Source organism: Equus quagga, unplaced genomic scaffold, assembly GCF_021613505.1.
Source record: "Equus quagga isolate Etosha38 unplaced genomic scaffold, UCLA_HA_Equagga_1.0 73442_RagTag, whole genome shotgun sequence".
Classification (NCBI taxonomy): domain Eukaryota; kingdom Metazoa; phylum Chordata; class Mammalia; order Perissodactyla; family Equidae; genus Equus; species Equus quagga.
In genome coordinates this window covers 5,315,313-5,387,401 of record NW_025802777.1, presented here as the reverse complement: position 1 = coordinate 5,387,401, position 72,089 = coordinate 5,315,313, and the positions used below count along the sequence as shown (strand labels likewise).

Below are 72,089 nucleotides of genomic sequence, written 5' to 3'. Positions count from 1 at the left end.
CTTTATATAGACACAAGCCCCTTATCAGATACACGATTTACAAATATTTTCTTTCATTCTGTGGAAAGAATTCTCATTTCACTTTCTTGATGGTATCATTTGCAGCACAAAAGTTTTTAAATTGAATAAGTTCCAGTTTAGTTTTTCTTTTGTCACTTGTGCATTTTTTATGTCATATCTAAGGCTTTGCCTAACCCTAGGTCACAAAGATTTACTTTTATGTTTTCTTTCAAGAGGTTTATAGTTTAAACTCTTACATTTAGACCTGTGGCCTATTTCGAGTTAATTTTTCATATAGCGTAAGGAAAGCATCCAACTTAATTCTTTTGCATGTGGATCTCACCTTGTTCCAGCACCATTTGTTGGCAAAGACTTTTCTGTCCCCATTGAGTTGTCTTGGCACCTTTGTCTAAATTAGTTGACCATAAATGTGAGGGTTTGTTTTTGAACTCTCAATTCTGTTCTATTGATCTATGTGTGTTCTTATGCCCTTACCACACAATCTTGTTTACTGTAGTTTTACAATAAGTTTTGAAATCAAGAAGTGTGAGTTCTTCAACTTTGTACCTTTTCATGATTAAATTGGCTGTTCTGGGTCCTTTAAATTTTCATATAAACTGTAGGATCACTTATCAATTTTTGACAAACAGCCAGCTTGGATTTTGATAGATATTGCATTGAATCTGTAGGTCATTTCAAGGAATATTGCCATTTTAACAATATCAAGTCTTTTTTGTGTGTATGAGGAAGATTGGCCCTGAGCTAACATCTGTGCCATCTTCCTCTATTTTGTATGTGGGATGCTGCCACAGCATGGCTTGATGAGCAGTGTGTAGGTCTGTGCCTGGGATCCAAACCCACAAACCACAGGTTGCTAAAGTGGACCACGTGAACTTAACAACTATGTCACCAGGCTGGCCCTTTTTTCCATCCTTTTATTTTCAACCTACGTGTATCTTTGAATTGAAAGTTTGCATCCTGTGCACAGTGTATAGTTGAGTCATGTTTTCTCATCCAACCTAACCATCTCAGCCTTTTAAATGGACTGTTTAATCCTTTCACATTTAATGTTATTGGTATGGTTGGATTTACTTCTTCCATTTTACTGTTTTGCTTTCTATGTATCTCGTGTCACATTTTGTTCCTCTGTTCCTCCTTCACTACTTTCTTTTGCATTAAGAGAATGTTTTTAGTGTAATATTTTTATTCCTCTAATGACTTTTTTTTTTTGGTGAGGAAGATTAGCCCTGAGCTAACATCTGTGCCAATGCTCCTCGATTTTGTATGTGGGTCACCGCCACAGCATGGCTGATGAGTGGCATAGGTCTGCACCTGGGATCTGAACCTGTGAACCTGGGACACCAAAGCAGAGCACACGGAACTTAACCACTACACAACGGGGCTGGTCCCTCTAATGACTTTTGACTTGTTTTTTTAGTTGTTTTCTTAGTGGCTTACAGTAAGTTATTTTCTAGGGCTTTAGTATACATTTTAATTTATCATAATTGACTTCAGATTTATGCTAACTTAATACAAGTGAGATATAGAAACTTTACTGTAACGTAGCTCTATAAGTTCTTCCTCCCTTTTCCATGATATTATTGTCATATATATTACCTCTATATATTTATTACAAACCCAACAATGCATTGCTATAATTATTACTTTATATAATTTTATATCTTTTAAGGAAACAGAGAGAAGAAAGGAGAGAGCGTATATGTCTAAAGACTTTGTTATATCAATCTTCTTTTTTCTCACTTCTGGTTCTTTTCATTTGTTCCTATAGATTCGAGTCACCATCTGGTGTCATCTCCTTACTTCAACAGAGCTTTGCTCCCTCCCACCTTCTTTATGCTGTTATTGTCAGCTATTTACATTTATATATGTTATAAGCCCTGAATCACATTTGGAATAAAGGTTCTACACAATATAGAAAAGTGCTTGGTTGTGGCAGCCCTGGATTTCTTGTAGACCAAACAGAAACACTCAAAGGAAACAGCTTCTTCCTAGCAAGATCTAACAATGGCAATTAAGAAACTTAACGACCGTGATCTGTTCCAAGGCTGGGCATAAAGAGAGCTTCAAAACTGGAAGCCCTTTGTGAACAGGCCAACGATGCCCTGATGCTATCACAGTTGCACTGATGTCTGACATCCCTGTGGTTACGGACTTCCCGTTTGAGTGTGTCCTTACTGTTATTACAGGGCTTCTTTTGTCTGTGTAAACATTTCAATAAATATTAGTTTATATATAAAGACATCTGCTATTTGGGGAAGCTGAATAATGAGAAAATGATTTTTACAAGGTTTTATATTTCTGAATTTTAAAATTTGTCAGCATCCTGAGTCAGACAAGTGTGAGAATGAAATAAAATGCAAAGCTGGCAAGAGCAGCATTTTCTACCTCATGAATAAGCCATCCAGGTGGAGGAAATACCCGTCGGGCGGGTTAGGTGTGTCCCTAGACCGTTTGCTCCATGTTCAAACAGAGAGTGATGTCCAGACTCCCAGGTAGGATAGTTTCCTGCTAAAATCAAGAAATGCTGGGAGTTCAACCTTAACTTTCGAGAAAAATAAATACAGTCGACAAACAGTTTCAGTAGATTTAATAGCTTTTTGGAAACAGAAAGTCTTCTTTGGGGCTTTTCCTGAAGCAGCATAAGAAGTTTCTTCCCTTTTCTTTTCACCTTTGTTAGAAAATCTTTCAACAAACTGGCTCAGGTTTTGACCAAACTCTCTCTTCTTTTGCCCAAAAAGTTGAGCTGAAATTTAAGCTTATTTGTTGCTCCTGGAAAAGAAGGTATAGACACTCGCTGTGCTGCTCCAGGGAGTGCTGTGATGGGAGCCCATGAGGGGAATTTGTCCTCCTTGTTTTCTTTGATTGCACTTCTGTTCCATCAACAATATGGACAGTTTGTCTTTGAAGTGTGGCCTATCAGAAATAAGAAGACACTGAGACCTTAAACTACGTGTAACACACCGCTTGGAGACGTCCGTGCGTGCTGGTCTATGAAGCACTCAGGAACCGGTTTATTAACTTTTACTGACAATGAAGAGAAGTGTCCAGGTAAAATATTTGAATCTTTGATAGCTTCAATCAGAGATGATTTTCTCTAGAAGAAGTATGTTATTTTTCTAAAGATCAACAATTTACACTGTGTTGATATTTCTATTCTGCAATTGTATTGTTACTTTCTTTTGCCCATAAACTTCTTATTCATTCATTTCTTCAAAAAAGAAATACTGTGTTGTTTCACACAGTGCTTATGGGGGAAGGCCACACCGTCTGCAGGCTCTGCTCCCAGCTCCTCCTCTTTCTGCATTACCTACCGACTGTTTAGCTTACTGAGGGCAGTGACAGTGGATCAGGCTTTGGCCAGTTTCCTGTGTCTGGCTCCCATAACTGTCTTAGTCATCACTTGCACTGGCTACTTGTGTCCATTTACAAAAATATAGACATACCAATAGTTTTGCACAAATAAAAGTTTCATCAAATCACATTGTAATATTAGAAGAAATCTGTTGTCATTCTCTTTATGGGTTTTTAGTGTTCCTACACTAACATCGTCCACCAGAGATTAAGGGGAGGAGCCTATATTCTGTTCTGTTTGCATGTCTGGTATATTACCAGTAGGAGAATTGGTACTCAATAAATGGGCTCTTTTCTTCCTGACTCTTTGGTTCTCTTAGGCCCAATAAGCAATAAGAAAGATATATAGGTAGCTTCCCCACCAAGATGCTTGGTTCTGAACCTATCTTCAAATTCTACCATAGACCAATTTTCAGATCACTTTCCAGCTATGAAAACAGGCTCCCTCTGTGAGTCTATGTAGCCTTGTTTCCCCCAAAATGAGTTCAGCCCAGAAAATATCCAGTGACTGCCCTCAGTTACAAGGGCTCTCTACTGAGAATGGCTTAGTCCTCGTGTAGTACAAGTATTATGATAGTCACTTGCTCACATCCTGGCAAAAGTACTAATTTCTACTTATGAGGACAAGAAACAATTCAGTTGTAAGCCCTGTTTGGAACTGTCTTTAGTCACGAGTGGCTGAACAACTTGTGCTGTTTTTCATGACTTGAGAGGTCCAGAAGCAGGCATTTAGGGATGGGTGGGTTACTCAATATCATTAGGGACCCAGGTTCCCTCTTTTTTCCTACTCAGCCATTCTCAGCACAGGTTTGTTGCTCCGTGTTATAAGACGACTGGATGGTGTACCATTAGCAGGAAGAAGGGAAAGGGTGATGGGTAAAAATGAGACATCCAGTTAAGTAAACTCCCGTAAAGAGATTTTTCCAGACGCAAGATAGACCACTCACCCAAAATTCCGTTCAGATGTTGGCAATGATGATACCACATGTGCGCCCTCCGAGAGGATACAGAAAGGTTTATTACACACATATTGAGGCTTTATGGGGTGAGCAAGGCAGGCTCCCAAGATGATCCAAAAACAACTTAAGAGAGAGAAGAAGGAGATTACCTCTGTCTTAATTGTGGGTAGGGAGTGAGGCTGGGCTGAGCGTTCCTGCATGTGCGCAGGGGCTTATGGGGTTTGAACTCCTCACCAATGCAAAAAGAGGGAACCCCCAGGCTTTGTAATCAGCTTCCCGGATGTGAGGCAGAAGGGAAAGCGGGAGTGATGGGACTTGAAAGCAGTCAGACATCAAAAATAGAATCCGACGCTTTATTACACCATCTCAGAAATCTTGTGCCTGTATCTCACATATCGCCGAGAAATGTGGTGTTTTGGTTCCTGGGCTGGAGGACTGACTGTCAGTGCAGAAAGAATTGAGGATGGTGGTGGGCTAGGCAAGCGGCCGGCTCTTCGCTCCTGCTGCTCTTCATTTGAGCATGTTCTTCATTTGAACGTGATCCTGGCTGTCCACCGGGATCAGAGCTGTTCAGACACTTTGCTTGTTTTCAGTAGATGACCAGGTCCAGTGAACTACAGTGGTGTGGCTTTTTCTAAGGCACAGAAGAGCAACAGGAAAACTGTAAGAATGGCACTAAGAGTTACCCTTGGGCCACAGCAAGACTCAGAGCATGTTCTCAATTATACATACAGCATATGAATACAGGCATCCTAAAGCTTTATCAAAATGTTACATCCTTTTGTTAATTGCAAAGACAATACGAACACACTTTTTTTTTTTAAAGCCAGCCTAATTTTGACTTTTAGGTTGGAGTTTGTAATACTTTAAACTCTAGGAGAGAAGTCTTCTGAAAGATTATTCCTAAGAGGAAGAAATTTTCCCTAGTGGAAAAAAAAAAGAGGGGAGAAATAGAGTAATTAGATGAAAGTGTTTTCCACCGTTCTCTTGTCTGGGCTTGGTGTGGAAAAACAGGGGTATAGGAAAAAATGTTTCTCGCTTTCAGTTCTCTACATGCTTTTTACATATCCTCCCCTCACAAAGGGTTTTTGTATTCAGAAGTTGCTCCCTGGCTAAAAACGACCCAGCAACTGGGAGGCAGGTCACTCAGGAAGGTCCACAAGTCGAAGTCTTACCAGTAGGTTTGCAAATATGACAGTGAACATCTAGGGAGTTTCCGGAGGAAGTTGACTTGCAGAAAGAAGCCACTTTCCGCGGCACCATGGGAGCCGTGGCTCTTGGCTTGCTGTGATAGGAGAGAGAAAAGAGCTATCTGCAGGGAGCTGAGGGAGAAGAATTCAGAACTGGTTTTTTCGTTCTCAGCATCTCAGGGAGCCAGATGTTCCTGGAGGCGTGCTCACACAGCCTTCTCAGAATTCAACCAGAAATCTCTTTGAGTTGACATTTACTTTACGACTGTGATGTTTGTAACCATTGCTCAGGGACCACAAGGTTGCTATCTGACCACCCCAAGGTCACAAAGCCATCAAGGCAGAAAGTACATAAAATTCAATAGCCGTGGAGAGCACTTGCTGAAGGCATCCTGGTTCCCAGGGGGTCCTCAGGCAGCCCACTGGACTCTCTCGGCAGGAAATCAAAACACGTGAATTCTGCAAACTTCTTCTGGAGTCCTGGTTTATCTTTATTTCTTCCCTTTTTTCTTTTGAAGAGCCAAAAAAATAATAATTTCCAATGTAGCTGGAAAGACAGTAAAGGTACTTAACTTTGACCACATTTTTGGTACCCTGTAAAAGCTAAATACAAATAATAGTTAAACAGTGAACGAGGTACAACATAGATGTGAAAGAGCTTTGCAGGCCAACGAGCAAACCAGAGGTATGAAAAGTTCAGCTCCTCCGACCTTATCTTAAACCAGAAATTAAGGTCACAAAGGAAATACAAGTACTACTGCTCCCAGCGTCGGGGGTTCTGCTTTGACCCTCCCCTCCACTTTAAGTGAAAGCAGAAACCATTTCTCTGTGTCTGCCTTGCTGGGACTGCCCTACAGTGGAAAAAGGACCTTTTTGTTGTGACTTTATCATTCAATGCAGATGTTTGGCTCAAGTCTCCTGATCTTGTCAGCAAAATTGATGTTAAAAAATTAGAACAAGAATCTTGGTTTATTTGCGTTTTCTTACGAGGTGTAAATTTGCATATATGAGCATTATTTTTACTGCAGTCCCTTCCAGATCTAGGCTGTACTCCCTATTCTTTCTCTTTGTTATGGATAGATTTATTACTTAAATTTACTGATCATTTCTACCTCCCCTAACCCTATTTCTCCAAGGTCCACCCTAGGAAAGTACACTTTCTTACATGGAGTTGCTGTTTTCCCTTTTTTGTGATATCCATTAAGAAATGCTGACTCCCACCATAGCGTTGCAGATGGCTAACCCTCTCTTGACCTCTAGATTTTTCAAAGTCTGCAAAGCACAAAAACAATAGGGAATTCTCAAAGTTCATCGAGTGCAGACTTTCCTCAGAAGGCCTAATGCCTGGATTAGAAGCGCTCTGTCCAGTTTTCCTGATCGAATATGGTTAAAAAGTAGCTAGGAAGTTCTGAAAAAGCAAAAGTGGTTATGATAACAAGTTAAGCATTATCATCAAGGAAGTTGTTCCTTTGAGCAGGAGTCTTAATGCACGGTCTGGGCTTATGAGTAACCTTATACCCGTTGTCTGTTTTCCTTTTAGAGGTGGTCGGAAAGTTGTTCTCAGAATGCATCTGAGTTGTTAAATATCCATCATGTTTCAGGGAAGCAACTTCTTCTTCCAAAACGATTTTAATTTTTATGGAGTCTAAGTTAAAACAGGAACATTTATTTTCTTATGGGTAAAGTTCTTGGAATGCTCTATTATGAGGATTTAGACTATTTCTTGACCAAATAACACTTGACCAAACATTGCTTTCTCTTGACTTCTCTGAAAAGAAAAAAAAGATTAAAAAAATGCAGGCATTTGTCTATCAAACTGTTTTCCTGGGACTCAGTTTCTCAAAATGCCCATCGCCCATGAAAGATTTCCACAGTCAACAGGTGTTACCAGCCACCGGTGTTCTGCTTATAATAAAAAGTAACGTATGTGTATTATTATCGCTGTTGAATTTAATAAACACACCCTAATATAATTCATTTGTTCAAATTATTGACAGATTCTCTGTGATTTACTGTGATTAATGAGTATGCAAATAGAATAAAAAAAGGGTCCTGGACAGAGAGCATCATGGAACATATTGTGCCTTATTGTAAAATAAAAATAGCCTTGGACAGCCCGTGGAATGTGTTCTAGCAGCATAATCAGTTCTTTACTGTGGTTTTCCTGCCAGCCGGGGAGCCCTGCGTCACAGAGAGTGGGTGCCAAGTGTCTGGTTTGAGCTTTGGTAGGACATGTTTTTCTTGCTCAGAATTTTCAGATTTGCAATTTCCCCCCGTGCAAGGCAGTCAGGTCACCTTTCTATGCAGTGGGGTATTGCTTTGGTTCCAGATGTCTCACCAAAGGTCATGATATTGGAGTTCAAAACTCCAGTGGGCAGGGTGAGTGACAGCCTCTGTGGCGAGGCTCGCCGGACGCCTCCCGGTCGGTGACTGAATGGCAAAGGACCGGGCAGCTCAGCAGAATTTCCGTCTTGTACCAACGAACTCGCTCTGCCAGATCCAGGCTCTCTGCTATGAATGGTAAATTTGTGACAGTGCGTAGAGTTGAGGCAATGACCTAAATAAATTTGGGAAAAACATATTATTGATGCAACATGAGATTTCCACCCTCCTGGATCATCCCCTTTTCTAGTCTAAAGTTTTCAAGACTGACTTATTCTTTTATTCCCCTTTGTCCACGTTGACCCAGTGTTAGCGTGTGATAAACTTTCTTCTGACCAGAGAGGGATTGTCCTTAATAGGGGCATGAGTATCTGAAGCCATGGCTGCCCTTCTGGGCTCTTGTCACGTCCACCCCACACCATGTTCACTGCTCTTTGTTCTGTGCAGGCAAGATTTGAATGGTGCACTTTCCACGCTCTGTCTTGGTTATTTACCCCAACAGAAAATGTAATCTGGGAGCCAGCACTGTGATGGTGATATGCCTCCCAGATCAACTCAAAGTTGGTCCTACGTGCTGTTCCCATCGCTGCTTCTCTGATGCTTGTTTCTGCCACATGACAGCAATCTGGGGTTATCTGAGCTCCGGGATTTCACATGGGGCTGTATGGGAAAAGACCCCCCCATTCCTCACCCTCTCTCCGTATCCCCACATACACCCTTTGAGGCCAAACCAAACAAAAACTCAGGGCGGGAAGGAGTTTGAAGACGGATGGCCTCTTCCAACGTTTGAACCATTTTCAATGCCCTGAGTAGCTTTATTTCAAATTCTTACAATGGTCTGCAAAGATTTCTTACAATAAATTCTTCCTCCAAGTCCTCATCCCCACACCTCTCCTGCCACATACCCCTTTCCTTCTCCAGGCCTTCCCCTCTACAGCTCTTTCTGTCTATCTGCTTGGCTGACTCCTCCAGCCCTATAGGTCTCTGTCCCCAAGTAGCCTCGTCAGGGACAACTTCCTGGCCTCCCATCCACCTCGTTAATTCCCATCACACTCACTTGCTGTCTTTTCTCCTGCACCTGTCCTCACCTGACAAATGACACATGCATATGCTGACTTAGAAGCTCAAGGTCAAGAGAGAGGAAATTTGACTGGGTGGGGGGGTCTGTTTTGTTTCCTGCTCCCTCCACGGCCTTCAGAAGAGAGCCTGGCCCAGAGTAGATGCTTAACTAATTTGGCAAATGTTAAATAAAACAAAATGATCAAGCCAGCTGGTGCAGCGTACAAGGAGGAAGCAGGTGGCAGGGAATCAATTCTCTGCCTCTCCACCCGGAGCGAAACCTCAGCCCAGTCATTGAACTTCTCTTGTTCTTGATTCTCTTGTCTGTACAATGATTGAGACTTGAGCTAAATCTTTAGAAAGTTCAGACTTTGGATGGTTTTTCAAGCCATAATGTATTGGGATTATTTATCTTCTTTCTAACTTATTCTACTGGACTATCATTTTCTTAAGGGCAAGATTATAAAATATGCAACTTTTATTCTCTGATATTCACAGGGCAAACTTTGCACACAGTCGGTGCTCAATAATTACTTGTTGGAAAGAACTTGTTTTTTTCTGAGACCTCTTTACTCACTGTGACTAGGAGGGTTGTTTGAAATGATACATTTTATAATGTTTGATCTGCTGGATCAAGGGTTAGCAAGCTTTATCTGACAAAGACCAGATAGTGAATATTTTCAGTTTTGAAGGCCATAGTTCTTTGTCACAACTATACAACTCTGCCACTTTAGCATGAAAGCAGACATAAAAATTTGTAAGCAAATGGGCATAGCTGTGTTGCAATAAAGTTTTATTTATAAAAACAGGTGGCAGGCCGTATTTGACCCGTGGGCTGTAGTTTACTGGCCTCTCTGCTAGACTGTTACTGCCATAAAAGAAACAGTCGTAAAAACGAACTTTTTGGCTCTATTGTGCTTCTGAGTTAGACATAAGCTACATGAGATAATTTTAGTTGCATTTCTATTGTCGTCCGCTTGTTACTCGAATAAAGACTTGCTAAGTGACTCCCCAGCTTGAGTCCTTACTTATTTCATTTTTAGATTATATAAAGCTTGTCCCACTTAAGGCATGTTCTGAGACAGTTTTTTTTCTTTCTTCTTCCTTTTTTTCCTTTATTAACAATATCCCATCTTTGTGACCACCTTGTTTACGCAAACTAAACCTGAGACAAATCTTCTGGCGCTGGCTCACTAAGCTCTTTGTGGTTAAACTGGTTTCGCACCCGCTAGACTCTGGAGGAGAGAAAGAAAGGACTGTACCAGATTAGACGTATTCTGAGGAGGATTGATATGTAATATAAACCAGATTGTTCCTCCTTCATTCTCCCCAGGCCCAATAACAAGTAATCCCTGTACACAAGTTGCATACAAGGGAGGACAACTGTGTGGACTTTGGTCCCTTTAGTTGCGACTTTAAAAGTACCAAGGAAACAGAGAGGAGTCCACATTCCAGGCTGGCGCAGAAACCCGACCTGAACTGGGCCTTAACACCTAAATATAGAGCTATTGTCTTTCCTCATCTAGTGGTTACCAAACCGACTTCCGCATAGGTGTGCGCCCACACACTGCCTCTATCTGCTCTGGAGTGGGCCGGAGATTGTCTCTAGGAGAATCCCTAGACTGTTGACTCCCCTGGCAGGAGGATCCCCCAGGGCCCCCTGGTCTCCAACTGCCCCCTCTAGACAGAACTAAGTCCCAGCTGGAAAGATCTTTCTCTCTGGTTCCACCCCAGTCTCTACATACCCTAGAGTTTAAAATGACTTAGATAAGTGGAGAGAAGGGGAATATTTTCCTTTGACTCCTGGAGAGCTGTCTCGTCTCAGGCCCTTTGGGCAATGGCATTGGCAGCTGATGAGACAGTGTGGGGTTGTCGTGTTGTGACATTTATGGTATTTATTCTACAGAACTGATGGGTGCCAGTAGGTACTCTGGACTAAAAATAGCCTCTTCTTCTTAATAAGAAATAATCAAAGAAACCAGAGTTGTGGACTAGGAGCAGACCAAAGGGCCAGCTAAGGGAATTGGGCGCATCCTGAGGTAGATGACCACATGGACATTGTGGGTCTCAGATGCTCTTTTTGGGGTTGGTGACTCATCTGTGATGTGCAGGGAAAGGCACCACCCCTGCGGCCATGGAAGGTTTCTACAGGCGCCGTCATCACAGGGTCTGAATATAGGAGGAGGTCCCGGAAAGGCTCAGTGGGAAGAGATGAGGGGAGAGAGGCTTGGATTCAAAATCTGAGTTTACCTTGTCCTGATTCTGTTCCCAGTGTCCTCTCTCCATGTCCACCTCCCTGATTCTCAACCCTGGCTTTATTCAAATCACCTCAGCATTTTAAACACAATATTGACGTCCAAGCCTCACCCCAGAGCAAATAGATCAGGATCACTCGGCTGTTTAAAATGTCACTCTGTGTGATTCTAATGTGTAGTTGGGGTTGGGAACCACTGCTGCCCTTCACTATCATCATGATGCTAAAGATGCTACTGGAAAGAAATAAGGAAGGCTACCAGCCACCCCTCAATCCCTTCACCTAAGAACCTCCTCATAAAGCTATGTCTGAAACCAGACTGTGAAATAATTTATAAATTATTCCATTCATATATTTTTTAAAAAGATGAAAGGTGTCTACAGCTGGAAAACAAACAGGACTTGGGTCTGACGGACGTGTGCGTTTTTGGCCATTTCAGCCTTCTTTGTGGTGTGACCCATTCACCCCGAGATGACGCACACGGGCTGTGATTCATGGGTGACTGTAGAATGCAGGATTCAGCATGTGGACTTTGAAGTGAGACCAAGATTTGAACCTCTGTGCCTCAAATCACTGGCTGTTGACCTTTGCAAGTGACTTAATCTATACTTGGTTTTGTCACCTATAAAGTGAGAAGAATATTCCCTTTCTTACAGGACACTGATTCGCTAATATGATAGTAAATGTACTATTAGAATAAATAATGTACTAATTAATAATAGTTAAAAGAGGTAGCGGACATAAAACACCTAATCAAGTTCTTGACCCACAGTGAGACTTCAACAAATGGCAGTTGTTATTATTAGGACTAAAATGAACTGTGCATCTGGGCCAGAGTCGTGATTCCTCGTTGGATGGGATAATGACTCAAGAATAAGAATTGAGCCCGCTAATAAGCTCTTGATTTTTCTTGAAGCAATGAGCTCACTAGAGTTTTCTTGTGTTGCCAAGTTCAATCAGATCCAAGAGTGTTGCTTACTCTCGGCATTCAGTGAAGACAAACTTCTGGAGGAATCTTTCTGCAGAATGCAGGCCAAAGAAATAAACATTCCAGGGCTGCCTTTGATTTCCTTTGGATCCACAGCAGCTCATGTGAGGGGTGAGGATATTTCCGTATTCCCGACTGTCTGCCGGGAGTCAAGAAATGCGTTACGGTCACCTGGAGGGAGTGTTTTTAAATTCTGCATCAAAATCAGCATTAAAGATTTAGGCGAAGTATGAATCTCTCCAATGCTTGATTTCAATAAAAAATAAAGAGGAAATATATTAGAAAGCAAGCAGAATTCTAACAGACTTCCTCCAATTTAGGAGATAAATTATGTTTCATGCTGCCCCGTGTTATGGTCACAATACTTGCTCTCCAGCCGGGCTCGTCCCGTGTGTGTGTCGGAGGGGCATGTGTTTGCCTACTTATGTATCAGACTGGTAGTAGCCAGTCCTATTCCACGAGTTTAACATCTGGGATTTGCTCTTCACAAATAGCAAGTTTGGGAGCCAAACTTGAACTTGACTCTTCTGACAGGAAATTTTTGAAGTTGGAAGTTATTCTGAGCTTCAGTTTCAAGAAAAAGGCAAAGTTACATAATAAAATCAGAAAATAAAGATGGTTGGATGGATGGATAAATGGATGCACTGATGAATAGGTAGCTAGATAGGTAGATGGGTGACAGATAGGTAGATTTAAGAGAACACTGGAAGTAAAAGAAATCTTTGTTGCTCCATATACCCATATATTCTTCATGGCCACTTGTACAATTAGCCTTCTGGTGGAAGGCTGGTGTCACTGTTGTCATTTTTGTTTCATCTTGCACCTAGGGTCTACGTTTTCCCATGTTCCTCATAAACATCCACATGATTTAGCAAGTACAGCTGTGGAAAGAAGCTTTCCATTGCATGGCACCCCCCTCACTGCAATCTGAGGAAGAAATCCAACACCTAACAAACACTAGAAGGAACCTTCCTGACCTAAGCTTCCTTCTTAACTAAAATCACATCTCTAGGACTCAGTGAACTGACAAGCATCATTCCTTCCAAATTTGGCCCATCTTGACCTTGCCCAAGTGATTTCTACAATTCAGCTGGATGCTTTCACTGTATACTTATTGCTAGTAAGAGCACGTTACATCACAAGGAACAGCAATCACCATACAAACACCCCTCACCCCCTTATATTTTCCTCTCCACACCTGCACACATCAGCAAACTAATTATATCTGTACTTAGTTCAGTGTTGGGCCATGTGAGGGCTTCCAGTAAACCAGGAACAGAAGGGTGTGTGAGCACCATCAACTATTACTGTAGGTTCTCTAACCAAGATAGGAGGTAGATGCTCACGCGCGATTGCTGGGAATGCTAACATCCTGTAAAAGTCAAGAAATAATGCTTAACTAACGGCATAAACCTTACAGCTTATCACAGCCATGCAAGGCACTTCAGGAACATTGGCACCATAAAACTCAGTTTCCCAGGAGCAAGCTAATTAAATTCTATTTATTCTAGTCATCTAAACTATTTGACTACTCAAGTGGTTTGCAATAAATGAGATAGAGTAAAACTCAGAAAACCCTCGTACCTACACTGCTCTCCTTGGAAGGAACAGCAGGACTTCCAGGAAATGCAAATCATTTAAGGTGTTTTAAGCCAGCTCAGGGTCTTTGCATAAGGACTGGTGAAAACACAGCAGATCTTGAAGGAACGAGAGTACCCAGCTTATCTGTCCACAGTTCAAACACAGAAAAAAAGAGAATGACCATTCCTGAATGTGAGTTCAGGCAAAACAAGGGAGGGTCCTGTCCCAGTGGCCGAGCACAATGGTCAAGAAGAGTGAGTCTAACCGCCTTCGCAATGGACCTCTGCTCCCTAATGTCCTCTGGTAGTACCCTGGTGGGGCAGGACACTCCCCACACTCTCCCTCATCTGAACCGCGTAAGGACCCTGCGAGGTAAATTTGTTTCTCCCATTCACTAGTGCAAAAACCAGCTCACAGGAATCAGTTGACTTATTCCAGGTCATGCAGTTAGTATACACCCATTCCAGAGTCGAATCCAGACCTATCTGAGACCAAACAGACACTTTTCCCCCATTTACCGTTCTCCTTACCAGAAAGAAATAGTAGAATGATTCAGAGTTTTGAAGCCAGGATTACATTTTAGGTTTCATTTTTCTGTTGTTCTCCACACTGTAAAGCAAGAGTTGACTAGTAAGATAAGGTATACCATTAAGCACTTTGAAAAACAAAGCATAACGATTTGCCCAAGAGATCGCCATGAGTCTAAGCTGATAATCTGAACACCCTTGTGGGTGTGCATCCTTCACTAGGTGATAAGTATTTACTGACTGATAAACCAGAACTCTGTGCCTTGGGAATCACTGCTGCCTATTAAGTGAACACAGATTTCAGGAGGGAAGTGAGCTGTGACAAGTTTTTAGTGAGCAGTAAAGGTCCCCAGTGAAAGTAGTTTGAAGAAGAGCAAGTCGTAAGTCCACAGTCACTCTGCATTGGAGTGACCAAGGTGGCAAACCAAAGCAGGTGGGACAGCACAAATGACAGAGACAGAAAATATTCCCAAGCATGTGATCAAGAATAAACACCTGAAGGTGAAATAACCCCAGGAATATTTCTTAATGAGGGTGTAAAGGAAATCCTGTGGCTCCATTTCTAGTCTGTAGAGGTGTTATCCAACAGCAAAGAAGTTGAAGGCTGTTTCAGGAATTATGACTTGCCTCATAATTACCCGGCTTCTCTTCGTTAGGTTGGACAATCAGAGAGGAGAACAATAAGAAAAAAATATCCATTTACTGGCATTCTTTATCATCTCTTTGTTCTGCTGGTGACTCAGCCGTCTCTACACGTGTACTTGATAAGGTGACGGGAGATGCTAGAACAAGAATGACCAAGGGCAACTTTCCCTTTGAGTTCATTTTCTGGTTAATAAATTTGTGGAGCTTTGGGTGATGCTGCAAATTCTCCAGGTGGTGTTCGCTTAACTAGCACCTACAATTTGCTAAGTTAGCTAGGACTAGAAGGGGTTTATAGCTGAGATTTCGAGTGCCTGCACCCTCCTTCTCTTCTGACACTCCATCGCCAGTGTGAAGTCCTTTAAAGTTTATGACAGCTCAGCTGGGATCTTTCACTTCACATAATTTGGCCAATTTGCATTGCTCAGTTTTTCCACAGTAACTAGAATATTTGGCAAAAAGGTACAATTTTGCAATGGGAAAGATCCCAAAGTAGAAAAGCTAGTTGTTTATCCAGTTCTACTAATAATAAATATCTAAGATGAGCCCTGAGAATTCTCCTAGGCTCTCTTGCATTTACGCTATGTAGGAATAGGGGTACTGACACAGAATCAGGGTTTTAATGACATTCTTTTATGTGGTTATCAGAGATAGAAACTATATAGACTCATAGGGAAGTGATTCAGGACATAACAAATGAGGGAGTTACAGCATAATAACACCACTAAATGCTAAACCAAATAAAGGAACAGAAAACATACTATGTGCACCCAGTGGGCTGTGCCAGAGGCCAGGGACCGAACTTGGGAAAAATGGGAAAGAAGCCTTATCTGTGCTCAGGAATTGAAAGTTCATGGCAAGAAATGTCAGGACCAGTGAGGCCTGTAGAGAAGGACAGTTTGGTGGAACTTGGTGATGAAGGATATTGTCTGCATCCAGCAAATAAATCAGACACGTTGCCTGCCCATTGATACTGCCAACCCGAGAGGAAAGATACCCCATCCCAAGAAGAAAGATACCCCCATCGATTTAGTGATCTTTTAAACCTAAAATATGTGGTTTATCCCTAACCAAAGACCAGTCACTAAAATATGAAAACAAGGGATAACCTAGAATGATTCACTACTTTTGATCATGAAAATTATTCAGGGTGATAATTGAGTTTTCTGTATTACTCTATTTTAAATATTCTGAAGGTGGCTCTTGGAGTTTTGGCCTCAAACTCAATTTACTGTGTGCAAAATAGTGTGTTTGGCCATCTGCCGGAGACAGGGTCCGTGGCCACAGGTATCTCACAGTCTGGCCTAAGAGATTACCTGTATAGTTGATTCCAAATTAAACAATAAGACAACAGTAGAAGAGGCGAGTTGATATAAGCCAGCAGGTAACACATTGTCAAATGAATGACACAGTTTAGCTTTGAAAGGAAGGTGGGATCACTCTGAGTGCAGTGGCCTGGAGATGGAAATTCTACCCTGTAGATGTTGTTTTTGTATTTACCAGCCTATGTCATCAACGGTGAAAAACCGTCATTACCATGCACCTTTCGTTGATGAAAATTGCTACAGAACAGTTCACTTAGGAAAAGTGGGTCTGAAGTGAACCAGGAAGAAATGGTGTGTATTTAACTTGCGGTGTAAAATTGCACCAACAACAGCTAAAGCAACAAAGTCCAGTTTGAATAAGGCGAGAGGAAACCAGATCACTGTTGGGTTAATGTCAGTGGTGCTTTGCAAGCCATACTGTCGGTAGGGATCAAGAATCATCAACTAACTCCAGTGGAGGTTTAAAGCAAGGGGGCCGGCCTCTATGTGGAGTGTCGGGCATTTCCTGCATCTAACTTTTTAAGCGTACTTTTTTCCATTTGACAAAATTAGGTTGTACATATGCCCTAGCGAATGTCCAGTTGGTGCTAACCCATTAGGATATCATGCCTGTACTAACACTTTAAACATTTTTTAAAGTGTTAAAATTTGACAGCTGACTACAAAAGAACTGAGGACACACAGAGAAGCAGGGTGACCAACCATGGTGTTTTGTCTGGGACCGAGAGATGTCCCAGGACATGAGACATTCAGTGCTGAAACTGTGACAGTCATGGGAAAACCAGGATGGTTGTCCCCCAACACGGGGAATAACTTGGAGGTAACATTTCTATTAAGCAACTTCTGCATTTTGGGGTCATTTTTATACCAGCCCATTAAAGAAGAATGTGAGCAAGCCTTGAAACAGCCTCAATGTTTTCCTGAGGAGGAATTCCTTTTGTTGGGAATGATGGTGGAAAGATGAAAAGTCTCCAGTGGGAGACTGCTCTCACTCCCATGGGCTTCTTCCCTGAGAACCCCAAGGGACACGAGGAGACCAGTAATTGGAGATCTGCTAGAAGAGTTCACAGGCGGATGATCTGTTACTGGGGGGCGAGAGAGGTGGGTGTTTGTCCAGTGGGACCTGGTTTAAAAACCAGTAGATGAAAACAAGTTCAAGACCATATGAACTTGTAAGGAATTCAGCAAGAGCCATTTACCTTTTCTTTGCAAGAGGTCTTCCCTCAGCCAAACAGAAGTAACAGGCCTTGTCACAAGGTCTAAGAAACTCAAAAGCCATCTCAGTTACAAAGCCAGGCATTCTCTTTGGTTCACAGGAGGATGTTTACTTGGCCTCATTTATTCAGTGCTAGCCCTTATGACCTCAGTAGTGGGCTTCTTAAACTCCTTTCAGAATTTTTTTTTGTTGTTGATCATTTCAAAATCTCTCAGGTCTTTCACAGAACACAAAACAGCCATATTCCTCGCCCCAAATAATGTCCTAAAACTTGGCATGTGGTCATGATTCTGTATTCAACAGAAGGGGGCCACACACTTAATTATTTGCTTCCCTATCTGTCTGAACTTCCCATTAGGAAAAACAAATTAAGTAGCTTATGAGTTCTGGGTTGAGGCAAACGGAGAGCAGGAAGAAGTTAATGTGGCAAGGATCTTGATTTGGCCATATGGATGCTATAGGAAGGAGCAAGAAAGAAGGAGAAAATGCTAGAACTGGTCAGCATCCTCACAAGGCAAATGAAACTCTTCTGGGAGTGAGCTCTTCTATTCTTCAGAGATGTTCCAAGTGTCTTCAATGATAAGCCACTGAGGCACCAAAAGCAAAGGACAAGCTCTGGGGACAGGGGCTGGCACTTCTTCCATGGTGAGTGAAGTCCCTGGGGACACGGTTCTGTTTCTAGCCTAATCTGGTGCGGTATCCACTAGGAGGGTTCTCATGCCTGAGTCTTTGGAGTAATTATTCTTATTGTTACACTAAAACTCCATTGGCTTGAGTCTCCAAGGCCATCAGACAAGTCTGGGGGAGACAGCGTGTCAGGCAACTGGTTGTCCCATCCTGACAGCCCCAGATTGGAACCCACAGCTCTTTTTACACTAATACAAACTTTACATAGGTTTCTGCCACTTGAGTAACCTATATGGGTACAAACATGTATAAATGTAGGGACTACTATAGCACAGCACAGTGTATGAGAACCTTCAATGAGGGATTGATATAGGTTCTGGGTTCCTGGCTCTGGGGACACCGTGAAAGTCACTCTCTGGTCCTCAGTGTCCTAACTAGAAACAGTACGAAACTGGACAGGATGACCTCTAGGTTCCTTCAAGTTCTCACTAAGTCTCTGTGATTCTTCTCCTTGCTTCCCTTCTGGACCACACCTACTAGTCAAAGATTCCCTTTCCTTCAGAGCCAAGCCACGAAGAGGAGATGTAGAATGGGACACAGCTTTAGGGTGGAGCGCGAGATGACGAAGCAGGGAGAAGAGCTATTTGAACGTATGGAGAGCTGGTGAGCTGCCTTGATAAAATGGATTTGCAGGGTTAGTTCTGGGCAAGCTCATTTCTGCTTGGTGACTTAAAAGTCTGAATGGAAGGTAGGAATGGTAGAGAACAAATTTGAGCTCTGATTTCTTAGTTTAAAAAGTTAATAATATTAACAAAATTTTAATGTTAATAAATAAAATATGACCTTTATTCTACAGACGTTATTAAAAGAAGGGTCACTTTCTGTCCCATGAGGTCATACTAAGGCAAATTGGACAAACATTCTTTCATATTTAATGAAACATGCTTAATGATTCTATAAACGCATCCAGTTTTTCTCGTGATTTTTGCCCTCTAAACTCTGTGAGGCTGAGGTTAGAGCTACAGTGTTAGGCTGCCCCAGGAGTCAGATTACTTGGCCTTTCAATCTTCATCATTATTTGCTCTCTTCCTTTTCTTTCTTTGTCCCCACCCATGAAAATCCTGTCAGTTGAACTCAGTTGTTCCCTCCTCTGGAAGCTCACCTTCAAACTCCCAAGCGGAGTTTATTGCCCTTCCTGTGGGCTTCTAGAATACTGTGATCATATAGCACCTATCATACTGAATTATGGTCAGCTATTAACTCGTCTTTCTGCTGAACTGGAATTTACTCCATCCGGTACAGGGACTGTGCAGTCTTTGTAATCCAGTAGAGAGCAGGCACCCAATTTAGTTACTAATCAAATTACACTGACACAACACTGATAACAAAGGGTTCTATTAGTGCTAGAAGGCTTCGCTGGGATCCTCCCTGGCATGTTGAGGAATTGATGTGTGTGCAACAAGACCTTGTGCATCTTAAATCAAATTCCAAATTTTAGTACTGAGATTCCCAATTTTATTTTGATTGGGAACCTGATATAGTGGAGGAGGAGGGTGGGGGATGCTGGCAGAGTGAGGGGGCACAATCAGGGGAGAGTACCTGCGTCAGTGGAAGGGAATCATTCCAGCATTCACAGAATTAGCGATTGTAGCAGATGCTGTTGTCGTCTGCCTGGATCCCCTTGGATCCCCTTCACCGCTTTTGGGTGCCCATTCCTATGCTTCTGTGTTTCACTTCTGATGGCCTGCAGCCCCTCTACCATCTCCGTGAGACTGTCCTTGGGTCTCGGGCCATGGGAACCACTTCTTTGCAGATGCAAAAAGCTGGAGCTCTTGGGAGATTGCATCCCCATCACCCCTTCTAGTCTTAGCAAAGGGGGACTGAGGTGGAGCATGAAGGCCCAGCTCCCTTAGCTAAGATGCTATTCTGACTCCAGAGCTCCCTCCACAATCAGGCAGAGAACTGGCCTTGGCCTGAAATCACACTCTTACTTGACTTTCTCCCTCTCCTGACTTGTTTCCCCCTCTCTGCTTCGGATTCCCCCCCCAGGAGCGCTTCTTGAATAAATTGCGCATGCATCCTTGTCTCAGCATCTGCTTGTAGAGAGCCTGCTCCAAGACAAGTTTTCACCTTTATGGCTTGGCTTCTCGTTGGAAAGGCCAAAGGCAAGCAGATGCCTGCTTCTGGGTTTCAGTCTTGAGAGGATTAAAATGGGCATCCTCCATTCTCCATGGCTCACCCCCATTCCAAGGGGACATTTTACATGCTTCCGGGACAGGACTGTGGGAACAAACTGGAGAGCACTGACCGAGTCCTGCCTAGCCTGTGGAGGATGCTTTTAGCTGGTGGGGCCATAGGAGGCTTTGATGAAGTTTTAAAAACTGACTTAACCGTCCATAAATGGTCCCATATCTGACTCAAATACATCTATTCAAAGGTAAAAATCTTTTTTTTCCCTGTCATCACACTTCAAAGTCTTTTACATCTCAATTCAAGCCAAGATGAGAATTGGAAGCACTGCATTACTTTTTTTTTTTACTTTTTGGAAATTATTCTTGAAAAAGTTGGTTCTTGTGATCTTTTCTGCCCAGTTTTCAGACATCTTTTTAGAACTTTGGATAAGAATCCAGACTTATGTATATTCTACTGACACATGTAAGAGTCTTGCTTTCAATTAATTGGGCAAAGAAAGATGATTTGCTGAATACTCATTCAGGTTTGGTTTTTATTTTAAGCTAAAAGATCAATAAGATTGACCATCTTCAATTACAAAATGATTAACTGTGTTATTGGAAGTAATCTTGTGTGGTAGATTCCAGACTTTACTCTTTAGAAACATATTCTGAAGCAAATTTTCTCACTGGGTGAGAGGGAGATTGAGTGACACAAGATATTTTTTGTCAAGATTATAGCTTGTCCTCTTTCCCTCACTTAGCCTCAAAAAATTCCAGAAATACTTAGATCACTCAATTATTAAAACGTGAAGGGTAAAGTCTGTTCCCTGTGACAGAAATCTCATAGATGCTTATTCTAGAATGTCCCCCCCAAACACTTTTATTTATAATGCCTCACCTCCTTTCGTGAATTCTGTCAGATCTGCAACCTCAAGATCTAATTGTTGAAATAGCCCCAAAAGAAATAGAATAAAAACAAACATTACCGAAGTGAAGAATATTGTCTTAACATTTAAATTATTTCACATATTCATATTCCTTTGGACTCATTTTCTTCTTTCATCATTTTTTTAAAAGATTTTATTATTTCTTTTTCTCCCCAAAGCCCCCCAGTACATAGTTGTGCATTTTTAGTTGTGCATCCTTCCAGTTGTGGCATATGGGATGCTGCCTCAGCGTGGCCCGATGAGCGGTGCCATGTCCACGCCCAGGATTTGAACCGGCGAAACCCTGGGCCACCGAAGTGGAGCACGCGAACTCAATCACTCGGCAACAGGCCGGCCCCTTTCATCATTTTGAAGTCTGTGTTATGAATGAATATGAGCTCTTCCATGTCCGCTCCTGCAAAAACTAAAGCTTGCCAGAGTATTAGACTATGGTTATAATTCATGTAGTGTATTACTTGATACTCAAAAGAATCTACACATGCATATGTATGCCCACAATAGACTAATTTGAGAAAAATGCAGTCTAATGAAAAATGCATGGACTGGGAGTGACAAGGGCTGTTTCGAACCTCAACTCACCTCTTTCTATTCTGTGATTTTGAGCAAATCACTGACCCTCTCTTGCCCCATTTCCTCACTCTTAAAATGCGACTAATCATACCTTTTTGGTGTGAGCATCAAATTGATAACATTTCTGAATGAGCTTTATAAATTGAGAAAGAGTATTCAAATATTAGTTTACTAATTAAAGCCGAGACTGGAAATACTCGTTAAAGATAAGAAGTAAGTTCGATCATTACAAATCATGACCTCCATTTATAATCTTGTATTAATCAACTGACCAAGTATTTTTGTGAGGGACCGTGACGTGCCAGCTGTCCCTCGAGGGGCACGCATGAACACAGCAGTGCCATCAATCTCTGAAATGGAACACAGACAGTAAACGGTGAAGAGTTAGGACCATTTAGACAACGCAAAGTGGCTTTCCAAGTAAAAGGGAATATTGATGTGCAGAGTTGGATCGGGACCTTACGAAATGAAGACCTTAAAAATGATGTCCCTGAGGAGGTACCACTTGGGGTAAGACCTGAATGGTGATAATCGGTTGGTGGATGAATAAAAATGTGAGGGAGAATGTTCCGGGCTGAGGGAACAGCCTGTGAACATCACCTGAGGTAGGATCTGGTCTGATCCAGAATGCTGGGTCTCCCCTTTTTTGTTTTTCTACACCTCTGTGTTCACCTGTTCTATGTGGGACTTTTGTCATATCCTCCTAGGAGATCGGCTGATTTTACAGTTCTGGAGGAAGACCATCAGCTTTAAGAAGTCTGAACCTTGTGTGGCTTCTTCATTCTCTCAAGCCCTGAGCCCCTGGGAGCCCAGCATCTTCTCTCAGGGACCACGGTGCTCTCCCAGACTGAAGATGAAACCCTTGCTTCAAGGGAAAGAGGAGGACAACAGGGACGGATTCCCTGTGTCCCCAGTGGGAAACTGGGAAAGGAAATGATTTATGCCCTGGCTTTGAGTCAGGGGAGAGGAGAGGAAGAAACGGGAAGGTCTCAGACCTTCCCTCTCAAATGCAGACTGACACGCTACCCCTGCCTGCCCCCACCTAGTTCAAGCCTCCGGAGCAGACGCAGCCGCAGCTGCACCCAGGGTGAAGTAGGGGCTGCACCACAACGTGGAACCCAGAACTCAGGGGAGGGGAGGTGTCGTTTGCTTCCAACAAATCAAGTCACTCTCTGTTCCCTCCGATTTAAAGCAGCTGCAGTGCCTTGGCTCTGCCAAGGTGCCTGCGCAGGGGACATGTGAGCCTGTCATCATCTCCTTTGTGACAGAGAGCATTGGCTTCCCTTAGCGTTGCCTTTGGACCAGCGCGAGGGATTTCATTGGGGAAAGTAACTGTGGGGAAGTCGTCCTCTCTCCTAGGATTTACCAGGGTTCCCGTGCACTCTGGCCACAGGAAGGCTGGTGGCTCTCATAGGCCTTGGACTGGCCTCCCTTGACTGACGGCTGCAAGAAACTGCTTGGCGTAGGAAGGACACACAACTGCATTCCAGAAAGAAGCTCGCTGCCTCCGTTTCCAGAGACTGGAAACTTAGATTTCTGCTTCAAGGATGGCATTCTGATCATTTCTTACAAAGTGCTGGACTCTGTGCAAATGCTGGAAATCAGTTTCAACATGGAACCTTAGTCCCAATTTCCACGATCCAGAAGAACCCCATTTCACCCATAGCTACCCAACTACTTTACGTTTTTGATTAGGCAAAACAGAGGCTATAGGAAAAATCAACATGGCCATACGGAGATTGAGCTAAAAACACAGTCTCCCTCCATGACGTTTTGCTTATGTGTATTTGATATATGTATCGTCTGTATGGGTTCACCCTGGTTTTCTCCAGGGGGCAGGATTTTTGTTAATGTTCATTTGGAGTAGGGAGTGGGAAGAGGAGGCAAGAACGTGGGATAAAGGAGAGCCTGTCAGAAAAGATAATCTAGTTATTTATTTATAGTTTGTTTAGACAAAGGGACCTTGAAACAGGCTTTGATAAGAATCGCCAAAGTTTCTTCAAAGATTAACTGGCATTCTTTAAAAGGGCATTAGTTTTCTTTTGTACAGGTGTTCACAGAGCTCAGGACTGGCTGTTCCATTAGAATCCTTCGCTGGTCTGTAGATTTCCTTAAGACATACTGCTGACATCATGGACTCCTTTCTCAGATTCCTTCTCTCTCTTTCTCTCTCTCTCTTTCTCTGTTTCTCCTTCTCTCTCTCTCTCTCTCACTTTCTCTCCTTCCCTCCCTCTCTGGCCCTCCCTCCCTCTGCCCAATCTCTCCTAATCTCTTTCTTTCTCTCTTTAGTTCCTTCAGGTAAATCCCACTCAGACTTGTACCAACTTGTTTTTGACTGACAGCGAACAGCAAGAAAGTTTGCTTTATTTTGCGAGAACCTAAACATCTCTCTTTCCCAAGGCAACCTGCGGCAAACACTCATTTCTTTGCCTTGTCCTGACTTCACAGTTGTCCAGGAGTCTGCACTCCTCCGTCCTTGCAGGTAAGAGGTACGCGCTATAAAAATATTGGAGCGTGCAGCAGGCTGGGGAGATTTATGAAAAACTCTCCTTCTAAAGGTAATGAAAAAGTTGCGATTCTTTTAAAACTTCTTTAAATCATTCAAGACACCCAAACTTATCTGGGGGAATTTGCAAGTGCTGTTTGCATGTGGAAAACGGGTTTTTACTTGATGATGGGGCAAAAAAAAAAAGTGCTTTATTCTTGCCTGTGAAACAATCTCCAGATGTTGTCTTGTTTGCTCTGGGTGTGAGTGATCTAGACCGAGAGAGAAGAATTACTCCGACTTCTCTTTGCAAGTGTTTTTCTCTCATAGTGTCTGTTAGAGTAAGTTTGTTATTGATTTTCTCTGATTATAGATTCTTTGGGTCATTCTCCGGCAGTTATTTTTCTTTGTCGGTGGAGAAATCAGCTTAGGTTGCTGTAAGGCGAAACCTCACGGGAATATTTTAAAATCTGCTACCTAGCCTTATGAGAAAAAAAAAAAAGTGACGTAAGTTTCCGTGGTAGGTATAAAGAATGTAAACAATTCTGACTTTGGAAACATTACGAACCTTGTTCATGACCCATGGATAATGCGTTTTATAATCTGTGTGTAATTTCGTGTGAGTTTAGACTATTCTCAGCTAATAAATGTTACGCTGGGTGAAATTTCCACATTGCTTCTGCGAAACTAGCTTTTTATTTCCTCTCTCCACTTCCGCATTTAGTTGCCTGAGGAAATGAGAATTTGTTGTTCAATAGATGTTTCTTCACCTCCCAATTTCTTTAAGCCACAGGTTCAGAAACTTACAACAAATGGAATATTTAACTTGGAAAAATTAGATACCAAATGTGTCTCCATCAATTCGAACATTTGGATTTATTTCCTCTTATCAGGAAAATATCTTAATCTTTTTCTCTTTTACCTAAAGGAAGGATTTTGAAAAAAAATTACTTTAAGTTCTTTTTTGAAACCTCAAAATCACACACACACACACATCCACACACACACACACAATCAACCGTTACCCCAGATCAGATCCTATCCCTTTTTGTCCTCTCTCGTGAATGTTTAAACAAACATGTAATGATCGACAATAGCCTTGGGTGATAAATTATCTCAACTTAAACTTGTCCTAAAATCAAAAGAAAAGAGTTGAACACAATTATAATGAATTTTTAAATGCCATCATTTTATGAAAACCTAAGATCAGGAGACTTCCAATTGAACAATTAAACACTTACCTCACACACAGCTCCCCTCAGCACTGGTCTTTCCCTGGGTTTTATTTTTTAGCAAATTTCCTCCTTCTCTAGCTGTAAATATAATAAATAGCCATCCAGGGAGCGACCCAGAGGTCACATGGAAAGTCTTCACACAAGGCTGGAAGGTGCACAATTTAACCAAATCGCCAGTAGTTGTATCTCAGAAACGCTAATCAAATCGCAGACCTGACATTTCTTCCCTGAATTCAATAAATGCATAAGTAGTTTGAGGGTTTTATAGAAATGGACCTAGTTGACTTTTGTGATTCTGGTTGCTTAAGGAAAACACATTTTTAAAAATTGCTCCCGCCCTCTACCACTCCTTCCTCCCGCTAACAGTTGTGGTCATTTCACAGAAAGTGCTATTTCCCCAATTTCCACTCCTCGCACTTATAACCAGCGCAGACAGCCCATATTGGGGCGGGGGAAAGGGAGAGAGCGAGACCCCAGGCTCCCCACGCCGGCAGCCCTGGAGAGCCAACAAAAGCAGGTCTGTTGGCTCACATGCTCCTGCTCTGCCCCGGCGTGGAGAAAAGCTTGAAAAGGCTGCACTTTCTTGTTTTGGGGGCTGTGTGTGTGTAATTGTATACCTGAATGACAACAACATGCTTGGTACAAGAAAAACCCAACAACATGTGGCTTGAGGCAATGAACAGAGGCAAACTTTTTCTGACTTAATCAGTGGAAGTCGAGTAGTTGAAATATCCCTTCCTGTCGCACCCCCTCGCGTCTGCTGGAGACACAGAGCAGCCCACTGACTTCCTCGCATGCACTGAGTTCAGAGCTCACAGTTGTCTTTGGAGTGTCTTTACCTGGCGCATGCAGCGGACTCCTAGAACCAATGTAACAGTCCAGAGAAGCAGCCATAAGCGTGCTCGGGCTGCAGATGACTAGCCCCTGGGACAATTCTTTAAAGTGTATAAACCTCCCTAATCATTTCCTTCAGTCTTTAATATATAAGTACTTCAGCTGCTGTCTCTTCTCCTGCAACAATTCAAGCCCTTCACACCACGTAAATCAGGTATCTCCAAATGTGTTGTTTTAATTCTTTTTTTAAGTAAAAACAAGTCTACTCCAAAAATAGTCAGGAAGCTACGGCAAGAGTTAATGCTGGATTTTGTGCTCACAAAGACGAGTTTGTTGCTTATTAATGGGTAGACACAAAAGGGATAACAGGCAGAGATTCTCATCCATCCTTCTCTCTCCTGCCCTTCGCCTTCATTTCATACAGCCACCTTGGAAGTGGGGCTTCTGGTTCAGTTGGAGGGTGAGGTGTGGTGGGCTGGGGACTGGGATAGTGGAGGAGCAAAGCGAACTGAGGGTGGCCTTGCTCTGTGCTCCTCAAGGATGCAGAACCCTGGAAGTGGGAAGATCTGACCCAGCTCACCTGGCTCTGTAGCTTCCTGGTGCCAGTTTTACAGACAGGTAAAGGAGCCGTGTGGCCAGAAGTGAGCAGCCCAAAAGTGCCAAACCCTTCCTCCACTCAAGGAACTAAGGGAAATCTGCTCCCTCACCTTTAAAGGGAGAATTGAGGGCACAGCGGGAGACAAAATAACTTATAATCTTTAAAGAAAGATACTGGGAAAGAAGTTTTATTTGCTACGTGTCACTCTGTTGAGATGAAAGAAAAAATGAGCACATAGACATTCCTAATAAAGATGAGGCAGGAAAGTGGAATCAGACTCATGTTGTCCCCTCTGCAACAAGCTCTCTAGGCTGATGCACACAGTGATATGGGCTTCTCCGCTCAGTGAGGTGCAGCTGGAGTCCACAGAGAAATTCTTAACCTATTCCCAGGGCTTTTCAGCCGAAAATGTTCCTGTCCTTTTCATAAAGAAGAGGTCAGAGTTGGTGAGAAGTCTGTGCACTTGCGTTCCCTTCAATGGGCATCGTGCCTTAAGAGATGAAGAGATCAATAACCCATGGTCGTCATAATCCAATTTGACTCTAGACCTTCTCATGTGGCCTAATTCCAGAATACAGTCCATGCTTCTAGACCTGAAGTTCCGTAGCACAAAATTCCAGATATTTTAGTCACGATACGAAGACGAATCAGGGTTGTCTGATCATGCTCACAGCATCAGAAGATACCCAAGAAGGAGGACAAAGCATTGATTTTTGGTACATGTCGTAGGAAGGAACTAAGTAGAAGAGCATGTCTTTGCTACCTTGGCACTGAGGACCCAGAGGAGATGGAAAGAATTAGCAACAGAATAAGCACAGTTTTGTTTTGTTCTTCCCCTGGATCCTGCAGTTCAAATGCAGAGCAATCTAGATGTGTAGGGATCCACATTACACAAAGCCAGCAGCTCCTTCCACCGAGGCTGGACAGTAGCCATAGGGCTGCATTGGCCACTCATGTCCCCATTCAGGGTTCCAAGTTTAGGGAAATGATGTTCTGAGCCTGGACTTTGTCCCTGGGGTTACAGATCACACCAATCCTCAGAGTCACCGTGGGGTCATCGGACTATGATGGGGGTCGCTCAGGGCAGGAATTCTGCAGTAGGGAATCCATTTCTCAGGGTGTTTTGAGGACCCAGATGGCTGGGTTTGGGTTTCAATCCACGTCCTGTTTCAGTCAAAGTTGCCCCGGTGTCGGCTGATAACTATGAAAGTCTTGTAGAAAACTAAGAATTTTCTCCAGTGTCAGCATCAGAGGCTGATCAAGATTTTATGGAGCCTGAAGATTACACAATTTGGGGGCCATCCTTGAGGAAAACGAATGCAAAATTATGACTATAAAATTAGGAGCAAAGCTTTGGAGAGGGCTGGTGCAAGCGAGGAGGCCCAAAGCTTGAGTTTCATTAACTCCGTGAGAAATCCACTCTGCCTCCTACATAATAAAGCGCAATACTTGTTTCCTGAAGGAATGCTTGAGTTAATCCATGTAAATTTTAGCTACTGACTGCCCTCTAAGTAACTCTGGAAATGACAAGTGAAAATAGCAAATAATCACACTTACACATACCTAATGATCAGGAATAGATGGAAAATTGATCTGGGTGATATCTAGGACACTTCTCATTTCACTGGCACATTTCCGTGAAATGTAGATCCTTGCCCTATGACTGACCCTGTGGGTCATAACAAGGCAAGATGCTATCACAGCTCTGTTTTTCCCACAGCAGAGTATGTGGGTACTGAAATTAACAGTGTACTTTTCCCATGTGAAAAGCCTCAAGTTAAAACCCGAAGAACGCTATGCTAGATGGGAGCCTAGAACCTAGAATGATATTAAAGTTTTCAAGAATATGCTTCTAAGACTTCAGGGTTTGCCCCGGTGAAATATCTGTGTGTTCAGCAAGGGACTGACTCTCCTTCCCTCGATTTCTATTAATGCTGTTTCCATTTCCGAGAGCAGTTAACAGTGTCATTTCTCGGCATGAATGCTTGCTAAACCCATGCCTACCGGGCACCAGGCCAAATAATTCTCATTCAGTGATGTTTATGTCTTCAAATATTTGCAGATTCATATCTTGCTCCATCGTAGTTCTGTTTGCCAAAGAATGCAAGGTCAGCTGCCCTAATCTGGCTTTCTTACTTCCTGAATTGCCCTTTGGTCTATTCCTACCTTTTAAGAACACATTTGAAAAGTTTATCCTTTGCTTTGAAGGGTCATGAAATTTGGCATCATCTATGCTCTTCCTAACAACCCCATCCCCAAATAACTTCTGGGAGTTAAAGGAAATATATGAGCCCTGGAGCACCTGGCTCCTTTGTCTAGAATTCTCTAAATACTAAGGAATGAGAACCCGCCCTGTTTTCTTCATATTTTCAAAAGGCCATGGAAAGAATTTTTACGTAAACAGATATGTACAGCCATATATATGCAAGTGACAAAGGCAGCGTGGCTGTCTGTTTAGCTGGAACATTAATAACAAAACTGTGTAGGTATACAGAGAAGATTCCAGTGTGAACATCACAGCACAATAGTGCTTTATTTCCAACATCTTGCCTTCTTCAATAAATTTCAAGTCTATAGTTTCTGCCTAAAGTCCATGTTAAAGAGTAAGTGTCCAAAAAAATTCCTCTAAACAGTGTTAAAAGAAAAAGTACAGTCAAGGTGACATGGGGATCTTAACATCCCCTCTTAACAAAGGAGTTGGGTATTATGTCACATGACTTGATTCTTGTCAACTTGAATGCTGTGATAATCTGATCAAGAAACACTCAGTGTTCTAGCTCCTGGCACCACCACGCAGCTGGCCCCTATAGACAGAAGAGGGACTGGCTTCTCCCAGGCGGGCCAAAGCTGCCTTGGGGAGTTAAGGAGAGGTGACGGCTCCTTTCCAGTGCCTTCATCATCCAGTCTCCCAGGAATTGGGGAGGAGACCCCTGAGACGCTGACCCTATACATCCTGTCTCAGGGTCTGGGGCCAGGAAAGATTTCCTTAGCCAGAAAGCAGGAGGGAGCGCCCTGAAACACAGTCATCAAGTTTGACAGTAAAGCGCTCCCCATCCTGGGAGGTTCTGCTGTCAAGCAATGAGACCTGAAGAGGGTTCTGTGTTAACTCTCGCCCTGCAAGAAATAAGAAGGTCTGTACTCCAACAGGCTTGGGAAATCTGTCATAGTCCGTGTTTCATCTTGAAACTTCACAATAATCATTAAGAGATTAAAACTCTGAGAAGTCCTGCAGCAAAAGCATCCTCTATCCCGAGTTGTGCAACCATTTTGGACTACAAAATTGTCTCCCACCTCCTCCTGCCTTCTTAAAACTATTATTTATTCCTTTGACTAATATTTCACGCAACCCCATTGGGAGCACTTTCACAGACTATGATTGGCGTGGGTGGCAAGGCGTGTGGTGCTCCAAGGAAGAACATGTTATGATGTTCATTCTCCATTTGGCTGTGAGTTATACCTTTAGGACCTGAGCCACCCCTGCAGGTGACTGACCAGCCTTTGGGACTACAAAGTGGCCATGGACAGTAGTCCCAAAGAATTTATTTACTTTTCATCTCTTTGTTTCTTTTCTTTTCTTTTTTTGGTGAGGAAGATTGGCCCTGAGCTAACATCTATTGCCAATCTTCCTCTTTTTGCTTGCGGAAGATTGTCCCTGAGCTAATATCTGTGCCAGTCTTCCTCCATTTTATATGTGGGACGCTGCCGCAATATGGCTTGATGAACAGTGTGTAGGCCCATGTCCAGGATCTGAACCCATGAACCCTGGGCCACCGAAGCAGAACACACAAACTTAACCATTATGCCACTGGGCTGGCCCCAGTCTCTTTTTTTCTTTATGTCCATCTTATTCCCTAGAGAATTTAAGTGAATTTAGAAAGACATCCACATACCCTCATACAAACACCATGTGAATTAAAAGTAGATGGAAAAGAAAAACAGGGGTAAGCCTCTAAAAGGTAATTTAATTAAATCATTTACTTATGAGCTTTATCTACAGTCATGTGCTGCATAATGAGGTTTCGGTCAATGATGGACTGCATACATGATGGTGATCCCGTGAGCTTAGCATGATATAGCCCAAGCGTGTACTCAGCTATACCATCTAAGTTTGTGTAAGTACAACCTAAGATGTTCACACAATGACGAAATCACCTAACAGTGCATTTCTCAGAATGTATCCTGGTCATTAAGGGATGCACGACTATGTTTTTAAAAAACAAACTAAATGTGCAGACTCACAGCAAGAGAATCTTGTGTGTGACTTCAGAATTAAATGCAGGTTTTAGATACGCTTCATACTTGAACCCGGGAGTCAATTAGGCACTTGTTGAATCAAGTTTTACATGCACAATATTTTATAACCGTTTGAAAGGAAATGTCCATTCTGCCTCTAGGGATCCTTTTGTTCTTTTCATCACTATGTCTGTAATTTAATTGTCTGTAGGTGAAGTTGTAAACTTTCTCCGTTGGTTTCGACTCAGGTCCAGTACCAGCTCCAGGGGACCATCTATGCCCCGCGAAGCCTGGGTTAGGATCCCTCTGCAGATTTCCCTCACCGTCCTGGTCGTAGCTGCTTCATCCCACTTGGCCCTGCTTTACAACGGCCTGTCTACTTGTCTTTCTCCCCTACTGCGTTGCAAGCTCAATGCCAAAGGAGATTTTACCTGATTCTTCCTCTGTGCTCCCAGAGCTTGGCCCAAATCATTTCTTAGGCAATGCTGTTGAATCAACATGCATTGACATGAAGGCACAGTTTTTGCTATAATTACATCTTCAGTTGAACCATGACCTACAACCATCCCATCCTACAAGCACACAATATAGAATATTTTATCTGAAGTGTCTTGAAAATACATGTATCTGAAAACTCCTAACTGGTGCATTTTCTCCTTCAGCAAACATTCCAAAGTGATAGATTGGCTGCTAGAATTGCTTAAGTGGAGTCATTAAGGAAGGAGATGTATTTATATGAGTGAGAAGAAACAGGGCACCAGGTACCTACAATATAGTACTTGTGTAAACCCCAGAGAGGGAAAAATAAGAAACACACAGAGTGTTTTAGAAAGAAGAAAATTGAAATAAAACAGAAAAGTAAATGCAGAGTTGGCAGAGTTTGGCATCGGAGCTTGGACTGAAAGTTTGATCCTGGAGAAGAAAACAAGGGAAAGAAAGGAAAGGAGGAATTTGCTGAAATCCTGGGGTGGAAAAAAATGATTTGATCTATGGTGCAGCCAATCCAGGAGACAAGGGAATTCACATAATTTCAGACTCCCTGCAATGCTGTGTTTAGCTACGGTCTATGTTAGCATACCTTTGGCAATAAGGGCATCTGGCTCTCAATGTGTTTTAAATTTTAAGTTAAGAGAATTTTCTAAGATTTTCCCATTTTAAACATGAAATATTATAGGACTAAAACTTATAAGAGCCCCTTTTCTGTGATTACAATCAATGCTTTTCCTTCCGACTGGGAGCTGTTGATGCCAATAAATGGCATTTCAGAGTCTAAGGCTGCCCAAGTGCATGTATATTTAAACATAAATTTTATAATTACGGATATTAAGTTGTCTAGTCCAATATCCTGGGAATGTTCTCTAAATTATGCTTTTCGTACAGTGCTTTGTTTAGTTTTCAATATCTGAAGAGATGGTCTATGACTTCCCAGCCCTAGAGTTGGTAGAAGTGTATGTTTAATGAGTTTTTAAATCAGCTCCTACCAAGATTTTGGATAGTTAGGCTCCAGCCTGCAGTCATCTTCACCCAGCACACACCTGCTGGCAGCTTGCTCCACGGGAGGTTGGTGGCCGTGCCTCAGAAGATCAGAGTGGAGAAGACTTAGCCCTTGATCTCAAGGAACCTCCAGTGCCCTGCTGGGAGGGCACATAGATGGGAATGGAGGTGGAGAAATAGTGAAAAATACTCAAAGCACAAGAATGGCTGTGATGCCAGACAGAATGTGAGAAGAATTACCTGAGGAGCCCAACAAAGGGTTGGGGATAGTCAAAGAAGGACAGACCAGATCCATTTGGGACAGTTGGGAAAGGCATTGGGCCATTTGAGAGCACCTTGGAGAATGAACAGGACTTCAAGAGTCAGGATGAGGAGGAGAAGCCATCAGAGGTCAAGAGAACAGCAGGCACAAAGGTGCACCAGAGGGAAAATGCAGGGAGGACCTCAATGTGCATAGGGGTTGAGTCTGCTATAAAGAATAAGAGATTGATGATAATAATCATGATGATGCTGATGGTCAACACTGCTGAGTGCTCACTAAAGGCCAGATGGTGCTGGGTGCATCCTAATGTTCACAGCTGCCTATCCAGTAGGCTTTATTATTAGCCTTGTCTTAGAGATGGGGAAAGCAGAGTACAGAGCTTAAGCTACTTGCTCACAGTCACAGGCTCCAGAAGGGGTGAGGAGGGGCTTTGAAGTAAGGTCATTGGCCTCTAGAGCCCATACCCTTATGTGCTGCCGTGAGAGATGAGATTCAAGAGTGGGTCGGTTGGGGAGAATTGTTTGGGTTCAATTTGGTAAGCAATGAGGAGTCACTGAAGGTTTCAGGTTTTTTGGATTCTGAGCTGTGCTTTGGAATATCAGTCTGGCAGTGAAGGTCCCATGACTTGTCAGAAGGGTATTTTGAGAGGCTGGGTAAAAGGAATGAAGCCCTAGAGCTGAGTGTGATGGCAGCAGAAGGGGAGAAGGAGAGACACGGGCAAGATGCACTAAGGTCGAATCTCTGGACTCGAGTTAGATTAGGCAGGAGTGAAGGCATTTAAAGATAGACAGGTAGGAGAACGAGGATGCCATTGTTTGGAACCAAAAATCAGAAGTAACTGGATTTAGGAGAATAATATGAGTTCTGTTTTGGCCAAGTCAGCTCTGAGCAGTTCTCTAGGAGAGGTGTCCCAGGGGATGTTGCAAACAGAGATCGGATCTCAGAGGAGGTGCTGCTGGGGAGCAACAGGTAAAGAAATGGGACTATGGATGGTCAAGAGGGTAAGGTGGAGGAGGCCAAGAGAGAGCATGAAGAGAAACAAAAGACGGTGAGTGCCAGACCAGCAGAAAGAGAACGAATTATCAGAGAAGCAGATAGAGGACCAGAGTCTTCTGACACAGGAACAACTGACAGTAGGAATTTTCTGAAGACGTAGTTAGTGGTACCACCCTTGATCATATATCAGAGAAGAGGAGAAGCATGTTTGGGAGTTGAAGGAAAGAAGCAGAGGAGAGCCTGAAGGTGCCAGAAAGAAAAGATGGTGGAGGAGGTCTCCGTAGCCCCCACCTAACTGACGCTCCAGATAGAAAGTCAGAGGAGATGAGAGATCATAGCATGGCTGGCAAACCAGTGTCCTTGGAGGCTGCGGGATGGCTCCTTGTAAGCCTGTTGGTGGCGAAAATTTCTTTTCCTCTGTTTCCCATTCTAAGTATGGCTAACCCACTCCGTTCCATCCTTAAAGACTATCAGGTTATCCCATAAATTAACATCTATCATGATTTTAAGGTATATGTTTACCGTGGTGGGGTGGTTACATGTGTTCCTGAAGGAAGATTCCAGCAACTTAGGGCCCTTGAAAAGTGGATGGATATCTGGATTGTGCAAGTCCCGTGCTTCCATTTTCCCAGTAGGTCTGAATAAACTACAAGCTCGTTCTTGAACATGTTTCCAATAAAAAGAGAAAGATAATGCAGTGTTCAAATTTGCTAATTACCGCAATGACTCAAAGCTAGGCTTTTCAAGTTTGTTCTTTCATAAGATCGGCGACCTTTTGAACACAAACGTGATTTGACAAAGATAGTCATCATGCTGGAGAGAGACTGAGAAGCGATGCCAGATCCCTCGGAGCCATTAGTCGCTGCCCGCTTTGAACCTACCGTCTAAAGCTCGTTTTGCTGGGATTATTTTCTGGTGTTTCGGTGCTGTATTGCGATTAAGCAAAACTTCAGAAAAAATAAAGTGCTATATGATAGCAGTTTTGAAAAATTGGTGGGTGTGTTAAAAGAAGTGCAGCCTTAATTTTCTTAGCAAAAAGTCAAATGATTAGTAGTTTGGAAACTTCTGGATAGGAGAATATAAATAGCTGATAACAGTTCTTGAAGATTATAGAAAAAAAAAAGATGGGAAAGGAGTAAGACAAAGCCCCTAGCAGGTAATAGGGGAAGCTTGAGAAAGAACCATTCTGTTAAGAGAGATGGGCTGGTCTCATGGAAAGACACTTTGGACTTTGGAATCTGACATTCCTGGATGGGAAGTCCAGATGTGCCAACTCCTAGCCACAGCACCGTTGGGTGAGTACACTGCTGTTCTGAGCCTCCAAGCCTAAGAAAATTGCAGAGCATATGGGCAGCAACGAGTCGGTTCCTGCTCTCTCCACTCCAGGTCCCCACCTGCCCACACTGATTCCTCACCATCTCGCCCGACCCAGGTGAGCACAGGGCTTTTCCTTAAGGCTGCTGGTGAACAAAAGAAAGTTAGACTTGGAAGTGGAAGGCCTGGATGGGAGTCTCACCCATGGGCTGCGTGACTCTCTGCAAGTCACCTACCTTCCCAGTTTCTCATCTGTAAACTCGGAGAAATTCCTACCCGCAGGGATAGCAGTAGAGGTAAATGAGAAGATTTTTGTGAAATCTTTGGGGAAGCCACTTCTGTCTTCTGTGAAATCAGTAGGGAACAAACATTCTCAAAATGACCCAAAATGATCCTATTTTCCTCTCTAAGGAACTAATTCCCTTTTTATACAGTTCTGTTTTTAAAATCTTACTCTATAAAGAAACTAGAATTCCAGAGTCTAGGGTACCACCCTTACAAAATCTTAGAGCAGCTTCTTAAGTGTTTTTAACTTACAAAACGGATTATTCTCCTAGAATACTCAAACTTTGATGAAAAAGGGTTTGGATTTGCCAGAACTAGTGTACTGGATTTGCCTCTGGAAATCACTGTTGTTCTCAATGCAAACTGAATCAGAAATTACCCTCATAATTATTTTGTTTTAGGTCATTCGGTATTTTCTATTAAAAACACATAGAAGCAGGGTCAAGTGGTTAAAGTTCTGTGAGTTCTGCTTGGTGGCCCAGTTCACAGATTCCGATTGGGGCACAGACCTACTCTGCTCACCAGCCATGCTGTGGAGGCATCCCACACATGAAACAGAGGAAGAATGGCATGGATATTAGCTCAGGGCTAATCTTCCTCAAGCCAAAAAAAAAAGAGGAAGATTAGCAACAGATGTTAGCTCAGGGCAAATCTTCCTCATCAAAAAAAGCCCCCAAAAACCTCCCCAAAATCGAAGCATTAAAAAGGTAACTTTCTCTTAGGTTTTATAAAGAGAGAAAAGTGACAAAGAGACTATGAACTTGGCATACTAGTGAACCATGCTCTGGAATTCGGGCGGGTCTAGGAAAAATACAGACTTCAGTGGAAAACATGTATGGGAGTGTGAGAAATGCCTGTAAACCATAAATTGAGTACATACTGTGCAGGCTGGTATGGAAAGAAACCACAATGCTCTCCAAAATCAGAGAAAAGGGGACAGAGAGTAAGTTTGGCACCAAGAGGACATCAGGTGTCCCTGGGCATTGGAGCTGTTTGCAATTAGTAGCAGTCTTAACTGGACCTCTGGAACCTGGTTATCGTAAGCATCTACCAGGGTGTCCTGGAGCTATCTGTTAGATGACCTGCTTATAGCCAGGTTCTCCATCACCTGACCTCAATTATCCACACGCTTTTTCCCACCTCTCCCTACTGAGGCCCTCCCTTCAGTTGCTTCTGAATACATGCTACCTTGTCTCCTTTGCCTGCGAGTCTCTTTCCTGAAAGTCGTCATTTCTTTCCTTTTGCTACCAGCATCTCACCATCCATTCTTCAAAACCGTTCAAGGCCCACTAGGTTCAGCTTTCCCTTCCCCACGGACCTGGCCACGTCCACACTTACTGAATGTCATTTTCTTGAGGCCGGTCCAAACCTAGAATGTCTCTGTGCCAAGAAGAACTCATCATAAATTGTGTCCCCATCTGAGCATTTGGTACAGGTGGCTCCTGATTCCCCAATCAGATTACCAACCCTGATGGCTGAGGGCACATTGCACTTGGCCAAGCAAAACCCTAGCTACCTCTGCTGAGCCCCACTGTGCACCCATTCAGCTCACTGTAATCCCAGGCTAATGAAGGCGAGATTTACCACCTCCCTTTTTCAAAGGAGGAAACTGCAAATCAGGGAGACAAAATCGCTTGTCCAAAGTCACTGGCCCGATTACCCTTCACAGGCATCTCACATCTCACTTCATCATTGGGATGACCCCAGTATGCAGGCCTTGACACAAGCTTTCAGACTTCAAGAACTTGCTCCTCAATGCCATCTCCAGAAGACCTGAGATTTGAACCCAAGTGTGTGTCTGGCTCCAACCTATACCTTTCTACCACGTCAGGTTGCTTCCTTTTCACCAAAATGCCCAAGAGAAAAGTTGAGCATGGAATAATATTAAATGATTCATCTCATTTTGTCAAAACCAAGGGAAGATGGCAAAAATCTGCAAATCTGACCACAGCATTAGTATTCTCTCTCTCTAATGAAGTCTTAAAAATAACACAAATATTAAAAAATTATACATGTTATTTTTCAATACTTTATTTTCTTCTAGCAGCTTTAGGTTTAAAAAAATTGAGAGGAAAATACAAAGATTTCTCATATAACCCCTGCCCACACCACGTGCACAGCCTCGCCCCCGCTATCACAGCGCTCACCAGAATGGTACGTTGTTTACCAAGGATCAACCTACACTGACGCATCCAACCATCCAAGTGCATAGTGCACCATCGGGTTCACTCTTGCTTGACATTCTAAGGGTTTGGACAAAGGTATAATGACAAGCATCCACCATTCTAACATCATACAGAGTAGTTTCACCGCCCTAAAAATCCTCTGTGCTTCCTGTAGTCATCTCTCCCTCCCCGTCAATCTCTCGCAACCACTGATCTTTGTTCTGTCTCCGTAGTTTCGCCTTTTCCAGAATGTCATAGAGTCGGAATCACACAGTATGTAGTCTTTTCAGATCGGCTTCTTTCACTTAGTCACGTGCATTGAAGGTCCCTCCACGTCTTTTCGTGACTAGATTGCTCATTCTCCCTGTGGGTTTATGGCGGGACCAAGACAAAACTTGGCTCCTCATTGTTTGCTTTATGGTAACAGGCTAAAAAGGTTTATAAGCATGTTAATTGGTCAAGGCAGTGCGCAACTATTTTATCACCTGGGTCACATATAATTCCATATACACCACAAGCCTCATAAGGAATTTTAAATGTAGCAAGTATGTTTACACCCCAATTTCTCCAACAGCCAAAGACGTCTCGGAGTGCCAGCCCACTCCAATCCCGTGCAGCCAAGTCCCTCTGAGCACCAGAAGGTGCCAGAAGCAGCAGGGGTCACTTCATAGATAGTTAAAGCTTAAAGGAGTTTCAGAGAAGTTAGCGCAACCCTCTCTCCCATTACAGATGTGGAAACTGAGGCCCGGAGGGGACCTGTGTCTTGCCCGAGGTTTTGCAACACGTGGAAGAGCTGCTTCTTCTGACAGTGCTTGGGACTCCTCACCAGGCCCCTCCTATCCCAGGGGGAACCCAAAGAGGAAAAGATGAACCCAAACTCAGGGGGAAGCAAAGTGGTTAAATTGTCTTACAGTTTGGAAATGCATAAGAGGGGTGAGTGAAAAGAAGTAGAAAATCAGGCAAACATTTTCAAGTTTTTAAAGGTGTAGGATTCCTACTTTTCCTAAACTGTTGACATTTGTCAATGGTTCCTTTCCTGTACTCTCTCAGTCCTAAGGATGGTCCTAGAAGGAAAATCCCTGGGAATTGAGCTGAGTGGCATTTCAGTATTTTTCTGATCAGAAGGCAACGAGCCTGTGTACGATACTGCTTACCCCATGTAATCCTTCACACCCTGGCTGCTCGACCTGGTCATTATGATTCTGTGCAGGCAGTCCACATTCTGTCCAGAGGTCACTATGGGAACAGACTGATTGGGGAAGAAACATCTCTAGAAATGCACATGGAGGTTATCGAAAACGAAGGTGCATGAGATCCATCCAATGTCATGGGAAGTTTCCAGCGTGTTCCCATTTGTTTATAGTAATTATCCACCACAAGGGATTGCTTAGTGGCCTGATAACCTGTGATCTAGCACCACAATCCACCACAGGCAGGCCCATGACAGAAAGCGTCAGGCCCACTAGCTCTGAGAACTCCTAAAATGTGAGCCTGGACCAGATAATTTTCCAAGGTTCCAGAGCCCTTTAGATAGAAGTTAAGCAAGAGAAGGAACTTCTAGTGTCCCCTAGCACCTCTGAAGAAGACGAAAATGCTATGGTTCCTTCCAGGGCTCTGTGGCAGTTCTGCTTGGCAGTTTTTGTTGTCAAGTAACTTTAAAAAAAAAATCTGGAGCTATGTCAGATACTAACACCTTCAACCAAAGTCCTGTGCTGGAAGTCCTCGCAGCCCAAGGTCTCTGTCCTTGGAGGCAGGTGGAGGCTGCTAGGGTGGGGACAGAGGCACCTGCCTCAATGCCCAGCTTCTTCCTCATGGGGTGGAGGGCATGTCCCCGCCCACTCTCTCATCTGTCACGTGAGCACGTAGCCTTCAGGTTGGGATTGCACACAGGCCTCTCAGCACCCAGGCTTCCTCCCTACAGAGCCAGGGCCCTCATCACTTCCCCGTGTCTCTCGGATCTTCAGCTGAGCTGAGCCTCTGGACCTGGACTCCAGGTAAGACTCCAGAGGGCTTCCCGCTGACCAGCCAGGGTGGTACAGAAGGAAGGGGAAAATGAAACACTCAAACTTCAAAAGAGCTTGGGATATCTGGAAGGTGCAACCAAGCGATTCATCATGACCTCAGGCATGATTTTTTCCTTACTCTACTCTTTTTAATTTCAGCTAGTATATAGCTTACTGATTTAAAGAAAACTCCCACTTCTGAAAATCCCAGTGCTTAACAATAATTAAGCGTGGCTCCATGAGATTGCAAACAAACTTTGTCAGGAAAACAAGCGATTAATGCTTCTACCCTATACTATAAGGACTGAAACTCTCATTTATTTGCATATTGTTTATATGACCTTGGTATAAAACTAAAATGTAAGTTAGTTAAGCCAAAGACTCCTTTTGAGAGTAACGCATCAAACAGGCTCCTGAAAATAGCAATTGGCTATTAGTTCAGATTAAATTGACAAATAAATAACTTACAGAGTTAGTGCTGAGTTTTGACCCTTAAAGACCTTGATTTCAATGACAAAGGACACAACAAATGCACCTCTTTGAAAAAGCTCAGATACTTAGGTTTATTTATTTCAAGATTATGTATAATATTATTCACAAGGCACATTGCATGTGCAAAGAGATAAGATTTTTAAAATATTAGGTGATAGCAGCCAGCTGGTACCCTATTTATCTTTTCTGATTGTCCAGTTGACCACATTTAGCTTAGGTTTTCAGGATCTAAGGCCTGCATAGCTCTTATTCAGAAACTTGAGAGGGATAAAAGAGATCCTACATATATTGCTCTAAATTAATCTTAGCTCTGGAAGGTGAGTCACATTTGCGTAACTATTTAATATGCTAGCTACTATCATCCTAATATTTGAAAGCTCCTTTTCTTTCTTTTTCTTTTATTTTTTGGGGGGTATCCTTTAACTAATCTCTCTCTCTTTTCTCCCAATATTCATAAAGAACTCTCCCCAGCTTGTAAATATCAGAACTCATTCACCTCTGATAATTTTCTGGTCAGTCCTATCACTCACCTACCAATTACCTTTTCCAATTAACCATGACACTTGAGATTTCTCCCACCAGAATTTAGGTCGTGTATTTTCACAGGGCAGTTTATTTCAAAACCAGGCTGGTCCATAAAACGCAGGGCTTTGTATGCACAGAACTAACAGAGTTGCATTTGCTCTGCAGCTGCATTTTTGAACACTAATAGTTAACCATTAGATGCGAATGCTAAAGAAGAAATTAGCTTTCAGAATTTCACGTGTGCACTAACATTCGTTGACCGGGCTCGAAAGAGAACTTTGAGGTCATTTCGTCCAACCCTCTCATTTTACAGATGAGGAAAACAGGACTAATTGATAGCTAGTGATACTAAATTACAGTTCTTCTAAAACTAGATAGCAGCGTTAGTAGGCTTCTTAGTGGGCTCAATTACTACATAGATTCCACGAGCAGATGAGTGTGCTGTGACCTTGAGCGTTTACGTTCTCTGGTTTTCAAATGCTTTTGTTTCTAACACGGTATTGTAATCCTGAGTCCCAGTAACCTTTTACCACTGAAGCCTTGCCAGTCCTCAGCTCCAGGCAGCCCACCCCTTCCGTACTCAGCCCGAGCTCCCAGGCTGCTCAGCATTAGCAAAGTCATCGTAGGTGTAACTGAAGATACCAGCTCACGCTTGGGAAACTTAGAGGGCCCTTGTAGTTGGTTGAACTCCTTTATTCATCTCTTATCGCCTCTCCTATATGCTTCTCAGGAGCTCGTCCAGGTTTGTTCCATCTCCTTCAGCCCTGTTCCTCTCACAACAAAAGACCGCACCCTCATTCCCTGGACTAAGAGCACAGTTCCACCATTTTCCTCCTCTACTGCTCAAAATCTTTCTGTCACTTTTCTTATCTTTCTTCCCCTTCCCCACAACTGGAACATAAGCTTCAGGAGAACAAGCATCTTCTCTGTACTGATGTATCCCCAACATCTACAATAGTCTGGAAAATAGCAGGTGCTCAGTAAACACATGTGCAGTGAATGGAACCATTCTTCTTTCCCTCCTGTCTTTGGGAAACAAGCGTCCCCCTCCTTTCTAAGACTTACTCCCCCCGGGAGCATCAGTGCCTTCTTGTCCACTCTCAAATCTTTGACTTCTGGGCCGTGTACTCTTTCTTGAAATCTTGCCTCCCTAGTCGTCTACTCTGATGAATTTACATAGCCGTCCAATCATCGGGCTGCTGTTTGTCCAGCTGCTTTGCTGGAAAGTCGCCTCTCCTTCTCTTCAGTACAGGCAATCTCCAAGATTCTACCCTCAGAGCCTTCTTCTCTTGGCGTTTTTCTTTTTTGCATATCTCATTGACTCTTACATAGTTAACTTCTCCTTCTTAGGCATTGATTCCCAAATCTCCACCACCAGCTCCAAATTTATTTTCTAGAGACAGGCACCTCGAAGCAAACATGCTGAGAGCCAACCTCACCTTGTTGACATCACCATCCTCTACTTTCATGCAGGTCTTCCTCCTCATCCAGGCCCCAAACCCCGGAGTCCTTCAGCTCCTGCTCTCCCATCCCTGCATCATATCTAATAGGTGTGTGAGTTTCACCTGTTCGTAAATCAAGGCGGAGATGCCCCAGAATTCATGTATTGCTTAGATGAATTCAACGGCCTCTTAAATAATCTCTCTACAGCTGCCACCTTGTTAGATGAGCCTGGCTTCTTTTTGCCTGTTGAAAGATCAAACTGTTTAGTTTGCTCTCTATGGCCTTTTAAAATCTACTGCCAGTGTATCTTCCAATATGGCCTCATACTGACTTTCCTGAGGTGCCACAGTGTTTCTCAACCATGGATACATATTAGAAGCAAATGGAGAGCTTTCTAAAAGTACCAAAACCAGGCTCTTATTCCTATGTGCCTCCCTCTCCTCCCTTCAATGAGAGATTCTGATTCAATTGACCTGTGGTGAAGGCAAGGTGTTAGGGCATTTAAAAATGTCCTCAGGTGTTTCTTATAAGCAGCTATGGTTAAGAGTCATTGATACGCCCTACCATCCAATCAGATGAGCATACTCAGGAAAGCACTCAGTCACCGTCCAAACTTCTCCCTGGGCAGGTCCTCTTGGAGGCAATTCTCTTTCCTGTTTCCTCTTCCTACAGAAAATGCAGGAAGACTTCTATGATTCTTCCAGTTGAAAAGGATCGAGCTTTTTCCTGGAAATCCTTAGTGTTCCTACATATTACATTCATTCCTGTCAGCCAGGAAGACTCCGTGTTAGACGAGGACAATGTTAGTGCTGGAATAAGACGAGGTCCCTGTCTTTATGCAGCTTACAGTCTTGTGGGATGAGAGAAATGCATGAACCAATGAATATGGTAAGTTTTATGACAGAAACATAGAAGCATCCATGAGATAGTGTTTAGGCATAAAGGATTCTATTCTGCTCGGTGTGAGAACAATTTATGTACATCATCTCCTCTATTAGATGGTATACTTTTGAGGGACAGGACCATGCATCATTCACCTTTATGTATTTCAAAGACCATATCTTTCTTATAATAGTGTTAAATGTTTGCTGAATAAATGAGTGAGTGAGGGGCTGGCGCCGTGGCCAAGCGGTTAAGTTCGCGCATTTCGCTTCAGTGGTCCAGGGTTTTGCCGGTTCAGATCCTGGGCATAGACAGGGCACTGCTCATCAAGCCATGCTGAGATGGCATCCCACATAGCACGGCCAGAGGTGCTCACAACTAGAATATACAACTATGTATTGGGGGGCTTAGGGGAGAAGAAGAAGAAGAAGAAAAAGAAAAAGAAAGAAGATTGGCAATGGATGTTAGCTCAGGTGCCAATCTTTAAAAAAAGAGATGGAGTGAATGAATGATATGTTGGTGATTAGGAGTCATTGGGCAATAGTGGCATCTTCAAGGAAATAGTGCCATATTCAGTACCTGGCCAGCGCAGAGGGCTGTGCACTGGAGTTCAAAGACCCAGGTCATCATTTTCAGTCCTAAGCTATGTGTGAGTTTTATAATTTCCCTCAACCATTTCTTCCATAGTTTATTTAAAATGGCGATAGGAATAGCATATTAGAAACTAGGTCCCATTTCTCGTGACTGAGAAAGTGGTAAAGATCTGTCCAAAATAATGCTTAGCCCCTTTGATTTTAAGAATCCAATCCCAGAGATCAAATGTGATGGCTTGATGGTGGATGGGAAGCACTGGGGGGGGGGGGATTAGAAGAAACTCTTGCCCACCCTACAGAGCCATGAGCCTTCCCTCCTTCCCTCTTGATCTCACCACAATCTTCGAGTTATGTCCTTGGGCCTCTTAAAGATGTTGTTGAGAAAGCTACTAAAAGGGCCACCAAATGAATGAAGACAAATAGGGTCCTAAAGTAATTTCCATGCTAATTTTGTGTATGTGGGAGGGGGATTAAACAAAAAAGTGATGAACCAATGCACATGTGACCGTAATAGCATTCTCTAGTAGAAACCTCCCAGCCTTCAGGGAACTATAAGTGTGATGAATCCTGCCCTAAGGATGTAAACCATTCTCTGGGAGAAAAGCCCTTTCTGAAAGTCCGTGTTGTCTTTGAGGACACTAGTGAACCACAGCATAAGAGTCATCAACCGAGCGAGCCGAAAGGGTTAGTCCAGCTTCCGGGAACATCTGAGTCAGGACAGATAAAAGGAAGTGTTTCTTAACCCAGGGGATTTCAACACTGTGGAAACTCATTTCCCACAGAGGTAGAACAATGTGTAAGTATAAATGGCTTCAAAGAAGCAATTTGGAAAACTTCACATATGATGACAAATGCTTTGAAACCACACACATGTTTTGGGCCGTGTCTTTGACATTCATCATTCTTTAATTTATAGGGATGGATTATTAATCCATTTTTTGATTCATTCATTGACTCATTTCTAGAGTAATGAATACGAGTCATTAAAGCTTTTTTTTCTGAGCACCTACTCTATGCCAGGGCCTGTGCTACTGAGGGTACAAGGATGCTCATGGCCCAAATCCTGCCCTTGAAGAGCTGGTCATCCAGAAGAAGAGAGGGATACATTAAGGGAAAACCATGATCCTGTGTTGAGTGTGGTGATATGACGCTTTAGAGCCGTAAAGGAGAGACAAGGTCTTAAATGAACCTCAGTGGGAGGAATGAGCCATGGGAAGAACCATGGGGGCAATTGAGGGAGCTGGTACTAGGTTGGGCTTTCCAGGAAGGGGAGACGTTGGGAGCAAAGGCGGGTAGGAAGGTGTAAGGCATCATGCAGTATGTGGAGAAGTGAAAGCAGCTCATCATTGCTGAAGCATGGATGATGGAGAGGGGGGCATCCGGAGATGCCACCAACGTGGTAGCCAAGGGCTATCCCTTAGAAGACTTGGACATTGGGCAAACAGTTTAGACTTGATCATGTAAGAAATGAAGAACAATTTGACGGCTGACACAGGGAACTGACATGGACAAGTTCTCATTTTTGGAAGGCTATATTTGCATTTATAGAGATCGGCTGTAAAAGGGAGTCAGAGTGGAGAGGGCTCAAGAGGAGCCCAGGGTTGCAGAGGAGCAGGGGTTGGAAACAAGAATTCTTCAAGAGATAAAACTGAAGACCATGTGGCTGTGGTCATAAAGAAAGGGGGAAGAGGAGGCCAACATTAGCATCTGGCTTGGGTGACCATGGAGCCGCTCGCGGAAATAAATAAAACAGAAATGGGAGCAGGTTCAGGGTGAGGGTTTCAGGCACTGCGGCACAAGGCACTTCCAGGAACACTGACTCTGTAGGCATGATGCAACCCGTGTCTTCCATCAGTAACAGTTGTGTGTGTTATAGGGAACTGAGACAAAGTGACTTTCCCCCTACTTTTCTCATCAATACAACCAATAGGTAGAAACATTCTTTTTGAGACCCAAGGGGCTGCTTTTCCAAGACTGGAAGATTCTAAGCTCCTTTTGCTTCCATTCATTCATTCATTTATTCATTCATCCAAAAACATTAAGCTCCTGCTAGAACTTAGGTATTGGCGTATACAAGATAAGATAGATATGGTAGCTCACATTCCAATGAGAAGCAATAGCATGTCATGGATAAAGAACTGGCTTTTGAGTCAGACTGACTAGGATCTAAATATTGTCACCACTACCAACTAGTTGTGTAACCTTAGGCAAACCCTCTAACTTCTCTGAGCTTCCATTTACTTAGTTTTACCAGAGTTACTCTGAAGTTTGGAGTGAAAGTATGTGAACTGCCAACACAGTCACATGTATGTTCTCAACTAATGGTAGTTGTTGGTTTGATAACTATTATTGTAATTAGATAAACACAAGTAAACAAACAACTCCACTACACTGAGATAAATATTTGGGGAGGCAGAAGCACAGGTGAATATATAGGGAAAGCACTTAACCCATGAGAACAGGTAGGGAAACCATCTACCTGGAATGGGCAACGTCTCAAAAGAGAGATGTGCGAAAGCAGATGAAGAAAGCGAGAGAGCTTTCCGGCTGATGGCCTGCCATGTTTAAAGGCATCATATCAATCAACAGAGGACCCACCCATTTGGGCCACTGCAAGTCGTTCGGCATATAGCAGGCTGTGGAATGACTGGTACCAAGGCTGAAAGGTAGGTGGGACCAGTCCCTGGAGGGTCTCACGTGCCATGTTCATAAAGTCAGGCTCTGAGGTTTTGTTTTATAGATAATGGGGGCCACTGAGCTGGGCAACTGAGGAGTGCTGTAGGGAGATCCCTGAGGCTGCACTGTGGGGAAAGCCTTAAAGAGGGGATGACTTGAGATTGGGACCTAATTGTGAGCCTGATGAAGTCACTGAAAAAAGTGTGTGCATCTAAACCAAGGCAGTGGTAGTGGGAAGGGAGAGGGATATTGAGGTAAACATGGGTATTCAGTATCTTTCCGTTCCTGAGGGACTGCAGGGGGAGGGGAGCTGAACTGGGCAGTGGATAGTGAAGCTGGGATGTGGACAATCAAGTGGGAGGCCATAAACCCTTCATTGGCTGTTGGCCCGGCGACGGTCAGGGTGAGACTGTTAATGAGAGAGATTTGGGATGGAGACGCAAGGTCTGGGCTTTCCGAATGAGGAAGGTGGCATCTCAAGCCGTGGGAGTAGATGCAGGCATGTGTGTTTAGAGAAGAAAATAGTTTGGAGTATGGCGCTTGGGGAAAAATACAGTTTAAGGGACTGGCAGAAGAGGAGGAGCCTAAAATGGAACTGAGAAGGAGCTGGAAAAGTAGGGAGAAATTGGGAGAAGACTGGAGCAACAGTCTGAAATTCTATGGAAGTGTCAAATAAGATGAGGAATGAAATGCACCCGCCGGCTGTTAGTGATGCTGATGGAGGGGAGTGGTGGGCAGAAGACTTATTCCTGGGAGTTTTAAGAGTCATCACTCAGTCACTGAGGAAATGGAGGCAAGGTGTCATTTCTTTCTCCCTTAAAGCTCTTATCCACACCCATCGATTCTGTTCCCCAAAGCTTGGCTTTGGAATGTAAAGCATTCTCCTCAGCCAAACCCCATGTGTCTCCCCAAAACTCAAAGATAGGGATTTTGGGCCTTTCTCATTTCATGGGTTTTATTACCAATGATTTAGGGGAAACAGAAGACAGCACACAGAACAAACAGGAGGGCATAGCCCAGGTCTTTCAACCAGGCTCCTGTTCCCAATTTCATGCCCTGAAAATTGGGTCTTTTAGCTGAAAATAGATCCAAGATAGAACATTAAGAATTGACCAACTAGGTTTAACTCAGGGGCCAACTCATTTCAAGTGGCCGATTGAATGGCCCCTTGGAAGTTCCTCTTCCATCCTCTCCACTGTCTTTATTAATCTTGAGCATGTGCTCTGAGGTGTCGAGCTGGTTAGCGATGAGTCCCGTTGGGCTGCTTTGTTGGGTTTGTGTGGACTGTGGACCTGGATTCAGAGGAAGCACCTTTCTAATTCAGTCTTACATCACTTTTTGTTGAGACCAGTTGCACCATATGGAAGATGTAGATACTTGAAAACTTACTGGCAGCCACTACTACGTAGTGCAAATTGGCTCTGAAATTAAGCTAAGGTATGTAGTTCACATTAGACCACAATGATCTTTCAAAAGCTGCCCTACGACACACAAACATGAATTTCTGGGTAAACCCTGTGAATTAAGAGAATCATTTTATTTATCAATAATGTGTGGTGTGTGCGTTCACTCATAAATGTTTATTGGGGACTATGTGTATGTATGTGTTATTTTTCTCCTCTTCTTTGGACAAAGAGCATTTGCAACCCACTGACTCCCAACACCAGGGTCCCCTGAGGGGAAGGGTGTATGGAGGTGACTGTTATGAGTCTGAAAGGAAGAGACTTCTGCCTTAGCGCTCCTCCACTTAACCTTAGCACCACGGGAACTTTGATGATCTGAAGCGCTCAAGACCTTGCTTTCCAGCTGTGCTTTCCGTAAAGGAAGTTTCAGATATAAGCCAAACACTGGAAACGAATTGCTGACTACAGGACTGTTTTGTAATACTGTACGGTGAATTGTAAACAGTGCTTTTTTTTTTTTCATTGAAGTCAGCTAGTGACCTTGAACTTTCTCCTGTAGGTAAAGCCATAGGCCCAGCAGGCTCCCCAGGGACCCCTTTCTCAGTAGAGTTCTGTGAGAAATCATCCTTTGTGGCCATGACAGCTCCCTTTTCTTGGAATGAGTTCCCTTCTCTCCTGGGCTCTAGAGTGGTGCTCGTTGTGGCCAGCTATGGGAGACGAGAAGATAGTTACCAAAACCGTCTTCTGTGTTCTGTGCTGGGGAGTTCAAATGAGGAACCAACCCTGGTTGCAGAAGGCTGCTTGCAACTCCAAGTGTAGCTGCCTCCAGCCTCAGCATCATGTCACTTCGGAGCTTGTTAGAAACGCAAATTCTCAGACCTCAGCCTAGATCTTCTGATGCAGAATCTGCATTTTAACATGATCCCCAGGGACTCTGTCTTCATATTAAAGCTTAATAAGCACTGGCCTAAAGCAATGGATTCAAAATTAACAATCCCTCTCTATAGACACAACCAACTTAGGACATACATGCACAATATATAATTTTTTGTCCTGTCCAATATATTATGTATATTTAAAAATATACACAAAATATAAACATTTAAGAGGCTGAGGTAGAAGATGAATTTGACAACCCTACTGTTTTCTTGTTGTCCTCTCCTGGATGACTGGGATACAACACATTGGAGACTCTTGTTCTAAGGAAGCAAATAGATTGCTGAAAAGAGTCCTAGGACCCTTTGTATATGATGGTCAGCGTGTTGAAGTCCTCATGGAACACAAAGCACACTTAGAAAGTAATTTGTTGTGCTAAACTGCATATATTTATGCCTGTAGTGCTTATTAATTTCATCAGCTTGAGAAATATTAGGACTCATTTTCTCTTCAATGTAGGTTGTTATTGGATAGTCTTGGTGCCAGGAATCAAAGTACGCAGTCTAAACCTTTATTTCTAGTTCGGTCATTCAAGTCAGTGATGATTTTGGCCCCCTCTTCCTTCCAACATGCCTAGCTTTGGACTGGCGTCCCCTCTGACCTAGAGCATCACATCCCATATCTTTAAATGAGCTACATTGGTTACTAAATCTGGATGGCTGTCAGTTCCTTTGAGTGGCACTCCGCCCACCCCGCTCCTCCCTCCAACATTAAGTCCCTGCCATGGGACAGACCTCATTTCGGCATTAGGGTTAAAAGATGAATTGAGCACCCCCCCCCCCCCCACAGAGCCCAGTTTAAGGAGAAAGCCAAGCTTCCAAACATGGTGACAACAGCACATAAGCGGTACCATGAGGTGTGGACAGCTTGCAAAAGGCAGAAGAGAGGAGCAAGATGAACACTCCCTCCCTGGAAGCTGGAGGAGGTGACGTTTGAACCAGGCCTTGAGGGTGGGTAGGAGTTTGCCAAACACAGGACAGAGAAGAATTTGGGGTGAAGGGACCTGCCTGAGCAGAGGCATCAGGCAGGAAACCTGCTAGGTCAGCAATCCTCTTGGGTGAAGTGCAAACTTTTTTCCCTCAGTCAATTAAATGCAGCCTGAAGTTGACATGAAATAATAACCCCGAACACTTACTGAACACTAGCTTCTTGGATTCGTACAACCGAAACGCTCTGAGAATAAATTATTTCATACGGTTTGGCCACGGCGGCGTGTGGAAAGTTTCTCAGTGGAGCACAGTAAGTACTTCTCATTTACAGTAAAATCTGGAATGTTTGGGAATGGTCTGTGCTAGGGAAATTGAATTTTCAGATTAACTGCATAAAAATGGAAAGTCTGGTTGAAAAGCCTTCCTAATTTTGTTTTCCTTTGAAGAGATAATTACTGTTAACATTTTAGAGGCATTTCGTTGTAATTTCACCTAGGGAGAGAAAAACAGAGCACGTACACTGTATATTGAGCTTTATCAAAAGCTCTTTTTTTTATTTAACATGTTTAGCATTTTGCTGTGTTTTTTAAAGACTATGTAACATTTCAGCTTATAAATATTTTGTAAATTTAAAATCATATCTATGTTATTGGTGATCCAGGCTGTTTTGAAATTTTTAATATTATAACTAATGTAGAGAACACTCGTGCATAATCCTGATGCACATTTCTAATTAATTCTTAGATGTAAATTTACTAGGTCAAAGAGTATAAATAAGTAGTTTTAAACTTTGGGTATACATTGTCAAATGGCCCCCAAAAAAAGCTATGCCAAATTATTCCATCAGAAACCATCTATGAAGCTGTTCGTCTCCGCATTTTTGTCCCTACGGAATGTTGATAAGTCCCTTAAAATCTTTGGTGATTTGATCAGTGAAAAGCTGTGTTTCTTGGACCAGTGGCTCCTTCTTGGTCTCATTTGCCAGGACCTCCTCCTCTGCCTGCCTGAGGCTCAGTCTGGGGCTGCTTCTCCCACACTCTGCATCTGGGAGAATCTCATCCACTTACATGTATCAAATTCCATCTGGAGACTCAAACATCAAAAGCGTGCCTCCTGCCCAGCCCTCCCTGTTGACATCGGGCCCATGAGCACAGACCCCAGTTCTTATCTCTTCTTAAGTATGTCCCGTGCAGCCCCAGGGCACCCCCTCAAACCTATACCCAGCACCCCACCCCCACCACTGGATCCTCCATCTGTGTTGAGATTATGTCCCAGAGGGAGCTCCCCACTGATAGAATATCAAAACGTTTGAACAATGTGGGCATCCAATAACATATGAATGATTTTCAAATTACAGAGGACGATCCAGTGTCCTCTGAATCAGTAAAATATAGCCCATCCTATCCGCATCATTTGCATGCCAGGAAGTCAGGAGTATCTTTGGGGCCTCCTCCGCCTCTGCATCCTTGCCCCGCCATCTGCCTATTAGAGATACCTCTTGACTCTCTCTGGACGTGTAACTCAGAGCCCTTCCCTTCTCTCCATCCCCTGGCACTGTCTTTGTTCATGCATCAGCATTTTTAGCTTGGATCACTGAAAGTACCGATTAACCAGACTTTCAGCATCGATGCTTGTCTCTTTCCAATCCATTCTCCATGTTGTGTCCAAAATGATGACTTTAAAAAGCAAGTCGGATCCTGTCTCTTCCTCGATTGAAACCCTGAGATGGTTCTCATTCTCATAGGAGGAAGGCAACGATCCTCAAGGAACCCGCAGAGCCATTCATGGTGTGGCTCTGCCCTACGCTCCTGCCTGACCCCCTACGCAATACCCTTCTCCACTTCCTAGAAGATGCAAGCTTCATGTCACCTGGGGCCTTTGTAAATGCCACATGTCTCTGTGCCCAGAGCACTCATCTCTCTCCTTGCCTGCTCCCTTACCTGCCACATGCTCCTTGTTCTTCACGTCTCCATCTTAATGGCACCTCCCCCAGGAAGCCTTCCTGGAACCCCAGACTAGGACATATTACCCGCACCATGTTCCATCCTTGACTTTCCCTCCAGTTCTCCCCACAAGTGTCCTTAAGTAACTTGTCTAATGATTTATTTAATCCCTCCCTTTCTTGCTCTGTTGCAAACTACATGAGTGCAAACACCAAGTCAGTCTTATTCGCTGCTGGAGCTCCAGCACCCGGAACACGGCTTAGCACGGAGCAGGTGGTCGAGAAACTCTTGGCGTAGAAATGAATGAATAAATGTTGTTGAGATGTCTTTAAGATTTTTCCACCTTTTTAATTTTTTGAATTGTATATTTATAAGTGTTGCCGGTTGAGTGTACAAGGGTTCTTACTGATTTATAAGCACTTTCCACGATCAGACTGTTAACTGTGCTGTCATCTGTGGTAAACGCGACTTCCTTTCACTAAATCATAGTTCGAGTGCTTTGTTTATTGTAAACATATAATGATAGTAGCTAGTTCTTATATAATAATGAGGATGAGCAGGCAGAGTCTGATGACGTTATATATTTAACCTCACACAACCCCAGTGGGCATGGGAATTATTATTCCTGCTAGTCGGCAGCTGGGGAAACTGTGTCTCAGCTGGATTAAGTAGGTTGACAAGAGTCACACAGCTCCTATCCACAGAAGAAAGACTCCGTACTCTTAACCTTTGCACTCCCCTGCCTCCGAAGAAATGTTTAATTTTTTTTAAGTACAGAGAGGATAATATTCAACCTGACTTTTGAAGGACAGGTGGGAGTTAACTGAGAAGGGGAGAGAAAGGAGACGCTTGTGGAAGGAACTGAGGGCTCCCAGCCACGAGGACATCGACGGTAAGTACAAACCCAGGTTCCGTCCTCCAGGGAACACAGCTGAGGGAGTGAGAGCCAGAGCTGACGGGAGTTCTGCTTTGCAAAGGTGTTCAGGATTTCTGCTGTCAGCGGCGGAGGCCGCTGGAGGATTTATGAAGGGGAGTATTGTCTGAACTACTGTCCCGTAGATGAGTAAGCTTTCTTTTTTCCTGGTAAGAGTTATGATGAAACCATGGTAATATAAAGTGCTATGCGACTGAATAAGACACTGACTGTAAGAATCCAGCTTCACAATTCGGAGAAACGGGACATGGAAGCCCATGAACACAGAGAATTGCATATGATTCTAAGCTGTATTTCCTCCTCTGTTACCATGTGAGAAGAAACTGGACTATTATGTCCAGAGCAGGGGTGTTGGCAGGTCTCCCCATTGGCATTGTTCCAGTTACGTGAGCACCAATGTCGTGGTCCCTGTTCACACTAGTGTCGGTGGTAAGGTCCTACTGGAAAGAGGATTAACTGTGATTCTAATGGTTAAGTGTCAGCCATTCTTCTAGAAGAAACAGTATCTAAAAGGCTAATTGTTAAAAATGTCAAGAAACTGTCTATGGGGAAATCAACCAAGAAGGATTCACCAGGTTTATATCGAAGCCTCATTGACGGCAGGGTTTAAACCCGGGGCCAGATTGCCTGGAGAGATTATGGGGAGAATTCAGGAGGATCGATGACCTAGGATGGGGGAAAAAATAAAAACAGTTCATTCTCTGTCTCCTCTAACTAAAATTTACACTTTTTTTACTATGAATGTATGGCACACCACCATCATGGTAGCTCTGACTGTGACTTTGTCGTGGTAGAAATCAGGAGCATTTCAACATGACATTGTAGTTGTTCAGAGATCTTGAAATCACATTTCTGCTCACCACACCTTCAAAATGCTAGCTCTTGTTAATTGATGCTTGAAAAAGAAGCACAATTTTGGTTTAAAATATTTCAATAAGTACAGTTTCATATCACGGGTGTCTTTTGTCATCATACTTATTTGATTTTTATCTATTTAAACATGTCCTGAGAAGGTAGTCAGAGGCCTCAGGAGTCTGCCAAAAAAGATCATGACACAACATGGTTAAGAACCCCTAAGCGAAAATATTAAAGATGAGACTAGCATCCTGGATGTCTAGTGTACCATTCACGAGAAGGCTGTGCTCTCATCCCACAAGGATGACATTTATGTTCGGGGTTCCTGGTGCTGGGAAAATCTGGGTTGCTGTTCTTCTAAGAATGCTGTGTGTACATTAAAACTTGTCTTTAAGTCTTTCGACCTTCTGAGCTACTCTTGAGCATAAATTTGCTCTTCCCTACGGATGCCAGATTTAGCAAATAAAAATGTAGAATTCCAGGGCCGGCCCGGTGGCGCAGCGGTTAAGTTTGCATGTTCCGCTTCTCGGTAGCCCGGTGTTCGCCGGTTCAGATCCCGGGTGCAGACATGGCACCACTTGGCACGCCGTGCTGTGGTAGGCATCCCACATATCAAGTAGAGGAAGATGGGCACAGATGTTAGCTCAGGGCCAGTCTTCCTCAGCAAAAAGAGGAGGATTGGCAGCAGGTATTAGCTCAAGGGCTAATCTTCCTCAAAAGCAAAAAAATGTAGAATTCCTTTGTAATTTATCTATATAATACACATATATGGATTTCAGATAAATATTTTTTTAGGATATACATCAAATATTTCATGAGACATACTTACACTAAAAAATTATTTGTTGTCCATCTGAAATTCACTTTCAACTGAGCATCTTGTATTTTACCTGGAAACCCTAAAAACAGCAAAATTGGGCTAAGACCCTCCAGCTAATTAATTACAGATTGTTAGAACCTGTTTTCTTACACTATTCAGTGATGGAGAATCGTTAACTGCCCAAGGTCTCAAACTTTGATTGAATGTGAAGGTATTTTGAAGATTGAAATTTTCTTGTTATGACTCAGTGATTTCAAGCGTCTATGTTTTCAACTTTGGGACAAGCAGACAACTCAGAAATATTACCAGTCCTTAAGTAAAGTGACCACAATCCAAGAATTTTGGTATTAATTGTGTTCCCCTGACATCCTATGATACCCAGTTTCTCCATTAGAGAAATGTGGTCAAGATTCAGACTGACAGTGACACTGAGTTTAAAACCTTTTGACACTCTTGACACACATCCATTAACTTGGTTCCAAACCAAGCAAGTCATAATTTCCTCTGTCTGGGATGAGATTCAAATCATGATAACTATGAGCATAGGAATCACCAAGAAGAATTCCACCCTCAAATCCAGGTGAATCTCACACCAAAGTCCATTAATCATCAATTGATAGAGACCAACAATTCCAAATTTATTTTAAACAGAACAAAAAGTCATCAGCATGAAGCCAGAAAAACAAGCCAGAGTGAAATTGATACATTTATTTATAATGTGATACTGTTTCTATATTTCCATGTCTTTATCATAGTAAACAATGTTATAAATGTCAGAAAAAGAAAGATAGACGGGAGTGGTTAAAGGCAGTGAATTCAAAGTCTTAGTGAGGGATTTATTTAGGGGAAAATCAATTTGAAATGTTGCAAATTACATAAAGATGCATTGTAAAAATGCAATGACCTAGTCTCCAGCAATTTTCAAGGGCAGAGATGGAGGTTAGAGAAAATGAACATCGTCGCTTGCTCTCCGTTTTTCTCTTCCTCTTCTAATGCTCTGACTATGCCCAGTGCGAAGTTTCATTAAATAGAATACACTAAAAAATTTGTTTTTCTGCAAGTACTGTCTGCAAAAAACAGATGCCTTCCATTCTGACTTATTCCAGGCTCCAGGCAGACAGACCCAAACGCTCTCTATTTCCATCTCCTTATCTACCTGGCACTGTTTCGAGCCATCTTCTCTGGTTACATTTGAACTAATCCAGACAAGAAGAGTGAGTGAGATTCCATGAGCTCGTTCAAGAGATCTCTTCCCAAAGAGAAAATTTGGAGAAGTGCATTAGGGAGGCTCAAGCAATACGATTCGCCTTGGTTTTTTCTCCCCTCAGACATAAATTTTCCTGTTTTGCCAGTCATCTCACAACAATGCATGTCCAAGCCACGCTGTGATTAGAGGGGAGAATATGCTTATTACCCAAGTTCTTCACATGTTGGAGCACGAAGAAACCACGGGTGGTAAACCGAAGGAAATTTCCATTTGCTCCTTAGCTGTTGCACATTCTTAGTCTATAGGAAAGTTAGCTGTTATTAAGTAATAATGTTCAGCTGAAGTTGGTCACTCGTAACAACAGACAGATGTATAATGTTTTATTTGGGTTAGCCGGCTCTCTCGCAAATAAAAGGCCTGAAATTAAACTGTCTTTACAAAAATATTCAGCAAATGATATCTCTGACTTATTCCAGTGTTCAGATTCTTTGCCATGGAAAATGGGAAATGAGTCTCCTGTTGAACCTAGTATCTGTTTAAACTTGTCTTTGCCGAGTAGAGGAAGGTTGGCATTCTACGGAAAGAAAAAAATTAAAAAGATCTGCATTGAGGAGCGAAGGCTATAACTACGCAAACCGCATTTAGAGATGGAAAGGGATTTTTTTGTACTTATGGAATTCGAAACAATAATAATGGAATGGAAGCATAGGAAAAAGGCTAAATATTTGACCGCAGAGGCAAATTGGATCATTAGATGCTCACATGCAATGCAAAATGTGGGACTTGTCTTTGAAGGAGAACTTGTTGCTTTTCTAATGTGCATTGGGACGAAAGAACGACCTTGCCAGTTCTCCAACCATCACTGACAAACTCTAGACACATAGTCCTTTGGGAAGTGAGTGCTTTGTAAGACATAGGTTACTGGGCAGCACCCACAGAAATTCTGATTCAACAGCTCAGTTGTGGGACCAGAATATTGGTATTTCTAATGAACACCCAAGTGATGCTGACGCTGTAGTTGTGTGTGTGTGTGTGTGTTGGGGAGGGGGGGGGGCTTCCTCTTCTACACTACCCTGTCTTCAGTATCCAGTGAGATGGATAGCTCATCTCAAGAAATTTCATGACAACAGAGAGATACCTGCCCATCAAATGGACTAAGGATCATAAAGCCTTTCTTCTAGCCCTAACCCCACCCCATCACTCCATCTTTTTTCTTTTGTTTTGTTTTGAGGAAGATCAGCCCTGAGCTAACATCTGCCAATCCCCCTCTTTTTGCTGAGGAAGACTTGCCCTGAGCTAACATCCGTGCCCATCTTCTTCTGCTTTATATGTGGGACGCCTGCCACAGCATGGCTTGATGAGCAATGCCATGTCCACACCCGGGTTCCAAACTGGTGGACCCCGGGCCGCCGAAGCGGAACATGCGCACTTAACTGCTACGCCACCAGGCCGACCGTTCACTCCACCTTTTTGATCCTCTTTTTCCCAGATGTAAAGTGCAGAGTTTATTCCAGATTGGCACTCCTCAAAGTGTCCCCAAATGCCAGACAAACACCAGATATATAGAGTTAAGCAGGTTTCTTTGCTGTGGGACTTCTCAGACCCTGTAGTATACAAATGTACACTGTGAATCTCCAATGGGTGCAGGCTGTGGAGTGTTTGGAGGGTCAGTAGGAAAAGCTTCCCCAAATTGTCTGACCAAAAGACCCTTTATCTGTGGAATGCCTGTACTACACACTTGGGGGAAGGCTGAGCTAGGGGACCCCTAAGACCCTCCAACTTTAGCTCTCTTGCCCCAGAATCCAGGATCTCTCCTCAGGCCTCTGGCATTCTTACCCAGCAAACCCTGAAAGTTACTCTAAGGTGATACCCATTATCCAAGGAAGAGATCTCAAAGCAAGTTTTAACTGATTGCTTTCCTTTTCCCAGAAATTCTCAATTTTTCCCCCAAGACATTATACCTGAACTTTTATCCCTTAGGACAGTCCTTCTATCTAACTGAAAACTCTGCAGACGGCTGCCATATTTATATATGGAACCCCATTGGCTTCCTCTTCCTTCACACACCAAAAGGCCCATTCCTTTGTTTGAAAATAAGGAGACTAAACTTTTAGATACTCGATTTATGTGCTTGTGATTTTCCCAGGTATTCTACATAACTCATTAAGTGGTGAATAGTGTAGATAGTGTTCTCAAAGTGTGGCCTCAAGACGAGCAGCGTCACCATGACCTGGGAACTTATTAGAAATGCAGATTCTCAGGCTCCACTCTAGACCTACTGAATCAGAAACCCTTGGATGGGGCCCAGGCATGCGAATTTCAAGACCTCCAGATGATTCTGATGCTCACTGAAGTTCAAGAACTAGTGTTATAGAGACGCAAAGCGTGGACCACAGACTCCAACAGACCTTGTGCTGTATCACAGTTTCCTTACCTGGAATATAGAAATAATAGTAGCACGTTTTACAGAATCTATGTGAGAATTAAATTAATATATGGCACCTGATATAAGGTCTGGAACAGGATAAACAGTCAATCAATTATAACTATTTATTCTATGATGGGTACTAACATGTAACGAGCAGGAACTGATTTTATGCTGCATCGCGAGAAGAGATCTCTCTGTGAGCTACTTTTGATGTCAGAGGTGCACGGTGGTTAGACAGGAGGATGGCTGTGGAGACAGCTCAGGTTTGTCAATGACGTCCTCCGTGTATGAACTTTGTGAACACGTGTGAATTATATAACCGCTCTAAGCTTAGTTTCTCCATTTAGAAAATCGAGACAATACTTTCTTCACAAGGTAGGGAGAAGAAATAAATAAAATACTGTCTGTAATTGCTTCAAATTTGAAATGAAATGTCCCTTTTAAGTCCCCCCTTTCCAAATGAAAGCTATCAATGATATAATGATAATGGTGCCCAGGGATGCCCCAGGTGTCTGTCATCACACATCATGAGGCCACCAGATCCCTAACTAAGGGCTTCTCGCTCCAATGAATAGTACAGCGATAGTATCTGAGGCCCTTATATCTTGCCCTGAAAAGTTGTCTTGTCATGATAAATTTAAATATTGATTTAGAAGTAATTTAATGAGAAGAACTATCCACCTTTTCTGTGTTGTCTTTACAGGTCAGGCAAATCTTTCTTCCTATTGGAAGCTTCTTGGATTTGGATTTCCTTTTCTATTCAGTGTGTAGTCACAGAGCAACATTCAGAGTTTACATTAGGGATATTTCAGGACTTTACACGTTTCCTTTAAGTGCACTACCTTTTAGGTCAGGCGTGTAATCCTAAAATACAAAAGTGTGTAGTAGGGGGTGTCTCTGTGGTCAGGCTTTCACTAGGTTTTGCCTCAGTAACAAACAACTCCAAGTATTCAGAGGCTTACGGCAATAAGAGTTTTTTCCCATCCATGTTACGAGTTGGCTTTGGTTCAGCTGTAGCTCAGCTCCAATTGTGTCCCTCTTCCCAATCCCCAGAAGAAGGAACAACCAATCTGAGACTCATGCAAGATTGTGCCATGAGTCTCACGCTTCTGTTCAGGTGTGGCATGAGTCACTGCAGTTCACATTCCATCGGCAAATCATACGCCCACATCCGACCCAAAAGAGTGAAAGCACATTCCCCAACAGGGACGACCCCAGGGAAGGATTTTCCACAGATGGACCCAGCAGAGAGGGATAGCAAAGAACTGGGAGTAATAAACAATCAACCACAACAACCAAAAATTGCCACAGCTCTACCAATCAGCTTCCAAATTTGTATCTTCAAAACATAGGTCATCAAGACAGAGGAAGCTAACTTATGAATCTGCCGTAATCTCAACTAGTGCGTCCCTTCAGATCCTTATGCTTCTCATGGAGAAGAAAGACCAATCCCACAGCCTCCAAGAAGTTGTCCTTCCTCAATGGCCTGAGGAAAAAATAAACGGGTTTGCAGAAGGAAAGAGTAATTTCTCTAGCAGAGAAGAACCAAACAGCCACCCTTTGGCATCTTCTGAGAGTTAACTTTGTCCACCGTGTTCTTTTTCAGTGAACACGTGCATTTATGAGGCCACCTGGGCAAAGCCATCCGTGTCCTCAGCTCACATTCCTGGGGTCCAGAAGTGGATTAGGAACACTCAGACCAGCCAATGAAGTGAATCTTTTACTGCTTTAAGGAGCAGGGAGGAACGTGGCACAAGGCCAAAGCCGAAGGTCCCGGTGCTCATGTGACCAGAGTCACAGGATCCAGAGAGAGGCTAGCTGAGCCTCACTGATTTTATTTTCAATATTTTAAGCCTTTTGAGTTCAGTGAACCCCAAGTACATTCTTGTCAAGCATTTCTTTTTCTGCTTAATATTTAACCCTGTATATCCTTAAAGTGAAATTTAATCCAGATATTTTGGGTTCATAGCAAAGAGGGAGATCATCAAAAAATTGTTTTGTCAGAAATAGTTGACGTCCAAGAAAGCTTTTTAAGCAAGTTTTCTTACAAACAGGAAGCTGCTTTGCCAGAACGTTAAAGTCAGATGCCCTCAAGCCCTCATTTTAGTCTGGAAATCCGAAGTTCTGTTTTCATTTGGGTGTCATCCTTCCATGCCTCCCCACCCCATTTGAAGTCACATAGGATGACGTCACTTGCGGCCTGGTTGAGAAACTCTGGGTTCTGGGTGCTGCTGCCTCCCCATTTTTTTATGAGTTATTTTTCTGCAGGCGCCTATATTTTGTTAGCCCACCATGGAACACAGATGTTTTTCCCAGGTTGGGCAAATTAAAAACTTCAAAATTTGAATCAACAGAACTCTACGTTTTTAGAAGGTCTCAGTGTTGTATTAATTAGGAGGAAAGAAGTCATTCTTAAACTGTCTTCTTTTTCCTAACAAAGCATCACATGACAGTTACCTGGAAGATCCCATTTCTGAGAATTAGAAAAAGAGAGAGATCACATAAACACAGGTTGGCTAGTGAAAGTGATGGAGGAAAGTCTATTATGGGAATTAAAGACGTCTCTGTACTTTAATTTTGGCTAATATTTCTACTAGAATTACTGATATTATTTTATAATATATATTTAACATAATATAAATGCTATATTATAATATCTGTCTATTTTCTGTAAATCTTTTCTAATATAAATTTTATAATATATAATGTTTACATGTTCTATAACAATATTTATATAATATAACATGTATATAATAAATATAAACTGTGTGTTATAGTTTGATTAAGTTCGCCATATATTGCTGCTTTAAAACATTAATAGTTAGCCTTGGGCCACAGGGTAGGTGGCATTCATCTATAAGGATGGCGGAGATTGGCCATTTCTAAAAATTAGTAAAGAGACGTTCTCAATGCCTGGGCACGCAGTAGTGTCACTTTAGAATTCGGAAGGGAAAGTGAGGGGATAAGGATGTTCATAAAGGGGGACGAGCTGGCGATATCATTCAGCTTGTGTACCCTGGTGCAGTGGTTCTCAGTGTGCGTTCCTGGAGTGTCAGCATCCCCCGGGAACTTGTCAGACATGCAGATTCTTGGGCTCTGCCTCATACCTACTGAATCAGAAACCCGAGTCATCCAGGTGGTCCTGATGCAGCTAAAGCTTGAGCACTTTTTTCAGGGTGGTAGCATGGGCACAGGAGCTTCACAGGGACACTACCACCACATGCCAGCTGATGGGAACTTGGGGGAGTCATTTGACCTTTCTGTGCCTCAGTTTCCTCCTCATGGGATAATGATGGCACTTGCCTCGCAGGGTTGGCATGAGGTTAAGTTCACACATCGAAAGTACTCAGAAGAATGGCTGGTACATAGCGATGTAGTGTTATCTATTTATGACATTGATTATGGTTATTATTGATCTGAAGCTTTATTATTACTGTTAAATATCTGAATCTTTATTTTACATTTGCCATTGTTATTATTTATCTGCATCTTGCCCACTTTGGACCACTTCTGGCTCTATTCTGACTCTGCTCTTGCTTATTATTTGCATATGTATTTCTTCTAATTGGTCAGTGGCTTTCTGGCCATTTACAGGTTGATTTCTCTCTGACAGGACAGCGTGTTCCAGCTCACTGTGGTTGATTTCTTTGATCATCCATTCTTATAAGATCCCCTTTCTTTGATAGAGTTTTTTTCTTCCCTGAGGATGGGGATGGGAATTCCCCTTCCGTTTTTTTCCATTCTCACTGCTTCGTCCTCAATGCTGGAAGTGTAGTTCTTCACATAGCTAAGTATCTTTTCCAATGTGCCTACCGTTGACTTCTGTTTCAAAAATGTGTTTGTTTCCTTTTCTTTATCTCCATAAAGCAAATGCTACGCAGCATAAGCAGTAAATGACTTCACACCATGTATATACATTATTGGTTTGAAGAACGAGAGAGTAACATTGACCTCCCCATTCAACAGTTTCAAGGTCTCAACTTCAATAAAGATATCTCCATTCTAAGAATTACAGTTCCACCCCACATGTTGGAACAAGATAATGAAAACTGGAGAGATAAATACAATTTCTAGAGACTGAGGAAAACTACTAATGGTTTGTATGGAATATCGCTTATTTGAGGATTTAGAAGAAGGAACATTAGAGGAGAATATATTTTATCATTCTTTCCACCCTTAACTTTTGGGAAACCCTTATTGTCCCTTAACATTTTAGAAGTTAAACCAGGTAAATTGCAGAATCGCCAAGGAAAAAAAAACTAAAGTAGTCACATCAAATTATGAGAGTGTGTCAACAGTGAAGTACATTTGATGAACGAAGTCTGCTGAGAAATAAAATAGTATAAATTAAGAGCATATAATGAAGTGCAAATGATAAAGCATACTTGTAAATTGATGGGTGCAAAGAAGGAGATGCTGGATCTTGACATAGAGAAGGGGACAAAGTCGTTTGCCAAACATACTGTGAACACTGGAAGAATCCCGTGTACAAGAGGTTATACAGGTTAATAATTGGGACTATTTAAAGGATAAATGAGTAATTATTTACAATAATGGGTGGATCAGAAAAGAAGTGTGAAGTGAATGTGTGCCTCTGCGTGTGAGGCAGGTACAAACGTGGGGAGATAGATATTTGGCTTAGGAAGACGCACATGAGAAAAGTAGGATGCAAAAGAACCTCTTGAATTTAGAGCAGATTACATTAAACTTTGCAGGTTTGAGAGGGATTCACGGGGTACTGACAAGAACTCTGGTCTAACTTCCAACGACTTTGGACCTCATTTTTTCTGCCATGAAGCATCCCTGTGGTGAAGACAAGTCACCAACCTCCCAGGTCTGGTCTCCTTGTTTGAAAAATGTGTGTCAAATGCCCTGGTTCTGACGATCTTTTCAACCCGAATGTTCTATGACTCAACAGTAATAATGCATTTCCACAGGCGGTAAAAATATTCTAGACTCTTCCCTTCCAATTCTCACTGTTTACTTCCTCTGCACTTCCCCTTCCTGCCTCCCTGCCTGACGGTCAGTTGAGAGTGGGTTTCAATGGGGGTGAGTTAACCCACTCTTTCCAGGGTGTTCTACCATTGAGCTCCCTTCAGAGAGGTGGGTTCTCCTGTGAGGGCTGTGGTTGGGGCTTCAATTTCATTCTTAAAACACTCCTTGAGGCTTTACTCAATTCCGGGCACCGTGCCAGATTGCCAGGGATTGGAAGGTGACTGCTCCGGCCCCAGCCCGTGGAGAAATCAGTAAGGGTCAGTTTCACTGGGTTAGTGTCTTAGTAAACAGCTGTGAACTCCACGTGTCCCTCTTTCTTTCAGGCAGTAGCAGAATCCCATGGTAGCCAGGTGGGTGAAGGGGAGCGAGGACGTCCCACCTGCCTTGAAGAAGACGCCTTCTGACCTGCTGAGTGAGTGACCAGGTAGTAAACAGTTCTGAGGGCACAGGGTGTTGAGAGGGAGGGAGCAGGTGTTTCCCCTTTGAGCACCGTCCGCCAGACCCTCTTTTCCACAGAGAGATGCTAAACTCCCCACCCCAAGGCTCTATGTCCCCTTCTCCCATTTATGACCACCAACCTCTGATAGCTATGGGTCTCATTATCTCTAACACGAGATATGAGATACGCAGAAATGCAGCAAAAAAGCTTTCAGCAGAAAGAGAAAAAAGATCGAGCTCATCCCAAGCTTGGCCTGTTGCCCCTTTGAAAGAGGTGAAAACAGAAGCTTCATGGCACTTCCTTCATATAAACAGGGCCAAGTTTTCCAGAATCTGGCAGACGGCTGAGCTTGGAGCTTTGCTTGGGCCCACAGGACACTGGTGTATCACTCACATTTGAAAACTTAAGCCTCTGTTTTTATTTCAGTGGATTGAATGGCATGCACTTTCCCCTAGCAGTTTCTTTACCAAAAAAAAGTGCATGCAGCTACTTGTACAGAAGCTCCGTTTGTCTGTAGCGGGGCTGGCGTTCTGGGCTTGGCTGTGCATTTCAGCATGCCAGCATGGCGCTTTGTTTCCAAACTTTCGTTGTGGTCGCTTTCCTCTTGGCTACTGAGAGATGCTGCAGAGGGTCTGATAGAGCCCATGCTCATCAATTATATTCTGTATTTTTCTTCCAAATCAATCCCAAAATAAGAGGAATAGGCTTCAACCAGTAAAATAAATTCTGCATAACCTATGGCCCTTCTTTGCAATGAAAATGAAAAAGTGACTTTCTAAGAAAAAAAAAATCATCTCAAGAGGTGTTCAGAAAAGGATACACTCTGAATAATGTAACAGGAAAATGAAAAAGCCCAACAGATCCACTGCATCCTCAACAGTGTAGCCTCTGATGGGTACAGTTTCAGTTTCCTTGAAGGGGTTCACCCAGAGGATTACTTGCTAAACTTCTGTTGAGATAACGCTGCTCTAACAGCGAAGATCATTGCATGAATTACAGACCAGAGGATACCAGTTCCTTTTTAAAAGAGGGGAATTTTTTAATCCTTAAAATACTAATGAGGTGGCAAAAAACACTCCAACCAGGTGGGGTAACCCGGTAATCACTCACATTATCTTTTTCAAGGGAGGTAGGGGTAATTTATCTCAGTCACCAAGCAGGTACTGTAAGATGCTGTGTGGCCTCACACCCAGCTTGTTCCTGTCATTAGTACCGGGCAGAGTGACCCCTGGGGCTTCATGTAGGAGCCTGGACTTCTGGGGAGGTCTGTTCTGCTACTTATTTACTTGTTTGTTAGCTCTTTAGAATTGATTCCTATGCTGGCTCTGCTTCGTTCTAAAGAAGTAAAGCGGAATTTCTGTGGCACATCTAAATGTCATACCCAACATGGTATATTGATAACACTTTTCTAAGAATAACCGGCATATGGATCAAGCCATTAATAAAACTTAATTATTCACTCTGTGGTTTTTTTCGGTTGTTTGATAATTTAGTCTTTTCTATTGTAATTAAGAACTAGGAGAGGTCATGGATTCTAAATTATTCATTGGATGAGGGGAAAAAATGAATTGCTGTTATAGGGAATGTCATGTAAAAGGGTATGGTTTTATACCCACAACATGACTAACAATAATGTACAACTGAAATCTCACAAGGTTGTAATCTATCATAACATTAATAAAAAAAATAAGGGTACGGTTTTAAAAATTGTATTAATGCTGCCTAAGTTTTAAAAATCTGTATTAATATTATCCATCATTATATTAAGAACTATCTTATTGATGGTACATTTTAGTTATGTTGGTACTGACCCTATGCTAGGTCAATTTATTTTTAAATTTTTTATAATTGGAAATCCATGATAGTTGAATATACATAAATATTCATAATACCCTGTGGGGTAGATGCGTATGACTGTAATATCACAGAGAGAAGATTAGCATTATTTTTTTAGTGTGAGGCTCTGTTTTGGCACTTTATAGCCATTATCTAATTTAACCATCACAAAACCCCTGAGAAGTAGGCTTTATTCCAATTTTAAAGATGAGTGAGCTGAGGTCCAGAGAGGTTAAATAGCTTGCTGAGGCTCACACAGTAAATAAATCGAAGAGTCAGCATTTAACCCACGTTTTCTTGTCTCCAAATTCTATGCTCCTTGCTCTACCCTACTCTCTTCCTCAAGTACAAATTGATGTCTTGCCTTCAGAATTCTCCCTTCTAGTGTACGTCCATATACTCTCACTTGTTTCACAGAATTATCCTATTTCTAATTTCTGGGCGTTCCACCACGTGTGACCGTAATGGAACATCTTTCTTCGTCATTTCCTCAGGTGGTCCCAAGAGCCTGACGATGGACGCCATGCACATCAACATGTCCAGTGCTCCTCTGGTGAAGCACACTGCTGGAGCTGGACTCAAGACCAACAGGCCCCGAGTCATGTCCAAGAGTGGACACAGCAACGTGAGAATCGACAAGGTGGATGGCATCTACTTACTCTACCTTCAAGACTTGTGGACGACCGTGATCGACATGAAGTGGAGGTACAAGCTCACCCTCTTTGCAGCCACCTTTGTGATGACCTGGTTCCTGTTTGGAGTAATCTATTATGCCATTGCATTTATTCACGGGGACTTAGAACCCAGTGAGCGTATTTCAAATCACACCCCCTGCATCATGAAAGTGGACTCTCTCACAGGCGCATTTCTCTTTTCCCTGGAATCCCAGACAACCATTGGCTATGGAGTTCGCTCCATCACGGAGGAATGTCCTCATGCCATTTTCCTGTTGGTCGCTCAGTTGGTCATCACGACCTTGATTGAGATCTTCATCACGGGCACCTTCCTGGCAAAAATCGCCAGACCCAAAAAGCGGGCAGAGACCATCAAGTTCAGCCACTGTGCTGTCATCACCAAGCAGAACGGGAAGCTGTGCTTGGTGATCCAGGTGGCCAACATGAGGAAGAGTCTCCTGATTCAGTGCCAGCTCTCCGGGAAGCTCCTCCAGACCCACGTCACCAAGGAGGGGGAGCGGATCCTCCTGAACCAAGCCACCGTCAAATTCCACGTGGACTCTTCTTCGGAGAGCCCCTTCCTCATTTTGCCCATGACCTTCTACCACGTGCTGGACGAGACGAGCCCCCTGAGAGATCTCACACCGCAGAACCTGAAGGAGAAGGAGTTCGAACTGGTGGTCCTCCTGAACGCCACTGTGGAATCCACCAGCGCCGTCTGCCAGAGCCGCACATCATACATCCCAGAAGAGATCTACTGGGGTTTTGAGTTTGTGCCTGTGGTTTCTCTCTCCAAAACCGGAAAGTATGTGGCTGACTTCAGTCAGTTCGAACAGATCCGGAAGAGCCCGGACTGCACCTTTTATTGCGCAGATGCTGAGAAGCAGAAACTTGAGGAGAAGTACAGGCAGGAGGACCAGAGGGAAAGAGAACTGAGGACCCTTTTGTTACAGCAGAGCAACGTCTGACGGCAGTGGTGTCACTGCTGTTTAACTCTGAGAGCTGTTTCCACATCTGAGCTCACTCCAAAAGCAAAGGTCGCTGTGAAAGCAAAACTGTGTGGACGCACTCTCAAAAAACCTCACAGGCTACAAACTTGATCTTTTCCTTTGATCTGGTGGCTAAACAAGCATTTCCATGTTTGAGAGGCTTCCTTTTAAATGCTTTGTCTGAAGCAAACTCTCAAAATTCAGATTTTCTAAAGTGGGGCTACATTTCAAAGAACTTGGTGTAGAGCAATTGAAAAAATGTCCTGCTGGATGGACAGACATTTAATGATGCTGACATTGAAAGGAACGGCATTTCTATACAAGGATAGCAGGTGTTTGTTCAATTCAAGTATCAAAGATAATATGGTCAAGAGTTAAAATGTGGTTCAGTATTCATTAATATCATCGCTCTAAAACACACTCCTTTTCTTGTCAAAGAAAATGTTATGTATAATGGTAGCTATCCGGTAACACCTAAGAAGGGGCAGGAGGAATCTGTACTCATAAAATGTTATTATTCCATTTTCACCTCTCTTCAGTGGATTTACTTGTATGGAGTGAAATTAATCCTATCAGGAATTAACAATTGTGAAAACACATACAAATGGAGCTGATGCTATTGTTCACACTAATTTTTTTGTTGGAATGTCGTAGCCACTTTCTATTCGAAATGTGGTCCACAGACCAGCAGCATCAGTACCGGCTAGGAGGTTATTAGTGATGTAGAGTGTCAGGCCCCACCTGGACTTAGGGCATAAGAGTCTGTCTCTTAACAAGACCCCCAAGTAGTTTGTGTACACATGAAAGTTTGAAAAGCTCTGCTCCAGACGATGTTTTCAAAGTAACTTTCTGAAGCCATGGGGCTCTGTGGGGCCCCTGTCCAAATGGCCTCCAGACCTGTCCTTCTCTCTTCAGTTCATTATTTTGGATCAATAGTCCTTTGAGCCACTCATTCCTTATCTGTTAAAATGCTTTTGTCCACAAAGGAAGTGCCATTGAAATTCCAAGAGCAAATGAAAACTCTTGAGAATGACGTTTGTCTTACTTATGCTAAGAACATGGCTCTTGGTTATAGTTTGCACAAGAGAAAAATTGAGCTGCGCAACAATCCAAGAAATTTGCGCAGATGCTGAAGTCTGTAATGTTGGACGGGGCCAGGAGGAAGAGGAGGGGCTTGGGATAAGGAATTCACGAGCAGAGGACTCCTTGAAGCAGGAATGAAGTTTGATACTCTGGTAACATGTAAAAAATGCCCTCAGTATTTAAATAAATCTCATACAACTCAGTGTTACAGAGGGAACATTGTGCTTCTGGCAGAATTTGCGGGGCTGGTATCCTGCGTTTCTGTGGGGGGCAGAGAATAATTGGGCTAGGATTGGCTAAAGGTAGAAAGGTGAATTCTCATTTCATTCAAACCAGGACAGATTTGCATATTCACTCAGGAAGATGCATGGACATATGTGTGAGCCCACATATATGCACACATGTGCACACACACACTGCATTTTCAGGTATAATTGTGGAAATGATCAGTGAAAGTCATTTGCAATTAAGAGAGCAAGTCCTTGGAGCTGGCCTCATGGTGTCATAGTTAAGTTCAGCACACTCCACTTGGCAACCCAAGGAAGATTGGCACAGATGTCAGCTTAGGGCTAATCTTCCTCAACAGAAAGGAAAAATAAATAAAAGAGAGAGCAAGTCCTTGACAAATATGCTCATGTGTATTTGATTCTATAAGAATGGGAATTTGGGGACTCAGAGAAAATGGGGAAGGTAAACTGGATTCAGATTATCAGTGAAATGGTGATGTGGATCACAGCATACTGGTCATATCTTGGTGTCACCACATTTTCAAATGTCCTTCCATTAAACAGAAAGTGTGGCTGAACATCTAATGCAAATGTCCGAATAAGGGAGGTAAAGTTGTAAAGGTTTAAGAAACAATCTCAGTGCACAAGAGGCTTTTTGCCTTTAATTATTCAGGAAGTTTTTTTTTTTATTCTTCTGTTAATTTCATGGCTAGTTGTTTTAGATATTAATTCTCCCAAAAAATTACATTAGTATAGTTAGATATTAGCTCTTTGAGTTGTACTATGTGGTTTTTTTTTTACTGTATATTATGGTATAATCAATAGGAAAATAATGCCATAGGCATGTTTACAGTTTTTCTGTTGCACTATTAAATTCTTTTCACAGTATTTACATCAATGCTAATTTGAATGTGATCAAGATTAGGAAGCTTGCATACTTATATTGTATACTGAACAATCATGTACATCAGATTGAGATTGAGAAATCTTTCTGTATGTTCGTTTAGTATATCTATTTCAGCCAAATTTGGAAGACTTCATCATCTGATCTTTTGCACTACACACAAAATAAATATGACTTGCACAAGTCAATAAATCATATTATAACATAATATTTAATACATAGCTCTCAAGTTGCGTCTGGTTTGAAACTAGCATTTTCCAGCCACACTTACTTATTATTCCTTTGTACAAAATACTCTTTTGTTAGCATGCTAACAAACGATTCAGGGGCAAACTTATTTGACTGTATCTGGACAGTCTTCTGATTGAAACAGATTTCTGCTCAACATCCAACTAAGAAGTAGTCAAACCGATGGAGTGTTTTGACCCAAAAAGACTTTTGCATTTTGAAACATTTCCAATGCATCAACACTTCTCACTGAGACCATTCAAAAATGTTGTGTTCCATTTGAGAAACCACAAAGTAAATGGCAGCAAATCAGAGTAATCTGCAAGCCGTGTTGTATTTCAGTAATAAAATATATTCTATTTACATAGTACCTAGTAGCCAATGGCCCCAGACAGCAGAGCAAAGGCTCATTCACTGATTCTCATAATGAGCTGCCTTTGGGGTGGAGATGGAGGCACACATGGATTCCCTTCCCGCTCACGGGGAAGTTACAGCAGAGAGACGAGACTCCAGAAATCTAAAATAACCGGTCAGAAGTGAAAAATGCCATGAATGAGTAGACCGCATATTTAGGTGAATTTAAACAACTGTTTTGTTTGAGTTTTCTTTGAATTAAATTTTGAATTTTAATGGACCGTGATTGTGATACTATCAAGATGTAAGTTAGCTAAAAAAATGACCCTTCTGCTCCAGTATGATTCTTTCTTCCTGGCTTGGGTGCTCAGTGCTCATGTATCATCTGGAGAAAAGGAAAGAGGACAGAAGAGTGAAGAACGCCCTAGGTATTATGTTGGTAGCTCAGTGAAGCTTCCTCCTCACCTTTGGGCTTGGTTCTGTGTTTTGTCACTAGGGTCAAAGGGTCAGACATTTGACCTTGGGGTGCAATGAAGACTTCCAGTCCTTCAGTTTTGGTTTTCATTCTTGCTAGACTTTTCTCTGCCTGTTAAACATTTGAAATAACTAGTTTTGAATACAGGTTATTTTTTCATAGCTTTCTGGGATGGGATTTTTTTTTAAATGAAACATGTTCTCATTTCAAGTCTTGATCCTCAAGTTCTGTAGTGTGCACTCAGGTTGCAGGATTTGACTCTGAAGAGGTCCAAGATGCACTTAATTTCTTCCCCTGGGAAGACTTACGCTTGAAAGTCTAAAGCTTAACATTTCAGTTTAAATTGATTAACTGCATACATTTTACCCTTTGTGAATTTCAGTTTATTTTCAATCAAAATGAGCTGCCAAGCAATCCTTGGGCCCGTGGACAGCAAGGAATGGTATCTGCTCTCAGAGGGAATTGTCTTTGGAACAGCGTTGTAGTCTCTAGAGTGAGAATTTGCAATGAGATGGTATGATTAGAACTTAACTGGGATTTTAAAGAATAAAAGAGTTATTTAACTTCTTTAGGCATTACAATTTGTCAGTAAACTCCATTTTTATTAACGTTATATTGTTTTGATCTTTTTGAAAAAGGAATCTGAAGCAACGTTTTCAGAGTAAAGTAGGCAGTGAGAAAAGTGTAAAAAATAAAAGCTAATAGTTGGTCGACTAGACTTTCACCTAAAGGGATTTCTACCAGTGGAAAAGAATGTCGGAAAAAATTGGTCATTCAGTCTTACATTACAACAGCCTGTGTCATCATATTCTTCCGGATTCCCAGAAGAAGCAATTTTGATAGCCTTTAAGAAACACCGACGGATTAAGTTCAAGTTTTTTCCAGAGCTTTTCCACTAAGTGCTTAATGAAGAAGAAACATGAGGCAGAAATAAAGCTACAGCCATTCCATTTTGTCTTCATCTTCTGTCAGTTCTTCTGTTGCCCTCAGTTGCCTTTCAGCTTTACACATGCTTGATTCACTGCTCTTCATCTTTGCTATCCATTCTACCAAGTCAAATCATCTTGCGGGTTAAAAATAACCAATGCAAATTAGTAATTTGTGGACATTTAGATGCCCAAAAATTGGGGACAGGAAGTTTTATTTTTCAATTGGTATGTTGCTGGTGTGTGAAAATAGAAGACCAAGAAAAAGCTGTTGATTGGGATTTGTGGTTAATTCCTAATAAAATTACGAGAATTGACTGTTGACGTCAAAGGATATAATTAATACATGAGTATAAAAGCCAAAGATGCCATATAGGTAAGTATACACCATATAACTCTGAATATAACATGAGTTAAGAATGCCAACCATGCTGTGTATGCAAGACATGTCTTGTATTTAGCGATTTTTGTCCTGCATCCTGTATGGACTTTATTAAGATGCCCTAAATGTCTCACATTCATTTTGTTCAAATTACAAAATTGCACAGGCAATTGGAAAAAAACTTCAAACTTAACTGGATGTCTTGTATATTTATTTTCTAAATATGACAACTCTACAGAGAGTATTCACATGATCCCAAACCATGCCCAGCTCTAGAAGAACAACAAGTTAATGTCCCTTCATTTTGGAAGCTGCGCTTTTCATACAGCTGGTTGGAGAGAAAGGGGATATTCCAAGAAGATGTTTTCCTGGCTTGCCCAATTAGTCAAAGCAAATTTCAGCCAAACACAGGGGGCCTTTGATATATTCTGTGCAGTGTGGGGCAGCACCCTCTTTGAGCTTATCTAGCAAGGACAGGCCTGGAAGGATGGGCTCAAAGTCTTCCTCCACACGGTGTTCAGGAGCCCTGAGTCCCAACCTCCTGTGCGAGAATCAGGCCAACGGCTTTCGTATTCCTCCAATGCCAGATGGGCAAAGCCAGATTGAAAGAGTCAACCTCTGAGTCCATCACCACGTTTTCTTTGTTTAGTAGCTCCTACCTCATGATGTGGTACTTAGCTATGATCTTATCTTCATTCAAGGCCAAATCTTATCTAGTACCCATGCCTTCCCACTCCTTTAAGATACGCAATTTCACCCCTCAACATTATCCAAGTTAAAAAAGATAGAAGCCA

At 42.7% G+C, this 72,089-nt stretch overlaps 1 protein-coding gene across 6 annotated transcripts; it reads left to right on the top strand.

Moving 5' to 3' along the window:
* The first annotated feature begins 24,173 nt into the window (after positions 1–24,173).
* On the top strand, positions 24,174–69,788 carry LOC124234281 (ATP-sensitive inward rectifier potassium channel 15). Of its 6 annotated transcripts, none has more exons than XM_046651545.1 (3): positions 24,174–24,295; positions 63,102–63,202; positions 65,548–69,788. In XM_046651545.1, exon 3 carries the CDS (start codon positions 65,568–65,570, stop codon positions 66,693–66,695), a length of 1,128 nt encoding a protein of 375 aa, XP_046507501.1. In that variant the 5' UTR covers positions 24,174–24,295; positions 63,102–63,202; positions 65,548–65,567; the 3' UTR covers positions 66,696–69,788. The 6 variants fall into 6 exon arrangements, with proteins under 6 accessions (XP_046507501.1, XP_046507504.1, XP_046507499.1 ...); XM_046651548.1 differs by lacking the exon at positions 24,174–24,295 and adding an exon at positions 24,353–24,371; XM_046651543.1 differs by lacking the exon at positions 24,174–24,295 and adding an exon at positions 39,585–39,708.
* Positions 69,789–72,089: the final 2,301 nt, after the last annotated feature.

Coding starts and splice junctions, on each gene's coding strand:
- LOC124234281 (XM_046651545.1), top strand. CDS start 65,568: ATGGACGCCATGCACATCAACATGTCCAGTGCTCCTCTGGTGAAGCAC.